This window comes from Protopterus annectens, chromosome 16.part0 (assembly GCF_019279795.1).
Source record: "Protopterus annectens isolate FY-2018-M chromosome 16.part0, PAN1.0, whole genome shotgun sequence".
Lineage (NCBI taxonomy): Eukaryota > Metazoa > Chordata > Ceratodontiformes > Protopteridae > Protopterus > Protopterus annectens.
The window spans coordinates 737,624,824-737,696,912 of NC_056750.1; positions in this window are offsets into that span (position 1 = coordinate 737,624,824).

Below are 72,089 nucleotides of genomic sequence, written 5' to 3' on the forward strand. Positions count from 1 at the left end.
TCTATATCAAAATGAAACATTAATCAGTATGGTAAAATGTACTTCATAAGTATGTGAGAGCTTAGAAAGACTCAAAATACTAAACAAGCTCTTTTAAAACTATATTTCCTTCCAGAGACCATGCATTCCTAACAGTTAGTAGACATATCTGATAGATAGAAACCCTGAAAGGAGTTTGTCTGAAACAAAGAAACTCATGGCTTAGGAGTGGACAGCTAACTATTCATAGCTCAAAAGCTACTTTTGTTGTTAATCTGTTTGTCTATACATAGGTTCATAGGTAAATGCTAGGCTATCAGGCTACAGACTATTGAACTTTGCCAATAACCAGAGATCAGAATCAAAATGTGAACCTTGTATATGTGAGGTTAAGTCCTTGATGATTATAGTAACACCCCCTTCCCAGAAAGAACAGTTTGGGTCCATAGGCATCAAACTCACATACGTATTTCTCTGAAGTCCAGTGGTCTACCACTGAGTCATGGAGGCACCTGTCACTACTCACCATTTCTTCATACTGATTCTCTGTGTGCATGTACTTCACACTTTCATTACATGTGCACTACAGAAAAACAAAACTAAACAAAAAAATGAAGAAAGAAACAAACAGAAGAGATGTCAATAATGAAGTAGTTACGCATTCCTAAAAATCAGACTCTGTAATTTGTGAAAATCTGATGTAAATAGTTCAAATTGCTTTAGTTGTTCATTCAGAGAGCCATTACCTTCATTATTCCATTGCAGAGATGTAGAAGGCCATTCTTCGTCCCTTCCAGCCATTGACTGAGTGTGTTACTTCCATTATAGGAAGTTCCGCCCCTTCTGTTTTCCAAATTTGTATCTGTATGCAAATCCTCATTACCTGATTGGTTGGAATCCAAATGCTGTTGCCATTGTGCTGGGGTGATGCCACTGTTGTTAGTCTCATCCTCCAAACTATGGTAATTTGACCTATTTTACTGGGAATGCTGTAAATTCTCCTGTTGTTGGGTCAGCCTCTCCATAAGCAGGACCAAGTTACCCACAGTAGAGTTTAAAGTCTGTAATGATGATACCAAAGAACTTATAGTGGGTGGATCCATAGTGTTAGCTCCTTCCATTGTAAAATGACTTAAACACTTAGTGTTTAAACTATTTTTTTACACACTAGTAGCAGCTCAAACTGCAAACTAGTGTGTAAAGCCAAAGAAATAATGTGAAGCAAAACTCAGAGCAGTGTGCATGTCTGCTTGAATGTCAGACTGTTTTTGAAACAGTCCGAATTAGGAAAAGTGCAGGACTCAACAAAGATGCCCAGAAGTCACTACAGTTTTAACCACAGGTTGAAGACCAATAGGACTGTTAAGGTAGCAGCCTGTCATGTAATCTGAGCATGTGACATGGCTGCTGATTAGTCCTGTTACTCTCACGTTTTCTTCTCACACTTTAACTGGACATAGGTTGCAAAAGGAGAAAGTGAGAGATGGAGGAAACCATTTAAGAAAGAGAACATCCATCAATGAGATTACCTTTTTATTATGAGTGAAAGTCAGAATTAAACTGTAAGGTAAGAGAAGCCAGTGGAAGCTATTTATACGTTACCCCCACCCAAAAAAAAAGATTAAGTTCTCAGTTTTTCCCCCCTGGCAGGGCCAACCAGATATTTGCTACATTTGTTTCCTGGTAGGAGTCAACCAGATACTGTCTGTACTTATTTATTTTCCTTCCTGGGATTACCAGATAATTTCTGTATTTAATTTTTTCCTTGGAGGGTTGACCAAATAATTTCTGTATTTAAAATTTTTCTAGCAGGGTCGACCAGATATTTTTTAAATGGTACAGTAGAAGACTATACATTTTCTTTCTTACATTCTGGGCCTGGAGTCTGGCAGGGTCAACCAGATAGTAAAAGTCTGAATCTGCAGTGAGCTGGCTGTTTTGGGAGCTGTTTGTGTTGTTATTTTCTAACAATATCCTGGCAGAGTTAACCATATACTAGGCAGGCAATGTGTTTTGGGGGCTGTTGTTTGTTTTCTTTTTTTAATATAATACATTGGCAGTATCAACCAAATACTAGTAGTTTGTGTGTTCTGGGAACTTTCAAAGAGTTTATATATATATATATATATATATATATATATATATATATATATATATATATATATATATATATATATATATATATATATATATATATATATATATATATATATATATATAATATCCTGGTAGGAGTCAAGCAGGTACTAGGTATGCAGTGTGTTCTGGGGATCGTTTGTGGATGACATGTTTTTTTTTAACTTAATATCTTTTTGCAGGATTAGTCAAGATAAATTAGGATGGTTTGTCAATGTTCTGTTGTTGAAACAAACTCTACTCTTGTATGAGTAAAATGTATATGGGTGAACATAAGTGAGATCATTTGCAAGTTCCCTGCTATGTGATGTGAAAGAAATACAGTAATGTAACCGTGATCTTCTATTTTCATTATTTTAAACTCTATAGGTTCAAAGCAGATTCTCTGGGCAGGCATTTGGAATGGGGCAATGCCTATGTTTCAAATGTCTTGACTGGTGTTCTGGCTTGCTTTGCAAGAGTAATGTGCATTTGAGTGAAGTACGTTCAACCACAAGCGCTGAAAAACAAAACAAACAAAAAAAAAAGAATACTTAAAATGATGACAGTGTCGTCTTTTTGTTTTTAATCTTACAAGATCAAATCAGACACTGTCGGTGATGTAGGCAATGGAAATCGGGGCTATGTCTGAATGAAACAACTGGCCCTGCTGTTTACTGTTATTGTAATTCTAGCTTTGCAAAACTGTAATACTTTTCTGTCTGTACTTTAAGATGAATGTAAAATAATTAGCAAGTTTATGAATAATTCTTAATGTATGTTATTTCACATCTGTTCATGCATATACTTAATGCTTGTTTAAAAATGTTTCTAATATATTGGAGCTGTCTTTCTTGGACATATGCTAAAAAGCTAAAAAAAATGTTTTTTTTTTTTTTTTTTGACTAAAGCCGGTTTCTGAAATCTGGGTAAACACAAGTAAAATAAATAAAATGAAATGTGCACTTGGCTGGCACACACAAGCTGTGACTAATGTTTCTGTCTGCGAAATGAAAGCAGTGGAAGTATGCAACCTGACTGTTAATACTATTTCTACTTTAGTCCTAGCAGGGTAAAAACGCAGGTACTCTGGTGAGGTAATGGGGGTGTTTGTGAATAAAATGAGTTGACTGAACTGTTGTAATTGTAGCTTTGCATGATTAATGTGGTTTGGGTAAATTCAGCTGCCATACAAGCCTGTGACTACTGTTTCTGTGCAACAGAGGAAATTAATGGAATCATTGCTATTTTTGTTTTAGTCCTGGCAGGGTCAAACTAGATACTTTAGGTCGGCAAATGATATGTTGGCTATTTGTGGATGAAATATTTGGCGCTGTAGCCTTGGTGTAATAGTTCTGGCTTTGCAGGACTAATGTGTATTTGGATGAAACAAGAAAGAGTGCAAACTCTGACTATTTGCATGCATCAGTACATTAATGAAAATATTATTACTAATGCAGGCAAGGTCAAACGTATCTATATTAGAACATCGAATGTTCTAAATAGCGAATGCTGACGTGAGCAAAAATGCAGGACCTCGAAGGTTTTTTTATCACAGTACAGAGAAGATCAGAATATTTGCCCTTTCCTCACTGTAGTTCAATCTCGGAGTTGGAATATATATTTAGCGGGGGGTGGGGTGGGGGGAGCAGCCCCCCACAATAATGTTTTTGAGGTTTTGCATTTCCGCTCATGTGTGCATTTGCTATTTAGAACATTCGATGTTCTAATATAGACCCAGGTCAAACCACCTACTTTTGGTAGGTAGCAGGTATTGTGAGGATGTTTGTAAATGAAATGACTGGTCCTACTATTTACTGTTGTAATTCTGTCTTTGCAAGATAGCTGTGCATTTGGTGTAGTGAGATGGAGTGAGTACAAGAGCTGACTTTTGGCTAATGTTTATGTAAAAGCTGCACAATAATGTAACTTTTTTTTTTAACCTTTTAGGTTCAAACCAGGTACTTTGTGTAGGCAATACGGATGGTGGGGCTATGTCATTTTGAGAATGAAATAACTGGCCTTGCCATTCACTGTTGTAATTATGGCTTTGCAAGACTAATGTGTATGGGGGGAGCATACAGACTATGACTACTGTCTTTATGCAGCAAAAGTTAAACTAATACAAATCTATTATTTTTATTATGAAAGGATCAGAGAAGAAACTGTAATGGGCAATGAAATGACTCGCCCTGTTTAATCTTTTAATTCTGGCTTTGCAGGACTAATGTGTATTTGCGAGAAACAAAATGGAATGCAAGCTGTGACAGAGTGCACATCAAAAATACATTAATAAAAGGATTATTATGATTTTTTTTTAATCCTGGTAAGGCCAAGACGGTCATACCAGATACGTTATGTAGGTCATGGGCATGAGGAACTGTTAATGAAATGAGAACTGTACGTGAAGCTGTACTTAAAACGTAAACAACGGTGGCACTTAATCATTTCTGTGATATGTTTACTTCAGAGTTACGACTACCACAATACCAGAATGCGTGAGCAGACTGTTACAGTGTCCTATATAAAATCTATTAATATTAGATACCTGACTTTTGCTGAGAAGTTAATAATCAAGGGGATTGGAAGAATCACACTTGATCTCAAGATGGATTCTCAAGCTAAAATAGGTCAAAAACATCCATAAGCAGCTTCAACAGCTTTATGATATGCACAAGTAGTTCTGTGGGTGTGAGGAAACAAACAGTTTGTACTGCTTCCCATGTTTATTGTTCAACAGAGAGGATGCCTGGACATGAAAGGGTGTGAAGGACCTGAAGAGAATGGTAGAAAAGGGTAGAAAACATGAACAGTCTGCTAAACATTTTGACAAGCAAATGAGTCTAGCAATCTTGGGATCTGTGAATATTAGAGCTCAGCTAAGTATTGGATACCAGTTATCAGTGGAAAGACATAATAAGAAAGTGGAAGAAAACCGTCATGTTCCATCACTTATAAATGACTGCATCAAATGGAGTGCTGAAGAAGTAGCTGTAAGAGACCATAATGAATCAGAACACTCACTGCAAGCCAGAATGTTCTGCAGACTGGTAGACTTCACCTGCAAAAACGATAGGAAGATGGCCAAACACATAAAAACTTCAACTGTTTTGAAAGGAAAATCAAAAACCATTCAGAATGAACTCCTGGACTGCATACTAACAATATTCAGAGAAGAAATATAAAAAAAAGAGTTTCGGCCTGCAAAATTTGTAGCATTAATTGCAGGTGAAAACAATGATGTTGCAGGGCTGTGACAAATTTCCATTGTGTTCTGCTATGTCAATGGCCTGTTTGTGGAACATTTTTAGGGATATTTTATACCACGTGGACAGACTGCAGAGCATATTACTGGTGTGATAAGGGAACAGTTGAAGGAAGTGGTGAGAGACCAGCATGAAAAAGTGATTGCTCAGAGTTATGAGTGGAGTTCAGCATGGATGCCAGGCCATCATAAGACAGGAATTTAAATATGCGTATCATGTACAGTACTATGTTCACCAACCTTATCTGGTAATACAAATAGCCACACTACATGATACTGAAGCAAGGGCATTTTTTTAACTCTTGGTGAAATTCCAACCTTTTTTCCATGTTCAGTTCAAAGACAAGCTGCTCTGGACAATATAGTAGCATAACACATGCCACAGATGTCTGGAACGTGATGGAATTTTAATGTCTGTACTGTAAATGCAATGTATGAAAAAACACTCTGACAGCAATTCCAAGTTAGTGCTACAAGTGTCCTACATCTGTTGCAACAACTGTACTGGAAGCAAATAGGCTAATGCTAAACACTTGAAGATGACGAATTTAAGTTTTGTCTGACAGTTTTCCATTGTATAATACCGCATGTTGGCATTCTGTATAGGAAACGTCAGTGCTTTACCACAGATGTAACCACAGTTGAAAGGGATGCACATATATTTAAATGCAACTGATGGTGTTAGATCAGATACTGACAGCATTGCAGAACAGTACCAACAGACCAAGAACATCCTAGCAAGACATACATGAGGGCCATAAAGATACCAGCCATTGCATGACACATTGTTGATTGCTGCAAAGGAAGTGTGCGATGTCAACTTTCCAGGAAATCTCACGATTTGAATAAACTGGGCAGCTTCAGGCTTCTCAGTTACTACTGCCTGAAAACTTTACAACATGCATAAAAACGTTTCCAGAAAATGTTTTCACAGCAACAATAGACAACTATCCATTCTTGTTGGGACAACTTAGAACGGAACTTGGAGTGGTTTATCACCATGAGGACTTTGCAGCAAGTGGTAGTGCAGTGAAGATGTTAAAATTCTTGGTGGACAACTCAATAATCAATGTGTTTTCAGAGATTTTCACTGTGTTGTTGATTATAGCCACCACACCAATGTCAACTGCTGAGGCAGGAAGGTGTTTCTCAACAATGAAAAGAATTAAAATGTTTCTTTTTAGTACAATGGGGCAGGAAAGAATGAATGCATTGGCTATAATTTGCATAGGACAGGAGCTAACGCAGAGTATAACAAACTTCAAAGAGGTATTGGTTTGTTTACACAAAATAAAGAGAGATGAATGGACCTTATCTACAAGTAAGAAACCTGAGAATACCCAGATGAACACAACAGAGGCACTTATTTGGTACTGTACTACAAATACGTATTTGGTTCCAGGGTCAAGTGAATTCTGTTTATTTGGGAAACTTGAAATGGTCCCTTCTGTGTGTCTAGAAAAAGGAATGAAAAATCAAATCCAGTATGACCTGATGTGTTCCAGACCAGACCACAGGTTCTCTTTGGGTGCAGAAACAGAGTTTGAAGTAGTGTTTTCAGCATACTGCATAGGTAAGTCTTCAAAGCAACCTGTATATCAATGTAGCAATGTGCTTTGCCTTCCAGCTATGGTAACTATAATAACAAATAGTATGGAGTTTGAGATCATCTTACTGTCGCTCAATACCACTGGCACATTAGGGACTGGAGTAACCTACAATTGTGAATAATAAATTAAAATAGTACAGTGAGGCCTCCAAATCTCCTTACTTTTCAGTTATCATTGTACAAAATGCAGATTACTTCATACAGTACAGTGTAGTTTGCTACATCATGTGTAGTCATAATAATTTCATGCAGTCAAAACCAACCACTTTTTTACTCTTTGGTGGTGTTATAGCAGAACCTAAACACCTCATTAACTCTGAAATGTGCTTTCATCTATTACTGGTTGGTAGACAATTCAGCATGTGCAATAGTGACTAAGCATTCTTTTATGCAAACTAGTAAGCACGGTCAGGGTTGATCCCACTGTAAAGTAGCTCCTTCCCTTTCTAGTTGGCGACACACATTCAGCTATCTCCTTCAGCCCCCCCCCCCCCCTTTGATTTGAAGTCACCACCTGCCACTGGTGGCAGGTATAGAAACTTCTGGAACAACCTCATATTGGCAAAGATTTGATGCGGAAATGGTTAAGGAGTGGTGAAACGAAGATGAAGGTAGAATAATGGCAGCCCGATCTTGTTTTGTAACGTCAATTAAAAATGTGGGAGAAACACAAAGAGGTTTGCATACTCTTTGTTTTACAAAGTCCATTGAAATGTGGGAGAAACAGACAAATGTGGATTCTTAAAACAGAACTAGAAATGGTTATACTGTGTTGCTGGGTGAGAATTCACTCATGTTTGTGGGTCTGTATACTGAAAGGTACAATAATGTTGCAACATTCTTCCACTGGGGATTGTGCAAATACTACAATATAGAAATAGCTGAAAAGCATCACAAACATGAACCACAAGGCATTATCAACATTAATGAAGTTTATATCACATGAAATCACTCAATACCAACAGTTTAAAAAACAGGCTGGGGGAAGGAAAAATAAAACAAAAGTTGTTTTGATCAATGAAACTGCCACACCCAGTGATTATAATGTCTTCCATACCAAGAGACGAAATTGTAAAGATCAGGATTTGCAGGAATAAACAAGATCCATGTAGAAGAAAGATAACCAGTTTCAGCAGTAGAAGTAGGAGCAACTAACAGATAAATATAGTAAATAAAATTACAATTGTACATAAATATGTTACCAAAACATGTAACCGTGTATGTGCTGAAATAGGAGACATTTATGGGCACATCACAAATTGAAGTAATACTGACTTCCTGAACTCTACTTATGCCCTGACTGAGGAATGGGGTCATTTTCTTTCTAGTTCTGTAAAAAACCTAAGCATATGGAGAAAGTAAAACTAGTATAAACCGTAACATTTACTTAGATTCTTATGATGCCTAGATTCAGCAACAATGGTCCATATAAGTTCTATCAATATTTACTCTTGAAAAATTACATCATTCCAAACTGTTTAGACTTGATTACTGTACCAACGCATCCTATAAATAAGTGAAAATCTAAAGCTAACATTATTGATTGTTATGTACTGCGACTGGCAGTGTCTATGTCAAACATGCATAATCATTTTTTGCTCCCTAATTTCCATATAGTCATTGTCATACTTTGACATGTACATCACTTATTGCATAGTACAACTTGTATCAAAGGTGATTATACTTTTGCTCCAAGTAAAATAAGGCAAATGATAGAAAAACCCTCTAATACACTTAGGAACTGCCGTACTGCCAGTAATCTGCATTGCACATACAGTACATACAAGAGTAGAGTTAGCAGTCAAAATCTTTTAAGAATTACCTGCTTTGTCTAGCACATGCGGTTGCAGTTGTATAGATTATGGCTGTGAGAATGAACTTAAAGAGCTCTGCTTTACCCTAAACCAACTAATAACATCAGACTAATGACATCAGACGTATCCCTCACATGCTATCACGGTCACATCAGTATCTAGTCTATCTATCTTATCTCTCTCTCTCTCTCTCTCTATTATGTACTGACAAGTGGTCAAGCATTCATTTTGATGACCAGAAAAACTGCCATTAAAGCTGATTGTAAATTAAATTTTTGCATGTGCTGGTTGCCTTTCTGTGGGAGGCAGCAGTATAGTGGGGACGGGGGCTATTTTCCCATTCCTTACTCTAGTGCAATCTTGGTGCTGGTATACATAATTAGCAGGTGGTGTGGGGGGTGCAAACTTTCACATGGGATGGTGAACTGGGACTAATCCCCTAAGAATCAATACATGTTTTAGTTATTTTTTTTTGTTTGTTTTTCGATCGCATGGTGATTGACCTGTTACGTTCGGTCGCTTGCTGTTCAATATTTTAAGTTTTTCATAAAAAGATACATCCCTATATACACCCATACACACACATACAAACATAAAGATATATATATATATATATATATATATATATATATATATATATATATAGATAGATATATATATAGATACACACACACACACACGTCTATGTATGTATGTATGTATGTGTATCTATATATATATATATATATATATATATATATATATATATATATATATATATATATATGTTATGCTGAATTCTGTAAAAAAAAAATCAGTGATTGACATTATATTTTGTAAATCATGGGAATAATACTGCATGTTCTTACTCTTACATAGCTTTTACAGTCTGACTACACTTCATCTTTAAGAAAAAAGTTTAACGTAGAGAAATGTGCTGATACTTTTTCTTCAGTTGATGATTTAGTGGTAATATATAAAGTCAGCATTTACTAAGGACATGCATTTATCTCTGAAAGACAAATAGTCCAAGGGTGTTCTTCTGACAATCTAGTAATCAATGTGAGAGTGCTTTGAGGAATCACACCTTACTTGATTGATTAATCATAAATTGGAAAGTGTTGTGATTTATCTGAATTTTCCTAATATGTTTTCTGTACACTTCTGGATGGTCCTTTGACAGATTCATACCTTTAGTGAAAAGAACATTCTAGTCAGTATATCAGTCTATCCACATAAGTGGTACTTAATGGAATACAGGTGATTTAATGTTTTTATTTCTGAAGTGTTTGCAGCCAACCAGTAATGTTTACTGGCAAAAGACTCTTCACTGGTAAAGAACTTTATTCAAAGTATAGAAATGTAAACGTCTTTGAAAAGCCATGAATATCTGTACACATTATTATTTATTTATTTTTAGAAATTAAACTTTTTTTAGGAAATGTTTACATTCTTTGTTTAGGCCACAGTCTAAGGAAAATAGCACTGCATTTTGATATACATATTTTTTTATTATTCATTACTTATTAACAGTATCTTAAACATTGCTGAACAAATCAGTGACATCTGTGTAATATTTTGACAGTAAGGTGCTATGACTGATGAGGCATTTGTTTTTACAAAAACATGCATAAATTTATAAATATAGATGTATGAGGAAAGAACATTTGTGGTCTGCTAAGATGAAGGTTAAATGTAGTTCTTTATTTGCTTAACTGGATAAGTTAAGTGGTCTTTCTCAAACTCTTTTTAGCCACAGTCGGAGCTATTGCACATGTTCACTGTTAGCTTATGCAAAAGTAATGTGGAGCTGCTCATATGTTTATAGCTAAATGATAGGCTAGGTTCCACTTGGGGGCCATTTTAAGCCTAGCAAATTTCCCTCAAAGGTGATAATCAAACCATGTCCCTTGTGTTTGTGAGGTTAACAATTTAGCCATTATGCTTGCCCCTAACACCTGGACCTCTAATGGAAAGGGATGATAGCACAGCTGTACTACCAAGAAATCACAACTAACTAAATAAATAAAAGCAAGATCAAGGGACTATATGAAATCCATACCTTTGTTTAGGCAATTTAGTGCAGTTATTCAGACATTGTTTGGAAGGAAGCACAAACACCCAGACACAACGTATGTCGACCTTTCAACCTGCAGAAACTGAAATAAATACAGAGGCCTTCCAAGAGCAGGTACATTCAGCCACAAATCTAGTCATTTAATCAGCATGAAAACTGGATAACAAATTGCACACAACTCTTTATGTTTATAGCAAAAATGCTGGATACTACTCAAACATGTTTAATAAACAGTAATAGAAAAATATAAGCATATTATCAGAGTCTGTGTAAAGTCTACAGACTTTAATTTAATGTACTGCAAAAATTCTACCATGTTCATTTTGCTACAGAAAAGGAAGATGTTAAAAAATGTCTTATTTCTTTAAATTATTAGTGCCACTATTAACTTGGTCATGTAGTGTGGTTTTCTTTCTACTAGACAGGTTCATATGTAATTGGAAGAGATTCATAAAACTGTGTGAAGGTGTAACTCAAGCTTCAAAATAGGTAAATTCCTCAGAAATGGGGATAGTTCATAGGTCATAATACATGTAGCCATAGAGGAAATGTGCAAAACATAACACAGATGGTGAAAACAGATATGGACTAAACTGACTTTAAAGCCATGAAGCAGAAAGCTTAGAACTAAACCACAATGCTGCTCTTGGTATTATTTCATAAAGGAACTGGCTGGTTCACTAGTTAGCTGTATTAAGTTTAACAAATGTTGCTTGTGTCAGAATGTAATACAGTTAATCAAGGACTTTGCCCAAGTCTCAGTCTTATGATGAAATGCCTCTATCCATTAGGAAAATGCTTACTACACCTTATTTTTTTTTAAATTTCTGCATAACTCAGGACATTCTTAAACAAATATGTTTTGCTGCAATCTTTGATGTTCCCTATGGGGTGAGGGATATGGACTATGATCTAAGAGGTTATAATGCATTATACCCTTAAGTTTTTCCAGTTCTTGATTAGGTTGAAGGTGTCTATAGAATCCAGTCAGAAATGATTTGCTTTGTAAATTGTGTCATCCATATTTGCCAGAGTTTATTGATATAAGAACTTGTTTCAAACAATTACAGCCATAATTAATATTGAAATTTCTGAGATATTATGCATCTCCCCTTAAAATTAATTTAGATGAGTCAGATAAACCATATGTATATGACACTGGTTTGGGCATTATATATAGGCACCAACAAAATATATAAAAAAGCAAACAAAATAAAAATACACAAAAACGGCAGGGCAGGAAGATATAAAATGCCAACAAAAACTATCCAAGCTGTTGCAAATTAAATCACAGTATTTTAATAAAACAAAAAAAGAACAAGCACTTTCATCTCCACATTCCGAGACTTTAACAAGTTCAATTATAAAACAGACTAACACCATTTTAAAATAAAACATATCCATACTGTAACCCAATCAAAAAGGTTAACAATGAATACATGAATAAATTAGCAAATGTCAGCTCACATAACATTCAAGGCCAACTCCTTAAATTAAAGCAGTAAGTTTAAAGAACTGTCGCTAAAACATTGCTACTAATAAAACAAATTAAATATATGCAACAACTAATTAGTTAAAAGTAAAGAAATTATTTTTGAGAAAAAATTCCATCCCCATCATGATAAAATTTAACAATGTTTCACTGAAACTTGTCAAAGTCCTTGCTGCCCTAAATAAAATGATAAATATGAATATACAGTGCACAGTAAATGCATCTATACTAACTGAATACAACATGAAAACCTTACACTTCTATACAAAAAATATGCATCTGTGTGAAAACATGTGTAAGAATCTAAAACAGAAACCACCTAAAAGAGGACACACTTGGGACCGGGAGCAGTAGATAAAAAATGTGTGTTAATAAATACAACGTGATATAAATACCAATATAAAATCTAAATATATAAAACATTAATCAATGTATAATAAAACAATTAAAATTCATCAGAATTCCAAAAATATAAAAACAATGAATAATACAAAATATGCAACACTACGCAAATAAATGATCTGCAATGACATTAATATGATTAAACTTAATAAATAGATATAAAAATATGCACAAAAATATATAATTAACCACACAAATATATATTTCATAAAAAACTATTAGCCTACAAAAAAAACTATGTTATATTACTATCAAAATTTTATGTGTGTTACATAAATAAACAACACATTTTCATCTCTCCAAAGATCTTAATTTTAAAAAACAAGTGATAGAAAATGACTCATTTATGCCTGGCCATTGCATGGCATTAGTTCTAAGCTGCCATAAAGCTTCATTTCTTTCAAGAAGCAATGGCCAAGGGCCACCTCTTGGATTGTGCTCAAAAGGTTCAAACACAATAAATTTAAAACCATGACCAAGTCACTCTGCACAATGCTTAGCCAAAGCACTGGACTCTTTTCTTTCAATCTTATGTCCCTCAGATGCTCATAAATGTGACTCCTTTACTTCCTCTTAGTTTTCCCTATATAAAAACAAGGACATTAAGAACAAAAAGCACAGTAAACCACCATTTCTGTGTGGCAATTACAATTTTTCCTTAAAAATACTTTAACATTATTAATTGTATAGGCAGAGGCTTCAAAAAATATAATTACAATAGTTACATGAGCCACACGTCTTCATGGTACCCTTACACAGTTTGTAACTGACATTTTCAAACATGTTATTGAGAGAACGATCTTTTCTATATACAATCAAAGGTTTTACACAGACACATTACTTAACTTTACCACAAGAGGACAAAATCACCCATTTTTTTAATAAAATATCCACAATATCATTGATTTCCAAGCTATAAGTTGTAATGAAGGCTGAATGAAAGTTGGTCCCCTATTTCCAATTTGTGCACCCAAAATAGGCATTTCATAATCCCCTGTTGGCAGCAATGTGTCCAAATTATTGCTATTTATAATACTGGGAGATGTCACATCATTATTACAGGCCAAAATTGCACAAAAAAGCCCCTCTTCCCTTTTGTTGATAACTTCTAGCATAAGATTGTTCACTGACTCAAAGGGATAATCTCTTTTCAAGAACATACTTTTCAAAAGTTCACATTCAGAGAGAAAAGACTCAAAATGTGAAACCATGCGGGCTGCTCTTACAAACTGACCCATCACCACCCCTCTCTTCTACATATAAGGGTGGTAACTATCAAAATGCAAGAAGCTGTTCAAGTATGTCTCCTTACGGAGGATTTCAGAAACATATTTCCATAATACATAATCCTTTTGTAACCTGACATCAAGATAATTAATCTCACCAAGACCAACTGTATATGTAAAGTCTAAAAAATTGGTTGAATTATTAATATAAGCCAAAAATTCAATAATCATCTGCTCAGAGCCATCCCAAAAAATAAATATGTCATCCAAAAATCTTATATACATTTTACAGTAATTATAAAAAGGAGAATTAAAAAGAAACTTCTTCTTCCACTGTAACATAACAAAGTTGGCATAAAAATCTCCCTCAAGGGGAATCCATTGCTACGCCAACATCTTGGATGAAATATTCTTTCTCAAAATAACTACAATTATTTTTCAGGACCAAACTGAGTAATTTCTCATACACATTAATGCAAGAATGAGACACACCTTTTTCTAAGAAAAAAATCACAAAACCACTCAACCCCAATATCATGGGGGATAGACGTATATAAATCTTTGACGTCTATAGGAATGAATAAACCTGTGTCCAAAAAGTCCATGCTATTAATCCTGTTTAAGAAATCCCACAAATCATTGCATGGTTTTGCTTCTTCAGACACCAAGGCTTTTAATCTGATATCCAAAAACCTAGCAAGGGGATAAGCAATGGAACCTCTACCATTCAGAATAGGGCGCATAGTAGGGTCAGCAATGTTCTTATGGATTTTGGGCAAACCAAAAATATAAGGAATCTTTGGATGGGCCATCGACAAAAAGTTGTACTCATCAATAGAGATAGAACCATCTAGAAACAAGTCTTTCAGTTCATTCCTAATCTTGTTATAACAACCATTAAGTTCATTCAAAGATATCCTTTTATATGTAACCCCTTCCAAAATCAACTTCATTTTTGTATTGTAATCACATATATCCATAATCACTATCCCTCCACCCTTGTCAGGTTTTAAAACCTTAACATCTTTATTGTTTTTAAAACTCAATAAACCTTCAGTCTCACCTTCACTTAAATTCATTTGACATACTTTTCACCGAATATTTCGTACAACAGTTTCACATAGTTGTTCAAACACCAAATTGGAGGGATGGACAGGTGGATTTTAAGTGCTAAATATATGCAGTGGGTTGCTAACAGATTCAACTTCAACAGTCTTAAATAAAACATTAAGATTTAGTTTTCTAATAAATATTTTATATCAACCAATGTCTGAGCTAAATCAAAATTCTTAAAAGGAACAAAAGGCAAACCTTTCACTAACAAATCACAAATATGAACATCAATATTCATAGCAGAGTTGTTAAAAACATTAAAATCACCACTAGAATTCTTAAACACACTACAATTTTAAAAAACATGTTCCATAGGCACTAATTCCACCCCAACGTCCCCCCTCCCCTCCAATAGTTTGACTGACCCCCCCCTTCATCTATTCACAGAAAATGTCCCTTGGTCCTGATTGTTCAGGTTGTTGTGGTTGTTCCTGTTTCTCAGCCTCTCTGATCTCCTTAAAGGAGGGAAATTGTCCTGGTCTAAAAAAGACTCTCGACTATTTGAGGGTAAAGAATTTCTGTTTAAATCAACATCACTGTTCCAAGCTTGTGACCTGGGTAGTGGGGTGTAAGCCATATTAGCATCATATTTTGCCCTATCCCTTTCAATCTTTTTCATTTTCCTAGTTTTAAAGGACACCACTTCTTGTTCAATACTTCTAAAAATGCAATGTCCCTGTTAATACTAGACCCAAAATTAAAACTCCTCAATTCCTGTACTATTGGCAATCACAAATAGTTATTTAGCAGAGCTTCAGTGCTCTGCACTATCTCTAGACACCAGAGATACTCTTACTAATTACTTACATCTCGGGGGGGGGTTAAAGTAAAAAGTGAAAGGGGTTCAAACCCTGCACCCTCACTACACATGCAGACACTACTAAATTCCAGGGATAATATTAAAAATATTACCTTAAGTCTCAAAAAAATATTGTTTCATAAAAGGCTAGATGAACCTTACACCCTGGCATAGAAAAGAGACTCAATCCTTTTCACTAAATGAGGAAGACTTCTGTTAGGATGTCTATTAAAGTTCATGAAATCATACTGACCCAGATTTGCTTCCTTCTGCAATTTAAATTGGGTTACATGTATTGGTGGCATATTTAAGTGGGTCTATATTAGATCAACGAACACGTAAATGTTCGAATCTGTAAAGGCCGACCGTTATAGATCGAACATTTATGTGTTCAAAAATCTTTAAAAATAAAATAAAAAAAACCAAACTAAGTAATAAATACATAAACCAAAGGGTGTAGGAAGGGGCAAGCCCCCCTGCATCCCCCACACCCCCTTCTTAAATATACCATCTCCAAGATCGCTCTACAGTGTAGTGAAGAGGAAATTTCCCATTTCTGCACTGTAGTGCACTGATGTGTGATCTCAGAGTTGTTATATTTAAGTAGCGGGTGTTGTGGGGGGCACAGCCCCCCACATGGAGGGTCCAGGGGGGCTTGCCCCCTGCTAAAACCCTTTTCTTAATTTTTGTTTTCTTTATTTTGTTTTTATTACATTTTTGAACATTTAAAAGGTTGACCTTTAGAGATTCAAACATTTAAATGTTCGTTGATGTAATATAGACCCTATTTAAGTACGATTGCAAATTAATTGTCCAGGTATTCTACAATGCATTGATTTCTTGGAGCAAAATCTCATATTTTATGAATTTTTCTCTCCTGATTCACAAAATACTATGAATATAGCAATTTAACTTATTAATGCATTACCCCTTTTGTCTTTTCTTCCTGGACTGTTATACCTGTTTATCTTGCATCTATTTTTGAAGTGTTGGTCTAGGGTGAGCCCATGTGATTCAATCATTATTATTGATAAGGCTTTGTGTTTCATAGTTTCAATGTGTCTCATCCACTTCTGTATTATAGTAGTTGCACAACCCTCAGTACAACAGTCTTGCCATGTTAGTGTGTGTTTTAGTATACAATCTCTAAGCCATGACAACATGACACCAAGAAATGAGATGTGTGACACTTTTCACTTTATTTTTTTACAGGACCTGCATTTGTCTGTTTTGCTCACTTTTTCTATAGACTTTATAATCCAATATTCCCATAGCCTTCATCAGATGAGCCATGCAATTTTAAGTTATCCACAAAAAGTAGATGTTATATCCTTAAACAAGATTCATCCAGGGAGTCAAGCTGTAATGATAGTCTACTTTATTAAGAAAATAGCTTTACGGCTTAAGGGCAAGACTAACCATCAGAGGTGAAAAATACACACCTTGGAATATCCCTCTCAGAGCTATCTCTATAATAAGAATTTGCCTTTTTCATGGCTTAAACCAACTTAGAAAAGTAATTCACTTGGTCCACACCATAAGCTCCATACTTCCATGGGAATAACTGGACCAAAATTCTTATGAACACACTTTATTCCAAACATGAAGAAAGTTAAGAGCTTTTGTCTCCCTTACGAAAACAGAGACTTCTTCAGAATTAAGTTATTATTCCCATAAGCACCTCTTATATAACAGTTGTCATTTACATTCTAGTTAATTAATTATAGAATTTACAAATTAAAAATTCTATAATTAAAGTGATCCATACTGCTCCATAAAAAGACATTTTAAAACATTTATGTTAAAAGTATAAAATGTTGAAGCTTTGAAAAAAATACTATATTACATCCAGAGCTCTCTTTCTTAACACTGGAGCCAAAGGAATGTTCTCATTAGTACCCGGTAGTGTGTTAGAGTTTAATTTTATTATCTAAAAACGTCTTAACTCCAACTGGAGTTCCCACCACCCACCTCGGGCATTTAATGGAACTTGTTCTAAGATCCCAAATTTAAATCTGGTGAAGTCCTGACACTGTAAGGAATGTTTATGTACTGAATTATTCACATTACCCCTTGATATTGCATACATATGTTCGTAGATCCTTGTTCTAAGTTTTCTTTTTGTCTTACCTATATAATAACTGTCACAAGTTTGGCAGATTGAAATGAAAACTATACCCTTGGTGTTACAATTTCCTTTGTGTAAATTAACCTTGCATCCATTTCCTTTAATACTATATTATTAGATTCAAGTATGCAGGGGCATTGCCTGCATGTCCCGCAATTAGTAGTACCTTTATCAAGTAGAGAAATGTTTTTGACAGGGTATTCAAATATTGATTTTAAATTACTCCCAATCTTGTAAACAAAGTTCAGCTCATTCCCTAGAATTTTTAGGACATCAGAATTTCCCTTAAAATTGTCCAGTTTCTAGATATAATTTCTCTCACCTTCTTTTCCCCTACACCAAATGGTATTACCATACTGTCACTGTGTTGAGAATTGTTCTTGTCTTGTTTACAGTACCACCAAGATTAGTTTCACCTAATAGGGGCTCGAATTTAGTTCTCCACCCTTCCAAAATTTGAGCCCTTATGGGTTCTAATACTTTGTTGGGGTACCCTCTGTTTTTAAACATGTTTGTAATAATTTCTATATTTTAGTGAAAACTGTGGGTGTCTGAACACATGCGTGGTGCCCTGGCAAGTTGTCCCTTAAAAATGTTACGATTGGTGAATTTAGGCTGACAGCTTTTGTAATCTAGGTAAACTTTAGAAAATGTGTATTTCCTGAATATCTTTGAAGTAAAACAACCTGCTGCCTGGTTCTTTGAGATTACTATATCCAGGAAGTTAATGGTTGTGTCAGAGGTTGTGGAAGTAAATTTAAAATATGTACATATATTGTGGAGGTACTCTATAAACACTACGGGTTAGTTATCTGACTCCTTCCGTATGATAAACACATCATCCAAAATTGCAGATATGTGAACCATTTTATATGGCATTCAAATTTAAATATATGTTTACCTTCCTACGCATATAGGACCATGCTGGCATATAATGGGGTACAACTTGCCCCCATTGCCATACCTTTCAACTGTTTGTAATATTCACCTTCAAAAGTAAAGAAATTATTTTTGAGAAAAAATTCCATCCCCATCATGACAAAATTTAACAATGTTTCACTGAAACTTGTCAAAGTCCTTGCTGCCTCATAAAATAGTTCAAGGCCCTCTTCATATGGAATCGATGTAAATAAGTCCGCTACATTGACTGTAGAGAAACAACAGTCATTAGAATACCACATCTGGTTGATTTTAGTCAAAAAATCTCAGAAATTCTTTAACAAATAATGTACAGGATCAAGTACCCCTTTGAATAACCTGTCAATAAGGATACCTAGGGGGTGTGTTGGACTCCCACTAGCTGAAATAATCATCCTAAATGCTGGTTCTTCTAAATTTTTATGAATTTTCGGTATTTCAAATGCTGCAAGAATAAATGGATGTTCTACTCTTACAAAGCTGTAAAGTTCTTCTGAGATAATCCCTTGCATAAGTGCATCCTCTATAAGAAAATGTATTTTTCTATAAGCAATAAAATCTTCATTTCTTGGGGAAGTTTGATATTTTAGCTCATCTGCAAATACGTGAGAAAGAGAATTTGCATAGTCTAACTTGTCAAAAGGTGTTATTACTTCTTAAAGTTTGCATTAAATCATGTTAATTTCTTGTTAATTTAAATACATTTTTATCTTAGTATATTGTTTATTAGGGAATGTTGTGTGCAGCTCAGTGTGCACATATCCTCAAAAGCTTGAATCATAGGTGAAGGGGGGGGTTAAAGCAACTCTTCCTTTTAAGCTTCTTGTTATTTGTGTGGAAATCTCCATCAGCAATTTGTTCTTTCAACATTAATTTAAAATTCAACTTCCTTGTGAATAACTTAAGTTCAGTAATAGTATCCACTGTACTTACCTTAAATGAGGGTACAAATTTAAATACATCAGTAAATATTGTAAAAAAATGTCTCATCAGTTTCTAAAGAAGTGTAGTTAAAACCACCATATGAATTAAAAATACCATTGCTGTCTGTAGAAATACGATTATTACTTAAAGAGAGGAGGCTCAAACTTTTTACTTCAACTAATGCCTCCATGCATTCCCCCTCTCCCTGCCCCTCTGGAAGGTGGTGTGCTGATGCTCCAACAAAAAATGTTGCTGTCTGTTTTTATTGTAAAGCTGTTCAGATCTCCTCAGGGGTGGGTACTCTGAATTGTATTCATCTCTGTTATTAGCACCAAAATCCTGCTGGAAATTTTCTCAACCATCCGATTACTCCCACTCCTGTCTCTCATGAACATTATAGTCTAAAACTGTATGAACATCCTGGTTCTGATGGTAATAAGACTTAGGAAAGGGATATAGTCTTTTGTTAAAATAATCTTGATTGTCTCTTTTTAACTTGTGTTGTTTATGTTTTAAATTAATAGAAACATTATTTTCTACATTAGTGAAAATACCGCCTAAGTGTGTGATATTATTTTCAAACAACTGAGCTGCACTCAACATTCCCTAATAAACAATATCCTAAGATCAAAAATGCATTTAATTTAACAAGAAATTAACATGATTTAATGCAAAATTTAAGAAATAATGACACCATTGGGATTATGAGGCCTGACAAGGCTGGTGAATTGTTATTTTTGACATGTTTGACTATGCAAATTCTTTCTCACATATTTGCAGATGAGCTAAAATATCAAACTTCCTCAATAAATAAGGTTTTTATTGCTTATAGAAAAATACATTTTCCTATAGAGGATGTGCTTATGCAAGGGTTACCTCAGAAGAACTTTACAACTTCCTAAGAGTAGAGCATCCATTTATTCCAGTAGCATTTAGAATACCGACAATTCATAAGAATTTAGAAGAACCACCATTTAGGATAATTATTTCAGCTAGTGGGAGTCCAGCAACCACCTAGGTGTCTTTATTGGGGATCCATGCAGATGTTTGAAGTTTTACTTTTTTCAAACCCACTTCACCAAGTCCTCTTGTTTGAAGTAGTGAAACTTCAAACATTGACTTCGGCAGTCACACTACAGCGCAGAATGGCAATATTCCATTTTCCCCACTGTAGGGTGACCTCAGAGTTAGTATATTTAAGTTGGGAGGGGTGAAGGACACAACCCCACATGGGGGTGCAGGGGGGCAAGCCCCCCTGCAAAAACATGTTTTCATGTTTTTTTTTTTTGGGGGGGTGTCACCCGGGGAACCAGACTTCAGCGAAAGTGCACTTTAGTTGAAGTGAACTTTCACTGAAGTGTAGGTCTCCTGTTCTATTTCGAAGAAGTGTTCTTTCGATGTAGAGCAGTAGACCCCTTTATTGACATGTTATTCAAAGGAGTACTTGATCCTGTACAATATTTGTTAAAGGATTCCTGGGATTTTTTTGACTAAAATCAACCAGATGTGGTATTCTAGTTACTGTTGTTTCTCTACAGTCAATGTAGTCGACCTATTTACATCCATTCCACATGAAGAGGGCCTTGAACTATTTTATGAGGCAGCAAGGACTTTGACAAATTTCAATGAAACATTGTTAAATTTTGTCATGATGGGGATGTAATTTATTCTCAAAAATAATGTCTTTACTTTTGAAGGTGAATATTACAAACAGTTGAAAGGTGTGGCAATGGGGGCATGTTGTGCCCCATTATATGCCAACATGGTCCTATACGTGTGGGAAGGTAAACATATTTAAATCTGAGTTCTATATAAAATGGTTCACATATCTTTGATTTTGGATGATGTGTTTATCATTTGAAAGGAGTCAGATAACCAACCCATAGTGTTTGTAGAATATCTCAACAATATATGTATGTATTTTACATTTACTTCCACAACCACTGACACAAACATTAACTACCTGGATGTAGCAATCTCAAAGAACCAGACAGCAGGTTGTTTTACTTCAAAGATATTCAGGAAACACACATTTTCTAATGATTACCTAGATTACAAATGCTGTCACTCTAAATTCACCAAAAATAACATTTTTAAGGGGCAACTTGTCAGGGCAGCATGCATGTGTTCAGACACCAACAGTTTCCACCAAGAGACGGAAATTATTACAAACGTTTAAAAACAGAGGGTACCCCAACAGTCTTAGAACCCAATAGGGCTCACATTTTGGATGGGTGAAGAACTAAATATAAGCCCCTATTAGTGAAACTAATCTTGGGGGCACTATAAACCAAACAAAGAACAATTCTCAACACAGTGACTGTATGGTAATACCATTTGGTGTAGGGGAAAAGGTGAGATAAATTATATCTAAAATCTGGACAATTTTTAAGGAAATTCTGATGTCCTAAAAATTCTAGGGAATGAGGCAAATTTTGTTTACAAGATGGGGAGGAATTTAAAATCAATATTTGAATACCGTGTCAAAATCATTGGTACTACCAAGTTCGGGACATGTAGGCAATCCCCCTACATATTTGAATCTAATAATATACTATTAAAGGAAAATTGATACAAGGTTAATTTGCAAAAAGGAAATTGTAACACCAAGAGTATAGTTTACATTTCAATCTGCCAAACCTGTGCCAGTTATTATATAGGTAAGACAGAAAGAAAACTTAGAACAAGGATCTATGAACATAATATCAAGGGTTAATGTGAATAATTCACTGTATAACATTCCTTACAGTGACAGGACTTCACTAAATTTAAATTTGGGATCTTAGAACAAGTTCCATTAAATGCCCGAGGTGGGTGGTTGGAGCTCTGGTTGAAGTTAAGAGAACTTTTTTTGGATAATAAAATTAAACTTTAACGCACCACCAGGTAGTAATGAAAACATTCCTTTGGCTCCAGTATTAAAAAAGAGAGCTCTGACTGTAATATAGTATTTTTCTCAAAGCTTCAACATTTTATACTTTTAACATAAATGTTTTAAGATGTCAGTTTATGGGGTGGTGTGGATCACTTTAATTATAGAATTTTTAATTTGTAAACTGTATAATTAATTAACTAGAATGTAAATGACACCTATTATACAAGAGGTGCTTATGGGAATAATAATTTAGTTCTGAAGAAGTCTCTGTTTTGGTGAGGGAGACGAAAGCACTTAACTTTCTTTGTGTTTGGAATAAAGTATGTTCATAAGAATGTTGGTCATGTCATTCCTGTGGAGGTATGGAGGTTATGGTGTGGACCCAGAGAATTGCTTTTGTAAGTTGGATTTGGTCAAATATACTGGCAGTTTCCTCTGTGTGGTTTTGTTTCACATTTTTTTTCATGGCTTAGCTGTAAGGTGGTTTATCACCATTTTATAGTCTATGCAATGTAACTGATCAAACTACAGCATATTTTAGTAATCTGGAAATATTATGTTATCCAGGAATATGGCATTTTTTTAAATTCTTTTTTGCAATTTATTCATGCCATACTCAGATTATTCTTATTTTTGCAGCTCTCTACCATGGTCTTGTTTAATAAAAGATGATACTTTGTTCCATATGACTTTTTTTTTATTGCCATGATTGATTCTTTTTCCTGGATGGCTACAAACACTACATGAATTCCAACATGCAGTTTATATATTGTCAGAAGACAAGTTATTGACCTACAGATCTCATGATGGCTTGCAGATTGACTCTTAAAAGGAAGCATCATTTTTCCTGTTGCTAACCAGGTTGGTGTCTGCTTATGATGTGCATATGACTGATTTTTTACTCAGGGCTGAATCTTTGTGTAAAGGCATTAACATCTTTCACTAGAAGTTAGGTACTGTATCTGGGTATGGGGTTTTCCATTTAGGAGTTTTTCTTAATTGCCATCATTTCTCTGGCTGTTGCATCATCCAATTTTATATCCTGAATATTAAAAATATCAGAGCGTATTGTTGTTTCTTTCAATTTTTTTGATCCACTCAACATCTGTTGTGTTCAACAGGATCTTCTTAAATAAGTGACCAACATGTTCCTATTTCCTCTTTTTTGGTGGTGTATCTATTCTCTTTGCTTTCCTTTCCAATTTGCTATAAAACTTTTTTGTGTCATCACTGAATTACTTGTTCTGTAAATTTTCTTATATTTATCTGTATACATTATAGTTTTTTCTGTTTTTGCTTATATATTTTTTATTATTGGAAATAGTATATGATAAATCTCTATCTGTTTTGCTACTGTGTGGTTTTTACCACATCTAACTTTCTAAAGATTTTTGATGATCAATAATAAGTACTAGGCCAGCTGCTTTTGTGACCATTTTACACCTACCAGATTCTCGTTTTGTGCTCGAGTTAATCTATTTCATTTGTTTAGATACTGATCTTACCTACCCATGGTGGATAATTATATATTAGCACTAAGGACAATAATTTGATAATTTGAGAGGACCCATATACAGTATAAAACCTTTAGGAGCTAATTATAGGTTTATAGGTATTTACTAGGCTAACAACCACAAGTGCCTTTTTAAGCCTAGCCATGCATCCCAAATCTCTGATAAGCTCTGATACCCTTGATAAGTGTAAGCAGAGGTTTGGGAGAAGAACCCTTTACAGGTTACATGTGTCCATTAGAGACGTATGTGCCAAACCAGGGATGAATTTCTGGTTTCCCATCCAATTGTCCAAGTTGCACCTGAATTGGGTTTGGGAGGAACTCTGCTTCACATGGATGGGGAGCCTGTTCCACAGACAGGGTAGTGTCCGGGATACATAACTGCCTCTCCAGCAGGTCCTATTTATATCACAGGGAAGCTTTAAGTCTTTAGAATGGGTAATTCTGGTACTGTTTGTTTTGTGGATATGCAGGTGGGCCATCAGAGTGGGGTCTGACGATGCCCAATATGCCAGGCAAAGATCTCACCTCAAAAGCCTGTGGGAGACAGAATACAGGGATACGGCATTGAGGTGGTCTGCAAAGGACATTTTACTTATGCCCTGTATTCTTTTAGTGAGGAACCACTGTGGACATTGCAATTGTTGGATATGTCTGGTTAGGTATATACTAAATGGGCACTGTACTCACTGCTAGGTCTGATGAATGTCTGTATTTTTGTAAAAGTGATGCTTCTAGTCTTAGTATTTTAGAGTTTTCTCTATTCAGTACTTCTGTGGTGTCATTCTACATGTCCCTTCCTTTTCTCTGTATTTTTGTAGTAAAGCCATATACATTATTACTTTAAATGAATAGCATATTGTATTTATTTCTCTTGTATCATATGACTTTCTCTTAAAAGCCTCATTGCTTTGTTCATCTGTTTACCAGTCCTCAAACATTCTGAGTTGTATTTACTATCTAATCTATTTCTTTCATCTATCTTGATATGTCTATTTATCTCAGTTAAATCGAGCAGGTCTTGCTTTATATCCTTTTCTTCTAGACTGAGACTATCCCCACTCTCTTTTTCCTGCATGCCTTCTACAGAAAGATAGAGAAGTTTTCCCGTGGCATATTCTCTTCAGATGCATCCTGGTCCATCTGTTGCTTCTCTGTACAAGGACCTATTACCCTGTCCTGTTGCAACATCAACTGTTTCACAATTGCCACTTTGTCTCTTTCCCTTGTTGTGCAACTTCAACTGGACTTCCAAGCACGTCTGAAGGTTCTAAAACACTTTTCTATGGTATATCCTATTTGGAAGCATCCAGTTCCAAATGCTGCTCTACTATCTGGGAACCCACTGACACAACATCTTGCGTCCCTGGCTGTGTTGAAGTTTCTACTATAAATGCTTCACTTCACAGATGGTCTATCACTTCAATATCCATTTTTTAATGTCTACCTCACTATTTTTTTATGTTCCCCCATTGTGATCTTACTTTTCTTTTGTATTGTGGAACTGAGAACTTCACTCTTCCAAATGATGCTACATAGCCAATCTACTAATGATTTAATTTGACATTTGGACATGTGGATAGAGCCTGGAATACAAAGTTATTACAGCATACCAAGAGATCTAGTACTTCCTGGATTATGCATGAGTTATTGTTTATGAAAATGAGCATATGGATTAAAAATTTAGAAACTAGATGCATTAAGAAAAACTTACACTATCCAAATTTGAGTTCCGTTCCTTCCTATACAGATAGAATTATTAAAACTTTAATTATTGGAGACTCTGTTTATCATCTGATATCTTATTAATCCCACTGTCTTCCAGATATTTGGAAGGCCTGGAAGTAATCAAAACGCTGTCAGCGTCATGGTAGTGGACACTGGAGTGATGTCAAATGTGGAAATAAATGACTGCAATACCAGGGCCAACATGCAGAGCTCGATGTTACCTTCATTTTCTTGGTGTAGCCCTGCCATGGAGCATGACGTGCAACTTTGAGGAATTTCCTGCTCAGTAAATAGTAACCAATGGACCTCAATGTACATGTTTATCTAGGCAATCTATCTTTATAGAGGAATATCCATTTCATAGGTCCATAGGTTCATAGATTAGTACTAAGCTAACTGCCCTTGTGAGTCATTTTAAGCCTAGCCAGTTATCCCTTGTGAGACTCAAACCCCGCACCTTGTGTTTGCAAGGCAAACACCTTAACCATTAGGTGACCCTCCCTCCTTTGGTTAGCTTTTTTGTATAATAGCACATTTGTGGTATCCTGTTCCCCATTCTTTGTGCTAAAACTGCCTCATACCCACTTTTTTAGAACCTGGATAGATGATGATTGATTTGGAGAAGTCAGAGGACATCAGAAATAGTTTGAAGCATAAACTCATTTTAAACTTTTGGAAAGCCTCCTGAACCTCTAATATTTAACATGTTCTGGCTAAAATTTATAAGAGGACATGTTATAGTTGGAAGCTGCAGTACAAACATTCTGTAATACCTCATAAAACCCAAAAAGTTATTTACGTCTCTGTCTGGGAAAATGGCCATTCCTTTATAGTGTCCATATTTTCTTCCTGGATATTAATCATGTTCTTCCTGATAACCTACCTTTGTTACCATAGTTAATTAATCCCTACTTGCACTTTGGGGGCATAACAGAGAGCAAATCTTGCTTTGGAAAATTTCATACAGCTTGAGCATTGAACAGATGTGAATTACAGTCCTCCAAGTTACTAACTGCATTGGGCAAATAGACCAACGTTTAGGGGTGGAGAGGCGTCAGCACACAGTTTATTAACATGTGGAACTTGGAGACCTAAAGGGAGAAACATACACTGAAATAGCCTGTTTACTGCTGAACAGTCAATTTTCACTTTAGCCTCTTAATTTGCAAGGATTTGTCAGTATCTCTTCGCAAGATCCAAGGTGGTTAAGAACTTAGATATTTTATCACTTCATCTACACAGGGCAGAGTACAGCATTTTTGCAAGTTTAAAGGGATTGAAGGCCATTCATCGTACAGATGGAGAGCTGATATATATTGACCTGTGGTTCTCAGTCTACACAAGTGTGACAGATGACTGTTCATTATTCTGATGAAGTTTTTGACGAAACGTGAAGCCTACTGTGTGTACGTCTGGTTCATTCCTAATAAATCGTGTGTTTTGGATTACTGCTTTGAGCTGGTTATTGCTCACTAGAACTTTTGAGTACAGCAAAACTTTTAGCCCTAATTTCGCACTACCGCTGGGTTTTGGTGCATGTTTTTGCATTATTAGTTACGTTTGCACCTTCCATCTTCCTGTTAGGAGTTTGTATGATATCTTAGTGGATGGAAAACAGTCCACAGCCAAGACAGACACAGCTTCTGACATAACCATTGTGAAGCCTGCAGTGGTCAAAGAGGGAGCAGTACTTGCTTGGGCAGTCCACTCCAGTCAGAGCTTTAGGAGGGACACCATTCCAAATACCTTTGGCCAGGGTTCACCTAGACTGGGAGGATGGAAAAGGAATCATAGGTTCATAGGTTCATAGGTTTATACTAGGCTATCTGCCCTAAGGCATTTATAAGCCTAGCCCAAATTATTGTGGCTTACGCCACCCCTTATATGAAAAAATACTGTGCCCATTAGTTTGTTGTGCCTCTGTCCAGCAGTGACCCAGAGATGATTCCCGGGGTAAACCTACGATCTCCCATCCACAGGTCTAGATTTCTCTTGAACAGAGTCAGCGAGGTGCTCTGCCTCACATGGACCGGGATTTTATTCCACAGCATAGGGAGTCTCTGAGTGATAAATCTATCCCTCCAGCACGCCCTATTTATATCCGTGCTAAGGTTTAAGTCGCTTGCTCTAGTGGTTTTGGTGGATTTGGATTTTTGAGGTGGAGCATGTCCATTAATTCCGGGTTGGACATGGCCTTGTATGTCAGGCACATGTCACCTCTGAGCAGACGGTATGCGACTGAATAGAGCTGGAGTTTCTTCAATCTGGCAGCATATGACAGATTTTGGAGTCCCTTTATCCTTTTGGTGAGGAACTTTGGGGTCTCTCCAATTGCTGCAGATGTCGGGTGAGATACATCCCGAATGGGGCATTGTACTCGATCATTGGTCTGATAAGTGAAGAGTACAGGGGAACAATGACCTCACTAGATCTGGATGTGAATCCCTTCATGATCAGGTGGGCAATGTAGAAGGTCTTTCTAACCACTTTAGCAATGTGAGTGTCAAAAGAAAGGCCACTGTCAACCTGGGTCCCCAGGTCCCTGATAACCTCTTCTGTGCTTAGTGGATTGCCACCTATATGGTAGCTTGGGGTTACCTTGTTTTTCCCGAAGGGTATGACTATACATTTTTGGCGTTTAACTTCAGGCCATGGCTCTGGCACCAGCTATCTGTTTCCGTGAGTCCCTTCTGAAGGATATCAGTGTCCGATGCACTTTCCACTATGGCGCCCAGTTTGCAGTCATCTGCAAACTTTGTCAGCCAAAGTCCTCCCATGTTGGCCTGTACTTCTGAGAAGTAGATGCCAAACAATAGGGGGCCAAGGACCGAGCCCTGTGGGACACCACTTGTGACCGGCTTGGAGTCTGACACAGCGCCAGCAACTCTAACCCTGTGGGTTCTGTCCTTAAGCCAGTTTGCAACCCATCTTGTGACATATGGGTTTACATTTAAGCTGGTAAGTTTTTCTACAATACCCGAGTGGGGTATTGTGTCGAAAGCCTTTGCAAGGTCAAGGTAGGCTGTATGGACTGCCTTTCCTCATCAATGGCCTTGGTGACTATTTCAAGAAGTCACCAAGTTCAAAAGGCATGATCTTCCCTTGACAAAGCCAAACTGGGTCGGGTCCAATGTCTGCAAGTCCCCTATATCTTTGTTTATGAGCTCCATTATGATCCTCTCCATAGCTTTGCAGACTAGACTTGTTAAGCTTATGGGGCGGTAATTACCAGGGTCCGTGAGGCGCCACCTTTGTGGAGTGGGACCACAGTTGCCGTCACGCCACTCCTTGGGCACGTATCCTGTGGTAAGGCTGAGATTAAACAGCTGCCTTATGTGCGGGTTTAATTCCTCATTTAGCTCGTGTAGCACACAGCCGGGGACACCATCCGGTCCCATTGATGCTGTGTTTTTAGCTTTAGAGAGAGCAGCTTTCACCTGCGCATTTGAGATGTCCGGGAGGCTACACTCGGCTGGGATAGTTATCTCTCCTTTAGGGGGAGAGAGGGGGGTGAAGTTTGCACTGAACCTGTCTGCCAGTATGTTGGCAATGTCTGTGGGTTCAGTGATTTTTGTATCATTTTGGACTAATTCTGAGCATATCTGTGAGTTTCCACCCAGGTTCCTAACATAGCTGAAAAAGGCCTTATGATTGTCCTTTGAATCCATGGCAATTTTTCTCTCAAAATTGGCCTTAGTTGATTTTATGAGTGCTCGTAATTTTTACTAATAATGATCAGGGTGACTTCCTTTTATGGATTTTGTTCTATCATGTAATAGCTTTCTCCTCTTATTGTAAAGTTTGTTAATGGCTGGGGTCCACCAGACTGGACGCTTGCCCTTTGTGGAAAGAGTCTTGGTTTTATTTGGGATTGCCTGATCCATGCAGTCCTGGAGGTGTTCATAGAAGGCATTTGTAAGGGCTTCCGCAGCTTGGGTTGTGGTTTCCTCTGACTCAGGGGCCTTGAAGGATACCACACCAGTCTTGAGTAGTGTGAAGTTTGCTTTAGTGAAGTTCTTCACTATGGTCTTTTGTTTGGGGTGGGGGCGGTATGTGGATTTCCAGTGAGATTAGTTTATGATCAGATCTCACCAATGAGGGATATACTTCCGTGTGGAGCATTTTGTCCCCATGTTTGTGACAATGAGATCTAGTATATTTTCTCCTCTCGTGGGAACAGTGACTAGCTGTTCCATGGCATTTGAATTTATGAACTCCAGGAACCGTTGGGCTAGAAAGTTAGGGCTTGAGTAATGTTCCCAGTCTATATTCGGGTAGTTGAAGTCACCCAATATGATGGTGTTTGGAGATACATTTATACCCTCCAGTGTCTTCAGGAAGGCTGTGTGGGGTTCCTGAGTTTGAGAGGGTGGCCTGTAGCATGCTACAATTTGTAGAGCAGTTTTGCCTATTGTTAGTTGCACCTGGATGGTTTCCGAGCTTCATGCGTTGCCACCAACCTGGAGGTGTGAGTATCCTTTATGAATATGGATACACCCTCCTTTTGTGGAGTGGTCCGGGTTTTGGGGCCGGAACGCATGATATGAGGTAAAACCTAATAGTGCCGGGTGCTCTCAGGAGCCTTGAACCAGGTTTCAGTTACAGCACAGACATCGATGTTCTCCATACTGAGAAGGGCCTCGAGTGCGTGCATTTTGAGATTTAGACTTCTGGCATTGAGCAGCATTACCCTCAATTTCTTCCCATTTTTGTTTTCTAGGGTGGTAGGTTTAGAATTTGAGCCTTGCCTAAAAAGGCACTATGGGGTGGCAAGAGCCTTAGCCAATATCCGGAATCCCAGGGTGACAGGTGCAAGCCGTCCCTTGAAGCAGCGTGGCTTGTCAAGCATGTCATCCCAGGCAGACAGACACTGGATCCCCTTTGAATGACACCAGACATTAAGCCAATTGTTAAAGCTGATCATCTTGTCTCTATATTGTGGCATCATTCTTGGTGAAGGAAGGATACTGCTCAGGGTTAGGGTCATACCTGCCTGGGCTACATAATCAGAGAGCTCCTCTATGTCTCTTTTCATGCAGTCCAGGGAGGTACGTCTCAGGTCGCTCACACCAGCATGGACAATGACTGTGTCATATTTGTACTTGCTGTGGAGTGACCCGAGTGCTTGTGTTATGTGGCGGATTCTAGCGCCCGATAGGCAGCTTACTGTGACCCTCTCCTTGTTCAGCCTGGTGAGTGGGACGTCAGTGTGTCTGACTATGGAGTCACCTATGACAAGTATGTTTGGTGTTGTATTTGGCCTTAAGGGCTGTGACTGCTTTGCACACTGCTTTTGTGGTTTATGTGTTGCTTTTGGGGTGTCTTGAGGTAGCAGTTGTTTGGGTGTCTGCTTTGGAGGCCTCTGCTGTTTAGGTAAATTTTACTCAGAGCCTCCGAGTATGTCTTTGTGTGTTTATGTGTTTGATTCAGTGGAGTGGTAGCATTATGTGAGGCTGGTTTTGTGGTGTGTGTAGTTGCCTTCTCCTCCTGTCTGGTCTTGCCAGTCCTGAGTTGAGAGAGCTCAGCCTCCAGTTTGGCTAAATAGCTGCATCTCTCGCAAGTATTTGTGTTATGTGGGAGGAGGAGAGGGTTGTCTGTGTACATGAGGCAGTTATAACATTGCCTCAAGATTCCCAGATTCACCAGCTGGACCGGAGAGGAGATTGACAACTGACCTTTGGACATGCTAGAATAATATTGGGAAATCCTTAATTGAAAACAAGGGCCAGTGGGGAGTGAGGGTGTAGTGCTTTTAATTTTTAGTGCTGACTTATATAATTGCTTTAGTGAGCAAGTGCCAGGTAACTTGAGTGCAATGTGATACAAGTAACTAAATGCAAAAACGACAAACAGTAACTTTCTTTCAAGTGAAACAAGGAAATAAGTACAGTAAGCAATGCAGATATCACTAGTGATCCACAGAAGCGCTGAGAAGTTGCGTATTAGGTGAATTAGCAAGTTTGTTTGACAATATCTCAGCAGCATACCTCTCAACCTTACAAAATTCCTTGGTAAATACCAGTTTTGAGGGCAAAATATTTGAGTGCCACAAATTCCAGAGTGTCCCCTTTAATTTCCGAATTTCCATTTTTTTTTTAATTTGTTCCTGACATCATCACATACAGGGCATGCACAATGACATCAACTTTATGAGGCAGATAATGCCAAGGCATTCGTTATATTCAATTTATCTTGCTGCAGCAGAGTCGGACCGGTCTGTGCTTGTCCAGGTAAGGCAAAAAAACTGTAACTGGCTCTTTACTTAGTTAATTCTGTTTACCGGTCTTATTGCTGCATTGATTTATCTTTTGAGCTTTATTCTTATGTGCAAGACTTGCATTAAGAAGTGTGTGTGTGTTCGTGGGCTGAATTTACTTGAGAAGTGTGTGTGCTAAATTACTTTTTTTATATATGGAGAGAAATAATAATGGCATCATATCTTTGCATTGCTTTCTTTTTGGGCCCAAATTACTTGAGAAGTGTATGTGCTCCAGCCTATTGCTGATCTGTGTGTGTAAGAAACTTGCTTATGTGGAGAGAAACAGCATCCAGCATCACTTTGTATGTAATTCTGTTAAGGAAATGTGTGTGTGTGTGTGTGTGTGTGTGTGTGTGTGTGTGTGTGTGTGTGTGTGTGTGTGTGTGTGTGTGTGTAAATTGCCCCAGTTAGGTATAAATGGTGGTTAGGGTTACTCAGACTAAAACCCTGTACCTTAGGTATAAGGAGCAAGAGCCTAAAATCTCTACCTGTACCACCACCACTTGTGATTCAAGGCGTTAAGTCCATAGTTCTCATCTGTCCACAGTTTTACAGAATATCTGGAATGTTTGGCTCATACTTTTGGTCTGTTCTTCTTATAACTTGAAGTTTTCTGGTAAATCAGTGAGAAGTGAATTCACTAAATAATGATAGCTATATGTTTCAGTCTTCCTATCTTTCAGGAAATGCACAGTAACACAAAATATTTTATTCTAGCAACTTTTCTAATATTACACGAGCAATGTTTAAAATGTGTCCCTGGTTTTGGGCATTTGTCCCCCCACCCCCACCAAATAAATTTTGGCTTTTTACAGAATTCTTGTGCTGCATAGTTCTTCAAGGGAAGAGAAGTATAGTGTTGTTTATGCCAAACCTATTTGTGCTGTTAGTAGCACAATAAGTAGACCACTTACTTTTGATGAAGAAGGCTGTGGGTTCTACTCCCACAGTATGTAGATGGATTGCTGATACTGTACTGTGATGTACTTTTAAAGGGAGTGGATGCTGCAGTCTTGAGAATGTCCTCTTTGGTGGAGATACCTAGTAACTATGACCCTGTTAACTGTTTACCATCCATTCCCTATTGCAATATTACTAGCTTATTATTATTCTTATTAATGTAACAGGCAATTTATTCCTCAAGGGTAACAGGCACTTTATTTGTAAATGAAACAATGAAATATAAAGTTGTTTGCTAGCAGCAACCTCTTCAATAGTTACAGATCTATTTAATGTGAACTTATTTAGATGACTTTTACTTTTGCAGACATTGTACATATATTTACTGATACTGGTGGATTGTAGAAGTTTGAGTAGACTTTTCTGATGGAAATGTTCTGAATTGGGCAGTTTTGTCATTATTGGTTTATGCATTTTGTTTCATTGCTTACTGGAAAATGTTCAAAACAATAAATTTAGAACACGCTCTAACAAGTGTGCTGTATTATACAATGAATATAATTTAATACAATCAGGAAGGTGTATCAAAGTATGCATGTATGTTTCATGTGCAAGGGGTCTATGATTTGAAAACAGCCCAAAGCAGAGCATCCAAGTGCACTGGATTATGTGTGACGCTCTGCATTTAATGAAGAGAGAAGCCACAGTTCCGCTGTTCCTCGTTGAACAGCTGTGGCTCCTCTACAAAGCTTTTGATTTGTTTGTATACCGGAATTACTGCCAATCGGCATTGTGGTGTACAAACCAATGCATAGCTCTGCTACACTTCCGCGTTGGCTGTGCTCCGCAGTTTTTGATTGGCTCGTAGACTGCATTTACGGCCAATCGCGAACTCGTTCTATGAGCCAATCAATTAGATAGACTGAGGAGGACAGGAGCCAATGAGAGCTCCAAAATCCAAGCCACTCGTGTTCCTGGAAACCTTTTTACGCCAAAATAATGGCATGAAAAAGGCTTCCAGGAATCAGAGATTTTACTTCGACCGAATCACTACATAAAAAGTTTGGCTGGAAGAAGGAAGGAAGGAGTGGCTGGCTGCAGAAGAAGGAGTCGGAAGTGGAAGTTACCCTGCCTGCCAGGACGGAGAGGTAACTCGGTTGGTGAGAGGAGTCTGTTTGCTGTGTCAGAACAGAAGGGCTGAAGATTATACACTGCTCAACTTTGTGCCGTGGTTGTATTGGATTATTTGTGACAGTGCTGCCTTGGATTGTATTGCTGAAGTAGTACCGTGTGTATAGGCAGAGCAGATGTAAGTGCTTTAGGCTTGTAGCTATAATGGTTGAACTTATATATTTCCCTTTAGAAGTGGTATGCTAGTACAGATCCTGTTATTTTAGCAACTTTCTAAGTGTGTAAGTATTAATATTTAGTCTCAGTATTTTGTGTCCCTAGTATGTCTCTGAAGTGATAGATAGTAATCTTGTATGCCTAAACAGATTCTGTTATTCTAGCATCTTTCTAAGTTTAAAACAGCAATATTTAAAGTGTCTGTTTCTACTGCTTGTCCCCCTAGTATGTCTTTTTTTTTTTCTTTTTTTGGTAGAAACTGTATGCCAAGACAGTTCCTGTTCTAGCAACTTTCTAGGTTTAAAATAGCAATATTTAAAGTGATTGTATGTTTCTGCTGCTTGCCCCCCTAGTACGTCTCTGAAAGTAATTACACTTTTTTTTTGAGAAACTGTATGCCAAGACAGGTCCTGTTTTAGCAACTTTCTAGGTTTATAAGAGCAATATTTAAAGTGTTTGTATGTTTCTGCTGCTTATTCCCCTAGTACGTCTCTGGAAGTAATTGCCTTTTGTTTTGAGAACCTGTATGCCAAGACAGGTCCTGTTCTAGCAACTTTCTAGGTTTATAAGAGCAATATTTAAAGTGTTTGTATGTTTCTGCTGCTGGTCCCCCTAGTACATCTCTGAAAGTAATTCCTTTTTTTTTTTGTGAAATTGTATGCCAAGACAGGTCCTGTCTAGCAACTTTCTAGGTTTATAATATCAATATTTCTAAGGTTTTAAGAGGAATATTCTAGCAATGTTTAAGTTTATAAGAGCAATATTCTAGCAATATTTCTAAGATTATAAGAGCAATATTCTAGCAATATTTCTAAGCTTATAAGAGCAATATTTCTAAGGTTATAAAAGCAATATTTAAAGTCACTGTCCTGCTTGTCCCTCTTATGTTGGGCTTTGTCTAGTTTTCTTGCACTAAGAGGTTGAGAAGTATGTCCAGATGGATGTCAAAAGTGAGTTATAGTAATGGCATGCTTTAACATATCCAGTTTTGTTTTTGGTAGAACTTTGTGTAACTTTATCTTGAATTCTTTGTCTTAAATGGCACATTATTGTAAAAGTGCAGAAGGCCCAGGATTTAAGTACCTTTTTAGGCATCTTTGCCAGGCCCACACCTTGTTGCAGGACAGGGGTAGAACACATCTAAAGGGGTGAATGTAAAATGCAAGTAGTATTGTCATGATGTGTGTTGCAAGTGCCTTTGTTAAGCTGGATGTGTTTATCCTTGGCATGGATTTTGAGATAATCAAGGGTGCTTTGAGTATTGAATGTCATGAAAGTTACTCTTCCCATCTGCAACACTGGTTAGGTGGGCAAGTGAGCACCAGAGGATTGAAAGAGTCGTCGAAGCAAGGAAGCGAAGCATGCAGGCCTTTATAGTAAACAAAAGGAGCAGAGATGAGCAAGAGAAGAGGGTACAAAGTCAGGAAACGTCCAGTGATAAGGGTAGGTTATGGCCCTATTGTCTTGTACTGTTTCTATTGAGGACATTTTCTAATTTTCCTTTCTACCTATAGCTCCATTTGTTTCATTGTTTAACACCACTGTTTTACAAACCTGCTAGGTACAGACTACCCAGATTGCAGTGAGGACAGGGATGTAGACATAGATCGTACCCCAAAGAAGAAAAGATATACAATTTTTCAGCTAAGTTGGGCAAATGCCTTTGACTGGCTTTCTATGAGTAGCTGCGGAGTGAAATCTGCTTTCTGCAAGACTTGTAACATAGATTTCACAATCCATCATGGGGGCCGACATGATCTGCAAAGGCATGCCAACAGTGAGAAACACAGGCAGAATTGCAAGCATGCAGATGGAAGATCTATGGTGGATTTCTTTGGACCTCAGAATTTAACAAGTACAAAGGTGGTTGAGGCAGAGGTTGGTTTTGTGTCTCTCCTTGCTAAACAAAACTTATCATTTGCAACAGGAGAATACATCCTGAAATTTATGAAGAAGTGTGGAGAGGATCAAGATGTTCTCCGTAAAATGACATGTGGAGTGATGAAGGCATCATGCATTGCACGGGATGTTCTGGGGCCTCATTACCAGAGTGATGCTGCAGCAGCTTGCCAGAAATCACCATTCTGTGTGTATATGTACCAAAGCACATACATGGGAGATGACAAACTATTAGTCATCCTTGTTGGTTACCTTGCTGAAAAGGCAAGCAAAAATGTGATAAGGTTCCTTCATATGACAGAATGTGTGTCAGGAACTGGACAAGCAATGTTTGATATTTTAATGTCCACTCTGACAAAATTTAACATTCTAGTTTCCAACATTGTGGGCTTTCCTTCAGACAATGCTGCCTCAGTGATTAGAAAACACAATTCTGTGCTGTCTCATTTAAAGGAGGTGAAGCACACAATTATAAATGTGGGGTGTCTCTGCCACTTGGCAGATCTCTGCAGTAAGGCTGCTGTAAAAGCACTACATTCACCAGTTGAAAGAACTTATATCAGACGTGTACTGCCATTTCAGTTCTAGTGCACAAAGACAACAAAAACTATAGGAATTTGCTTTGTTCACAGATACTGACCCCCTCAAGATCATTAGACATGCACCTACTAGATGGCTCAGTCTTGGTAAGGTTAATAACAGAACCCTGGACATGTGGCCAGCTCTAAATTCATATTTTCTGTCTGCAGAGCCAAGGTCTGCTAAGATTGACTTAATTTCTAAAAATCTGCAGAGTCATGAAGTGCATATGATTTTTATATTCCTTACGTATGCACTGGAACCCTTACTGGAGTTCAACATACAGCTTCAGAGCAGAGAAAGTCAGCTACTGACACTGCATACCACTGTGCATAAACTCCTGCAGCAGTACGCTGGCAGAGTCCTCAGACCTGCAGCTGGTGTCAGACTAATCAAACACAGTGATGTGTCAGTGTTGACTGACAGTAGCTGTGTTCTGCCAAATGGTGAACTGCGGACTGGCTATGAAGTCAAGCAGTACATGAACATCTATGAGAAGGAGATTGCCGGCACAGTCATTGAATTTAACTTTTACAAAAAAGTTGCAGATTTTATGCTGCAATGCTGCAGAAAATGCTGAAAAAGTTTCCCATGCAAGATCACTTAATGAAAGATGCTGCATTACTTATTAATCCAGCCAAAAAATTGGACATTTCTTCAGGACTTGTCAGAGATGTTAGTTTCCGTCTGGGTGTATGTGAAAATGATGTTGAGGCTGAACAACTAATCAATGAGTTCACCCAATATCAGATCGAGGACACAGGGAATCTGACAGGCCCAGTAGATGGGCCCCACTCATGTGTGTCACAGTACTGGGCACACCTTCTGAGGGACCTTTGCACTGAAGGGAAACTGCCACTCTTTAAGCAGCTGATGATGAGCCTACTTTGCTTGCCACACTCTAATGCACAAGCGGAAAGAGCATTTAGTATGGTGCAGAAAGTGAAAACTGAACTGCGTCAGTCTCTGAGTGTAAAAACACTGAACTTTTTGTTGGCAGTCAAAATTAATGAAGAACTGGATTGTCTGTGATATTAAGCTGCCAAGAAAGCCACAGCGGCATACAATAAGTCTACATCTGACATATGATAGGATGCTGTTTAACTTGATCTAAACTTTGTGTGAATTGCAATATGTCTAGAAAATGTAGTAAATGTGATTTATATTTTTGTAAAGTGCTGTTTCACTTACTTATGGTGTGGTTATGGTATTGCAGATTATCAAATAAAGGTTTGTGGATCTGAGAAGTGTGTGTTATTGAATTTAACAGTTCTACCATGCTCCATGGCAAAGGCACGTTTCGCGCAGTGCAAAAATAGGGTGTTTCACATTTTGACCATTTGTCACACATTGTTAGGGTCTGTGTTCCACATTGGCCTCTTAAGAGGTTGAGACCTATGGCCCAAAGTTAATCATTATCCACCACTGGCCTGATGCATTTTCTTTAAATGTGGGTTTCACTGCGGTTTTAATTAATGCAAATTTCAGGGGCAGAGAAGTTTTAATATTAAGTCTATTTTCATTGTGAGACTGTATTGCTTTGTTTAGCAGATGTCTATTAGGGTTTGTGCTATAAAATGTAAAAAAAGTTTTAACTGAAATCCAAATAATTATTGTAAACATAAAGCAGTATCAACATGTGTTTATGGTAAATGGGGTGAAATAGCCAAGTAATGGTCCACTGGAATGGCTGCTGGGATAAGGGCTTTGTATGGGGGGCCCCAATCAACCATGATTTTGTGAGTGGGGAAGGGTGGCAAACTCAAAGATAGACCCAGGTGGCACAAACTCTAGCTTATACACTGATCAGTAGGCCATGGAGAATTACTTTTGGAGGTCCTAGCAAACTATGATATTCTTTTTTTTAAATTAGAATATTGCCGACCATTAAATGCCCTACTTTTACCATAAAACCAACATACTGCAAGTCACCAAAAACAAAATCCTAAGGTTCGTCATGTTCTCCCTTCTGAGTGAGCATCATTGCTAAACATTTAAAAAAAAATGGTTATCATTTACTACAGGGCCTGGGGCCATATTTTGGTTGTCTGTTCTTCAGTTTGCTTTTTAAAATTGATATCCCACAATTCCATTGGAGTGGGCAGGTTACATGATTATGCATGCAAATTTAATGTTAAGCAGTGTACAGATTTGTACATATTTGTCATGGGCCTTTGTCCAGATTTTTGGTGTTTCCAGGTTGAGAGGTATGCCCTGCAGATATCTTGATAGGGAATGATTTTGATAATGCAGTACCTTGTGCACATGCAGTTGCACTCTGTCAGGCTTAGAGACAGGCATGTGGGTCTTGTAGCCTGGGGGACTAACAGAGAGACACCATACGTGAAGCTGAGCCTGGTAATGTGGCTATTTCAGGGAAGGAGCTACACTGTAGCAGTGAGCTTGAAGGTGAGCCACAGCTGCTGATAGGTACTGATGTTCCCGTTGACAGGGTGACTGCAAGGACAGAGGTGAGTGGTAGCACCTAGGCTAACAGTGAAGGATTGCTGTCAGAAGATACCAGACTTCCTGTGGATGGGGAGCTAGGAAGGGTCACAATGGTAGAGTTGATACAGGGTCAGCTCCAGACTTGAGGGAGGTAGCTAAGTAGGCACCTGATTCTCAAGGAAAAGGGAGTCTGTATACTGCAACAAAGGGTTACTGTATAGACAGTGGACCCCTGAGGGAGGGTTAGACACTGAGGTAATACGGCAGTTGGTAGTCCCCAGAGCCTACTGTCTGACACTTCTAGCCATAGCCCATAACATAACTTTTGCAGGTCATACGGGCATATAGCATACCAACAGATGTATTATGCAGAACTTCTATTGACCTGAGATTGCAAGGGATGTAACAGGGTACTGCAGAACCTGTGAGCAGTGCTAAAAAGTAGGCAAGCAAGAGATAAGGTCAAAACTCCTTTGATTCCTTTGCTTGTGGTTGTGCAGCCATTTTGGAGGGTAGCTATAGGTATTGTGAGGCCTCTAAGAATCCCAAATTCAACAGGGAAGAAATATATATTAGTAGTACTAGATTATGCTACTAGTTACCCTGAGACAGTGGCTCTGTCCTCTACTGAGGCAGAGAAGGTGGCAAATGCTTTGTTAGATATTTTCAGAAGAGTAAGTTTCCTGAAAGAAATACTGACTGGCATAAGTGCCATTTTCATGTTGGACCTGATGGCTTGTGTCTGTGGGAGCACTGTGGAGTCAAGCAACTAAAGACTAGCCCCCCTACCATCACCAGACTAATGGTCTTGTGGAGAGGTTAAACTCTACACTAAAGAGCATTTGTAGACTAGTTTAAGAGAGCGGGACAAGTATTTGCTCCATCTGCTGTTTGCATACAGAGAGATACCTCAGGAATACACAGGTCTTTCACCCTTTGCTTGCTGTATGGGTTTAAGGTGAGGAGGCCCTTGGATATGATTCATGATGAGTGTTAGGGTGAGTGTGAATTCCACAAGGAATATTTTGTACCATATGTCATAAAGCTCAGGACAAAGCTTAGGGAGCTAATGGGTCTGGCTGAGGAGAACCTGGTAGGAGCCCAAAAGCAGAAAGAGGTCTGGTATGACAGCACTTCTCAAGCCTAAGAGTATGCTGTGGGACAGCAGGTTATGTTGCTCCTTCCTATCAGACAAAATAAGCTGCAGGCAGCTTGGGAAGGACCCTTCAAAGTGGTAAGGAAGGTCAGTAACATTAACTACATGGTAAAACTGCTAGGCAGGAGGGAGGGAGGGGAAAAAACTGTACCATGTTAACATGAAGGCTTACCATGACAGGGAGGCTGTTGTGCTGAGTATTTGCAGTGGGTGGAAGGAGGAGCCTGAGGGGGATCTGGTGAATCATCTCCTCAGTGTGGCTCAGACTGACACCTCAGTGGAAGGGATAGCAATATCCCAGGGGCTACTCCCTACCCAGGTTCAAGAAATCCAAGCAGTGTTACAGGAGTTTGGGGACATGTTCACTGGGAAACCTGGGTCACCCACTTAGTGCAGCACAATGTGGATATAGGACCCTAAAACGCTATCAAGCAGGCCCCTTACAGGGTGTCTGAGCAAGTCACACAGGCTCTGAGGGAGGAGATAGAGGAAATGTTGCAACCAGGAGTAATCCAGGAGTCCAGCAGTCCCTGTGGCTCCCCAGTGGTTCTGGTACCAAGGAAGAATGGAAGCTCCAGGTTCTTTGTGGACTACAGAAAACTGAACAGTCACACAGAGACTGATGCTTACCCCAAGACTAAGACAGATGAAGCCTTAGAGTAGCTGGATGGGGCACAGTATCTAACCACTATTAATCTGACCAAAGGCTACTGGCAGGTGCCCTTGACTTCCACCGTTAAAGAGATGTCAGCCTGTGTGACTCCTTTCGGATTAGATGAGTAAATAAAGATGCCCTTTTGGATGAAAAATCCACCAGCAATCTTCCAAAGGCTTGTAGACTGTATCCTAATAGGGGCAGGAGATTACACCCTTGCTTACCTGGATGATATTGCAATTGCAATGTTGACCTTTAAGCCCAGTAAGTGTCAGGTGGGTATGGCAGAAGTCTTCTACCTGAGACAGAGAGTGGGGAGTGGTAAGATCAGGCCAGAACCTGCCAAAGTAGAAGCTATTCAGGCATGGCTTGCACCTTTTACAAAAAGCAGATGAGGGCATTATTGGAGACAGCATGGTACTATAGAAAGTTTCTTCCCAATTATAGTACAAAAGCTGCACCCCTCACAGACCTAACAAGGAAAAACAGGCTAGATAAGGTTGTTTGAACCCCAGCCTGCAAGGAGACATTCCAAAAGCTTAAAGGGGCTTTGGGTGGATGCCTTGTGCCAGTAAGTCCAGATTACAGCTAAGAGTGTTGTGCAGATGGATCCTTCAAAGCATGGGGTGGGGGCTGTACTCACCCAGGTTTCCTCAGAAAGAAAGGAGCACCCTGTTGTATATCTCAGCTGTAGACTCCAACCTAGGGAGGAATGCAATGCAGCTGTAGAAAAAGAATGACAAGCCATAGTATGGGCACTGCAAAAACTTCAACCCTATCTGTATGGAAGGAAATTCACTGTGGTTACAGACCAAAATTACTTAGCATGGCTATACTGAGCCAGCCAGCAAAATGCCAAGTTAATAAGGTGAAGCAGAGGGTTGCAGGCATATGACATGACACTGCAGCACCATGGTGGGGTCAGCAATGCCAATGCAGATGGGATCTGAAGACAGGGTATGGGTTAATGTGTTCCCAGGCAGGCTCATTTCTCTCAAGCAACAATTCCTCCAGGGTTACTTGAAAAACTACCTTGGGACTTCAAAGGTAGGAGAGATGTGTTGATGTAAGGAAGTGCCATCTGTACCATGGAGAGTCAGGCAGTGCATTTGTAACAAATGCCAGCATAGCAAGCTGGAATTTTTTTAAAGAATTAAATTTAATTTCAATATCAACCTGATATATACAGATACTTCTGTTAAAAATATATTTGTAAAGTTGCTTGCATTAAAAATGTATCAACAGTGGGCCCTGCTGGACAGAAAAGAAATATATATGTATGTCAGACAGTATTGTTTTAACTGATGAAATGTATATATTTTAACAGAGGAAACTGTAAGGAAGGGGTTAAGCTCAACCCAGCTAACCATAAGAAAAATAGCCTGAAATTAAATGACTTGGTTTAGGTGATAAAGATTGTATCGCACAGGTCTAAATACAGACAAAGATGCAAGGTCTGTGAAAAGCCTGGGCTGGTATCTTGCTCTATTGTCCATACAGGTGAACTAATTGCTACCCTGGGGTACCAGAGAATGGCTTGTTAGTTTCTGCAGGAAAGGAGGAAGTGTCAGAATTGTTTCACAGTGTCCAAATGCTTTAATAAACCTTACCTAAAGTTCTATATATGTATTGTGGCACATCAAGGGCAGATCCTGGCTCAGTTCCTAGTGAGACAGTAGTATGGGAACCACAGAGTCAGGTGACCAGATGCAATGTCATTCCGTAGCCAGCACTGAAATTGTACTTTAATACTAGTGAGAAATGTGATGTAGACACTCTGTTTTTGGACTTGACAAGACACTTATCCACATTCATCTTGCTTTGCTTTAGTATGTTGTAACTAGAGAAAAGTAATTCTTCAGTCAGTTAGAAAACTATAGTGAGATTAGCTAAATGCAGTTTTTTCTTTATCTGGGTCTTTCCAGCTTTGTTGTTTTTTTATAATTCCTGTAAATGAAACTCTCGTGTTTATTGTAAACAGATATCCAGCATTTTCATGTTTTTTTTAATTTATTATTAAATATATCTACTCATTGTAGCTGGTCTTTTAGAAACTTTTTAACCTTTGAGACTACTTGCATTTATTTAGTGACACTGTGGCTCCACAATGGGGAGTATTATTTGGGAGCTGGAGAGAAAGTCCAGCCCCAAGACTGGAGTGTGAATTCCCTGTATGTTTTTAAGGTAAATGTTACTTTGAGCAGAGGTCTGCATCTGAAAATACAGTGTGTGTCAATTTTTCTCACAGTGAACTTTCCCCACTGGTGTCAGTGTTGAGGACTGAGGCTCCTTGATCACTGCCTAGAACTTTAGGAAGGACGTCACATTTACATTAAAGTGATACATATTTATACTGAACGTCTAAAAGAGCTGTGCAGAAATGTTATATTCTGGAAAATAAACTAATACTAAAGTAATACCTTTCCTGCCAGTGTTACCTGAACACAGATAAAAACAAACTGATATTTGGTAATGTTATATTCTGGAGAATAAAGTATTTGTCAAGGAGTACCTTTTTTTCTGTCAGTATTATCTGAACACAGATAAAACCATAAACTAAAATCTGGCAGTGTTGTACTCTATATATTAAAGTATTACTAAATGAATACCTTTTTTTTCTCAGTATTATCTGAAGACAGATAAAAGCATAAAGTGAAAACTAGTACTGTTGATTTAACTTTAAACTGCATATATGTACATCAGTTGTATATACATTTTAACATAAAAGAATTTAGATAACTTAAACATATTTAAACAAACATTGAACAAATGCATATTTGCTGTACTTGAGTTGTGTACCACAGCTTTTGCCAAGTTTAGCCCTTGCTCTGCATTGTACCAGTCACTGCTGAGGTATGAGAATGCCCCTTGATGAGTTGGAATGGTGGATACACTTAGGCTTTCCAAACCTCCCCTTTCTCATTCCTTTTGCAAGGCTGCATAGCTGACATAATATTTCTCTTGACTGTATTTAAAATCAAACTGGAAAATCAACCTGGAGCAATATCTGTAAATCACAAAAAAAGCAGTATCAGGTCCTTAAAATAACATTTGTGGCTTTAATAATTGTAAATTGATAGCATTGCTTGTTCCTGACTTTATTAACATTTTTCTGCATGAAATAAACATATGCTGCTAAAAATTCTTGTAAGTTTAAAAGCAAACTGATAATTTACTATAGTGAATTAAACCAATGTTACTAATAAATACAGTATTACAAATATGTAACTAAACTGAATGTACTACAATGAAATGGAAAGGATGTAACCTTATTATTAAATCAAACAGAATCCTCAGTTGCATTGTTTTTCCCTCTCATAACCTCAAATGAGACTAAAGTAGTAATATGGCACTGTTTATATTTTATTTGCATTTCTGTACCTTTAGAAAATTCATCTTAACTGTCAAACTGTTTATATTTACTTTGTCACCCTCAGGTCATAATTTACTCTTCGGTGTGTAAGTCTCCAGCCACCATCTTAACCTAGCCATTCCATTAGCTGACATCATTTAATTTTTTCAGTACTACTGAATGCTGCAAGGATTTATCATTACTGTCTACAATTATCTTGGATAAAATCATAAGAACTGTTACTGCATAAAACTGTTCACTAATAATATTAAACTGATCGTTACCATACTGTTTTATGGCATACAGTACTGTCTTTAATTCAGTTCGCTGAGCTAGCTACCAATCTGATAACTCAGTCATGTAAGTCTGTGTCTCTGATGTGCTTGGTAAACTGCAATTTCAGCATGAAATATATAGAATCTTTAACTGTCTACATATATACATTTATTACTAGAGTTGAAGTGATCTGATTTTGAAACTTTACTTGTCTGTCCTTTATATAAGTATGTGAAGTTTTTTTTTTTTTTTTCATTTTTCTAACATGAGATATGAACCTGTGACTTTAATGACACATAATACTTATGCTGCACTTTTTTCTTGCATGGGATCTGAAATTTTGACTGGCAATGTCAGTTTTAAAATGCAGCGCTGACCTTAAAATTTACATTATGTAAACTAGCAAAACATTGTTTAATATATGTGAATGCTTTTTTGTCTCTGTCTCAAGAAATTGTTTATGCATTGCAACACTTTACTACCATAATTCAAAGGTCTTGGCAATGTCTGATAAACAAAACAATAACACAATATATGTATTTGACAGATCTGTAACTGTAATCTCTTTATTGTCCAAATTAATTTGACTGTCATTTCTGTTATACCCTAAATAGCATATGCTTCCAGAATGGTAAATGTGTACTGTTAACGTTTTTCTTACTGGTCACTCCAGTATTTTTTTCTGAGAAAAAGATAATGTTTGAAAATGTTAAAAAACTGGATTTCATTTTATCTGTAAACCATAAATCTGCCTGTTCCTATTATAACCAATTCTTCAAATTCTGTACATTTGCACAATTTACTGCATACAAATTCTTACAAGTGTCATCTGTGTGTACTACTGTACACTGCTACTGTGCATTCTGTATCATTTTTACTTTTTGACAAAAATATTCTCACTGAAGTCTAAAACAACATGCAACTCTAATGACATGTCTATACCTACTATGGATTTGTTACATTTAGAACTATTCACTGCTATAACCTTTCACCCTACTTAAAATTCTGACAAAATGGCACTTGTCTTCTAGTAGATGTCTAACATGAGATATGAACCTGTGACTTTAATGACACATAATACTTATGCTGCACTTTTTTCTTGCATGGGATCTGAAATTTTGACTGGCAATGTCAGTTTTAAAATGCAGCGCTGACCTTAAAATTTACATTATGTAAACTAGCAAAACATTGTTTAATATATGTGAATGCTTTTTTGTCTCTGTCTCAAGAAATTGTTTATGCATTGCAACACTTTACTACCATAATTCAAAGGTCTTGGCAATGTCTGATAAACAAAACAATAACACAATATATGTATTTGACAGATCTGTAACTGTAATCTCTTTATTGTCCAAATTAATTTGACTGTCATTTCTGTTATACCCTAAATAGCATATGCTTCCAGAATGGTAAATGTGTACTGTTAACGTTTTTCTTACTGGTCACTCCAGTATTTTTTTCTGAGAAAAAGATAATGTTTGAAAATGTTAAAAAACTGGATTTCATTTTATCTGTAAACCATAAATCTGCCTGTTCCTATTATAACCAATTCTTCAAATTCTGTACATTTGCACAATTTACTGCATACAAATTCTTACAAGTGTCATCTGTGTGTACTACTGTACACTGCTACTGTGCATTCTGTATCATTTTTACTTTTTGACAAAAATATTCTCACTGAAGTCTAAAACAACATGCAACTCTAATGACATGTCTATACCTACTATGGATTTGTTACATTTAGAACTATTCACTGCTATAACCTTTCACCCTACTTAAAATTCTGACAAAATGGCACTTGTCTTCTAGTAGATGTCTATTTGTAACTGAAATTGATGTGTCTGCATTAAACAGTGCATTATTCCATAATTTCTTTATGTAAAGAATGAATTATTGCCATTTCTTTCAACCATAAAGAATGACAGATTACTCTGGTTTGGTGATGGACTGCCACACCCTGCATAGACAAGCTGAAAATTCTTTTTTATAGAACTAGCTGACTCATTCTGAAAATCCATTACAGTCTGCTTCTGAGATTTAGCCCTTTTGCATCTAGAAAGATTTAACATTACTGAACGGACACTGAAACTTAAATGAACATTTTTGGAGCATAGTTTTTTTAGACTGTTTTACCCAATTTTTAACTTTAGACCAGACATTTACTGGTGTATTTACTACAGATGTATTGTTTGACATATTCATACAATTTACCTTTACTGATTTATTTAAATTTTTCCAAGATTTACTGTCTGACTTAGCTAGAAAATGCATGCTCAGAAAAGGAAAGTGAAGTTACTTTAAGAAAGTGTTCTGGTGTCTCAAAGACTTTTAAAACTTTTTCTTGTTTCTTGGTTATGTGATGTCATGCTGGAAACTTGAAAGTCTGTTGTCTGCTTTGGAGACGGTAAAGTACATTGCATTTAACTGGATAATGTTTTTTGCACTGGTATTTTGGACATCCTGAAGATTTTTTAGACTTTTCTGAAGTAATGTTTGGATGTAATGTTCTGAAGCAACACTGATGACGTTTTTAGATTTTCTGAAGTAATGGTGCTCCACTGAAGTTCTGTCAGGATTTTTCTGAAGTTGAATGAACATTGGTGTTTTGTAGGATGCATATAGTCGGACTGCTGATGTAAGGTTACTATGGGGTTTTGGTACTTAATTTAAGTGCTGGCACCCCATTGGTGGTGGCTCACCACTGAAAGAATTGATATAACTGTAAAATACTGGAATGAGCTTGAATGACTGGAATAAACTGGAATTAATGTTTTTTTTTCTGTTAATTACCCAGAACTGTGCTGGACAGGTGCCAGTCACTTATTTATGGGCCAACTCTTCTTGTACATTTCAGAATAAAGTCTGCACACACTGTAGTTTGGTTAAGTATGATTTATTATGTACAGTGGAGGTAGATGTCAAAAATATATAAATACTGTTTCTAATAACAGTACTGATACATTGAAACAGTCATCTCCATTCATATTCATATTACTGTGATAAACTGAAATAGTCCCCTGCATTCATAATTCTTCCTTCTGAACAGCTGGTGCATGCTAGCTTAATGACATCTGAGGAAGCCCCTCAATTTATTAACAGAAATTGGAAAAAGGGGGATGGCCATGATGGCTAACTGACAGCAGCAACTGGAAAAACCTCTGTGACTGGAAACTTTTCTTTGTCAGAAAATCTAATCAAAAATTTAGAATTTGGAGACAGTTGACAGCTGTTCATATTCACTAATAGTAAGCAAAGATTTAAAGCTAGAAGTTCTCCAACATCTGTAATTTTCCTGTCAGAATTTCAGGTTTGGTTAAGAGGGAAGAGACTTTAACATGAGCCACTCAAAAATGGTACTCAGGATTCTTCTGAAAAAAAAAAAAAGATATCCAGTCACTGATATCTAGCATGCAGGATGTATTACTGAAAATGGACAAACTGGAGACTAAAAGAGAAAGTTTCAAAGAAGAATCCAGAAAGAAGATTGAACATTTAGAAATTGTTATGAAACAATAAGGTGGATAAATCAGATGTATAGAAGAAGCTTCAAATGACCATGAAGGGAGAATAACTGAAGGGGAGTCTCATACTGAATTCATTTTTAAACAAAATAACTGGCTTATAGAGGTTTCCTTCAGGTGCTCCGGTTTCCTCCCACATCCCAAAGACATGCTGAAGGTAGATTGGACACTCTATATTGACCCCTAGGTGTGAGTGTGTGCGTGTGTGCCTTCTGTGGAAGGTTGGGCACTGGGCTGGCAACTCAACACCGTAAAACTCCACTGAGTGGACAGGTGATCTGCTGTGGAGTCCTCTAACCGGGAAAAAGCCAAAAGAAGAAAAAGAACTATACAGAAAATAGACAGTGATTAAACAATATCAGAATTGATGGCACTCCTGAAAAATGTGAGGAAAACAATATAATAAGATTTTTAATCTGGCTGTATAAAATGTTACATTTATCTGAAATTTAACAAGCTGGAATTAAAAAGGCATATAGATCCTTGAAAACACCTTCAAAGATGGAAAACTGACCATCACATTTAATAATAGTTAAGTTTACATCCAGCATGGAAAAAGACCTAAATATTAAAAACAACACAGTCCAGCTTGCCTATTACAGCAGGTAAGCGTGTAATCAGATTTGGCAATGACTATTCCAGTAACATAATGAGTAAAAGGAAATCTTGCTTGTACTGATTAAAGATCTTAAAAGGAAGATTATTAAAGCTATTCTGCTGTCTCCTACAAACTGGATGAGACATCTACATTTGTTAATAAAAATAAAATCAATAACTACTCTGAAGAAATGGACTGGAATGCTACATTTCTTAACAGAGTAAGCTGAATTCATTGAAAACTGCTTCAATGTTCATGCAACCATATTTCAAATTTCAGTTTTCAGTATCTTTTTGAACATTTTTATGCAATTTTCTGTGAAAATTATATGAGCTCTTATACATTTACATTTCTGCTACATGCAGGTATATGTAATATGTCTTCCTTATCAGCATTTTGCTGTTCATATGCATTTGTTGTTTTATTTGTCCACTAATATTCTACCTTATTTTATATAACTTGAATTTGTAAAATCTCTGACCAAATAGCTATTTAATCATCAATTTTCAATTAGGGATTGCAGCATGTGTAAATATTTAACTTACTGATAGTACTTTTATTAATATAACATACAATATGTTTGTTTCCTTGTGCAGTTGCATATTAGTCATAAGGTGTTTACTCTTCTTACTAGTTCTAGTATTATATGTAGTCTTGACTATATATAAAATAATTTATGCCTGTCTAATTTAGATGTGTCTTCAACAACTGAGCACTGTTATTTTGGTCTGAGTTTCACTTCTGGACATTAGTATTTAATTACAGCATGTGAAAATAAAAACTCACAGCATACAACAGCTGCTAATCTTTTCTGTAAGTTTCTCATTCTACTTTATTCCTTTAAATTATTCTAGTCAGTAGCAAAATCTAATTTTACTCCTTCCCATTAATATATATAATTTAGGTTAAAACAAGTGCCATTCTCATATTGCAGAACCTTTATTTTCTGAGACAATAGATTTACCTTCTAAGTAAAGGGTTTATTTAGGCCTTTAAGTTTCAAGCCATGTGAAAGTATATATTTATGTTTTAAATTAAAGCATCTTCCATGACAGGGCATGCTATAGTTATGTCAAGATTCTAAATGGCAATACTCAGATATGCTCTGAGCTACAACAGAATGGCATTAAATATACTGATCCCAAGGATATTACCAATATCCTGGCAGATCGATTTAGTGCCAACTTCACCCCCCTCTCACCCCCTAAAGGGCCCATCTCTATACCAAAACATTGCCAAATTCCAGTAATCATGGCCACACAGGTAGAAACCGCACTCTCCAAAGCTAAGAATACAGCATCAATGGGACCAGATGGCATCCCGGGCTGTATACTACATGAACTACAAAGTGAACTGGCACCTCACCTAAGTGTCATGTTTAATCATAGCCTCACCTCAGGCTTCATGCCCACTGAGTGGCACACAGCTACAGTTATCCCACTCCACAAGGGTGGATCCATCTTGGATCCCTGGAACTACTGTCCCATCAGTATGATGAGCCTGATCTGCAAGGACATGGAACTTATAAACAAAGACATTAGCAACCTTCAAACACTGGACTCCAACCAGTTTAGGTTAGTGAAGGGCCAATCTTGTCTCCTGAACCTGAATGACTTTTTCAAATCAGTCTCCAGAGCTGTGGATGAGGTAAGGTAGTCCACACAGCCTATCTGGACCTCCCCAAGGCCTTCGACACCATCCCTCACTCTGGAATCATAGATAAACTTACTAAGCTGGGCATAAATCCCTACATCACTTGATGGGTTGCCAACTGGCTTACTGACAGAACCCAGACTCAAAAGTAGCCGACTCCAAATCCAACTCCAGACAATTGACAAGTGGAGTACCTCAGGGTTCATTCCTGGGACTGTTCTTGTTTGGCATCTACTTCTCTGAAGTACAGGCCAACACTAAGGGACTCCGGCTAACAAAGTTCGCAGATGACTGCAAACTAGGAGCCATTATTGAATCCCCAAATGATGTGGATAGTCTACAAAAGGGCCTTACAGAAACAGATGCTTGGTGCTAGAGCCATGGGATCAAGCTTAATGCCAAGAAATGTATAGTTTTTGGAAAAAAAAACATGTACCCATAAATTACCACATAGGTGGCAGTACACTAAACACAGAAAGTGTGATAAGAGACTTAGGGACACAGGTGGACAGTGGTCTCACCTTTGGTAACTACATCGCCACAACAGTCAGGAAATCCTTCTATGTGGCACACCTCATCACTAAGGGTTTTCATCTAGAAAAAAGGAGGTCATTGTCCCACTGTACTCATCCCTCATTAGACCCATTATAGAGTACAACGCCCCGTTTGGTATGTACCTCACAAAACATCTGCAACAGCTGGAAAGGCCACAAAAATACCTCACTAAAAGAGTCACAGGCCTAAAGCAGATGCCCTATGCTGACCGTCTAAAAAAAACTCCAGCTATACTCTGAGGTATATCATCTACTCAGAGGCGATCTCTGCTTAACCTACAAGGCCATGTCAAACCCTGAGCTGTTGGACATTCTCCACTTAAAGAAATCCCATTCCCTCAGAGCCATATGCTCCAGGTATCTAAACCTTGTCATCACAATGAACAAAACATGCTGAAGGGATAGGTTCCTGACCCACAAACTCCCCATACTCTGGAATAGACTGTCCATACATGTCAAGCATAGCGCCTCCTTGGCCCTCTTCAAAAGGAACCTTGACGATTTCTATGGGAGATAGGAAATTCACCACGGGGATCACGTCAGTCACCCTACTAGACAGGGGTCCAGGGAAGTAAATATTGTGGGAAGAAATATACAGGGAATTGTTATGGCTAGGCTTGTATAGGCCATTGGGCCAATAGCCTAGTACCAACCTATGAACCTATGAACATAGTTGTATTATATTTATAGTGAAAGACTTAATATATATCATTTAAACTATAGTTATAAATGCCTTTCTAAATTTTAAAGAAATATTTACTGTATGAGAATACCATTTAAATTGTAATTAACGGAACTGCTAACTTTAAGCCTATATAAGATGATCATTTTATTTTATTTTTAATTTTGCTCAATATGTGCATTTTTAGCTTATGCTAGATCAAAGTAATATGCTAATTAAAGTGCTAAGATGATGGTGACTTTGTTTTCTTTGTTCCTTTATGATAAATTTCTTTCACAGGTCATTTGTAATGCAATTAGCACTTAAGAAAGCTTGAGATCTAAAGAATGATTTAGTTGTGTGAAGCTGTTTGATTCTTGCTTGTTTTACTTTCCACCTACTTTTTTAGGTGTTTGATAATAATCCAGGTCCTAAAGGAGTTCAAAGTTCAACACTGATGTTTGTGAAAGCAAAAAGTGCATCAGTTGTGGCCACAATGATGATAAGCAGACAACTGAACTTCTTTTCAAGTGTATATGTGAAAATTCTGCTCAAAATAACATTTATTAAAAAAATAGAAGAGAGGAATTGGAAACACAAGAACTATAGTAATGTTTTACATTGTGCTGTTTCTGATGTATATAATTTGCTTTCCTTTTACTAAATGTTAATAGCCTATACTGCATTGTTATTAACCTGAATTGTATATATTAATGGGAAGGAGTAAAATTAGATTTTATTACTGACTAGAATAGTTTAGAGGAATAAAGTAGAATGAAAAACTTACAGAAAAGATTAGCAGCTGTTTTATGATGTGAGTTTTCATTTCCGCATGCTGTAATTAAATACTAATGCCCAGAAGTGAAACTCAGACCAAAATAACAGTGCACAGTTATTGAAGACGTATCTAAATTAAACAGGCATGAATTATTTTATATATAGTCAAGACTACATGTAATACTAGAACTAATAAGAAGAGGAAACACCTCATGACTAATATGCAAATGCACAGGGAAACAAACATATTGTATGTAATATTAATAAAAGAGTACTATCAGTAAGTTAAGAAATATATACATGTGCTGTAATCTCTACTAGAGAACTGATGATTAAATAGCTCTTTGATTGGAGATTTTACAAATTTAAGTTATATAAATAAGGTAGAATAAGGTAGAATACCAGGGGACAAATAAAACAAAAAATATATATGAACAGCAAACTGCTTATAAGGAAGACATATTACATATACCTGCATGTAGCAGAAATGTAAACGTATAACATCTTATATAACTTTCACAGAAAATTACATAAAAAATATTCAAAAATATCCTGAAAACTGAAACTTGAAACATGGTTGCATGAACTTGAAGATTTTTGCATACTGTATGTAACTGTATTCGCTAATACTACCCGAAATAAATGTCAGTTCTGATTTATGAAATGAGATGTGTTTTATTGCTGATTCAGTTCTTTCACATTGACAGAGAAAATAGAGTAGATTTTTCAAGATGTTTGAAACTGGGAAAAGACAATGTGGTTTGAAATGAGAATTGTGTAATTTTTAAATACAGTGGCAATCATTAGCGGACTGGAGTTCCGCTGTGGCGACCCCTAACTGAGAAAAGCCGAAAGACAACAATAGACTGCAAAAGGTTTTTTGACGCTGTTGAGAAAGAAGCAAGATATTCCCTTTAACCTTAGTGATGTATATGTGTTTTTTAATGAATTAATTTAATGAGTCAAAAGATGTTTTTAGATATTTTGATATTTCATATTGAGAGTGTTATGGAAATTTAAGATATAGACACTTTTTTAAAATTCATTCATAGTTTTTGTTAGTTATAGAATAAGTATATAGCATTTGTCATGCTAAATGTATATATGCATTTATTTTCCTACTGTATATTTTAGTAAGTTCAGATTGCCTGATACCTGCAAGTTAGCAGATATGTTCCACTTTGTTTTTATTGTATATTGGAATATTTAGTTATAAGAATGTTTAAATGAGCAAGTGGATTATTGAACTTTAATGTAGTAATGGGAGAAATAATTTTAAATGGCAAAAAATACAACTAGGTTAGTATCATTTTTCAACTTGTATAAATATTATTATTTGTAATTCATTGTAGATTTTATCTAGTATTTAATTACATTTTATGTCTTGGTAGGTAGAAAGATAGTTTAGCAGTTGTCTATTTGATAGGCAAACTAAGAAACACACACACACACACACATATATAGTTGTAGATGTTTTTATTTTCTGTTTTTGTTACAAGTTTTAGTAGTTTAGGTTTTAAAAAGGAAGAATTCAAAAATGTGAAAGTTAAGATAGTGTTGGAGGAATACATTTATGTGTTATACATAACTACAATTATATGGTGGATAGATGTATCATATCGATTGGTAAAAGAAATCTTCTCAAATACACAGCAGGGGTAGTTTAAATCTAGTGCTGTTTAATGCAAATGGATTAAATAATGGCAACCAAAGAAGAGATATTTAAAATTAAATAGAGGAGACATGATTTTCTTGCTAGAGACTCACCTGATAAAGAGATTCCCTCTCTAAATAACTAAGGTTATGAAATATTATCATCTGCATCTTTTAGTAAAAAGAGAGGAACTGCTATACTTTGCAGAAAACTTACTGTAATGCCTGTGTTTATGGAATCTATTAATGATCCCAAATGAATGCATACATTTGTAGTAATTAAGTATAATGGCAAACTCTATACACTAGCTAATTTTATTGGATCCCTCAAAAAGGTCGAAGGGGGGTGTGGCTAGGATGTAGACTGGTTGGCAGCATCTTTTCTCAGCTCGGCACTCAAAAGATATTTCTGACAGGAATTTTTTAAAACTAGATATTGTAGACAAACCTATTTTGTTGAATTACTTCTACTAATATCACTAGAAGTCTACAGTGCAATAAAATTGGCTTTAAACATTATATTTCCTGTCAAAAACAAGAAGGAAGGTATCTGAATCTACTGAAAATGAGCTTTTCTAAGCATACCACACAGGACCAGATGATGAAAAAGGAGATACAGTCTTTATTAAATGCTATACAAGACTTGTCAGTGAAATTTGACAAAATGAATACCAAACTGGACACTTTTGAGGAGAGATCTACAAAAACAAATACAGCAACTACAAGAAATAATGACGCAACAGAAGTCTCAAATAGCTGACATAGAGAGATCCTTAAATGATACTGAGGGCAGACTTTCAGAACAAGATCTTCAGCTACATTTTTTATCACAACAAAATGCTTCATTACAAAATAAAATAGAGGATCTAGAGAACAGGTCCAGACGAAATAACCTTCATATCTATGGGCTACCAGAGAAAACAGAGGGAGATAACATGGTGACTTTTCTTACTACCTGGTTACCAGAAGTTTTAAAATTGCCTGAAGCTCTTTCTTATGGAATTGAAAAAGCCCACAGATCCTTAAGAGCTGCTTCATCAACCATCAAATCAAAAAATCAGCCGAGATCAATAATAGTAAAGTTTTTTTCATCACAGGACAAGGAACTTATTTTAAAAACAGCATGGTCAACTTCTCCAGTTAAATACAAAGACAACATAATCAGATTTGATAATGATTATTCTGCTGGAGTTATAACTGCAAGAAAAGAATGTCTCCCTCTGATAAAGGAATTGAAAAAAAGACAACTTAAAGTCCACTTGCTGTTCCCTGCAAGAATAAAAATATTTTTTACTGAAGGTCCTAAAACTTTTGACACTCTGCAAGCAACAGTTTCTTATCTTTCAGCTAATAAAACCTTGGATAATGTGGAAGAAATGGATTTCTCCCAATTTGGGGTTAAGCGTCACTTAGAAAAAAATGAATGGAGCACTGCTGACAAGAAGAAGAAGAAACGATAAAAGACATATGAAAAACACAAACATTATTGTCTTCTATTTGCTCTGCAAGGCAAAAAAGGTCTTTGAAAGCATTCATGCTTTACACGTTTCGGTCTTTGAAACAATATAAATACAAAATAAGCAGGACATTTTATAACCAAAGGAAACAACCCTAAGGAAAGCAAGGTAACATATCTTTCTCTATTACAGTGTAAATACTTACAGTCATGATTTTTCTAACTCTAAATGATGTTCAGATAGTTCATTTATAAATTACCTGCCTTTTACTGCTAGTATAGAATATGATGTATTTACACTGACATATTAATGTGGTGTGTTTAAATGAGCATGATTCCTGTTTATATTATTTACACTAAGCTGCATAAAATATCTAAACTGATGTATTTAATACACATAATAATATATAAAAACTGATAGTAATAACTGTCAAAAAGTGCCTTGAAAAGTAATTATCTATTCTTTGATGCTAAAAGTGCCTTTTTGACTAACAAACAACTGTTTGGCTTGTATATCTGCCCTTAATGTTAAGAAAACTAATAGAAGTTTAATGAGCTGGTGTTCAGTTTAAAAAAAGCACTAAAAACTTCACTTACTTTGTTTTTGTCTTCCCGCCATGGTCACGAGCTGGGAACTCTTATTTTACCACCCCTGAATGAAGGTTCTTCAGTTAGAATCCATTACAGTGTGTTAAACCTTCTCACAGCACAAAATGAAAGTAAACAGCCATGAGTGATGTCAGCACTAAAACAAGACAGTATGGGTGTGGTGTCAGCTCTTAATCTACTTAAAGTAACCAGCATACTATTTATGAGATGGCAAGTGCTTTTACAGTTTTAACAAATATTAAAAGTATACTGAAGTACCTAATGAATTTAGAAGGTATCAACACATACATGACGTTTTATTATATTGTAATATTTGTTATTCACTTTGAATTGTACACATAAACAGCACACAAAGCTTAAAAAGAAGTATATCATTTGGAAGAAACTGTATGAATAGTTAAAACATACAGACTTTACTATAATCTTTTCTGATAAGATCACCCACGTAAATTACTATAATTTAACTTAATTTTATAAAAATGTAATATATTTAAGTCCTTGACTGGAACTATGTAACATATTTGTAAATACACTGCAGCTAGTGTACTCAACCTTAAGGACAGTAAGTCAATTAAGGTTCATGAATGTAGCTATGTGTTATTAGGCATTTTAAGAGTAAAAAGGAGTTGCTGTTTAATTATCAAGATACTCTGTAAATATTAAATTGTTCAAGTAGCACAATCATTAAGCGGTAATGAGCAAGAAAAAAATCTCAGACTTGCTTATGATTTTGTTTTATATATATATATATATATATATATATATATAGGAAAGAACTGCCGAATTATAAGTATGCTTTTATTAAAGGCAAGTTATATTAATAATGAACATCCTCACTGAAAATGAATGGTTGTGTAGAGACACAGTAACTCCCATTATATAACCAAGGCTAAAGAGATTGTCTTGTATGTCTAAATTGATCAGCATTGAACCTTAGATTGCAAATAGACATGCAACATACTTTTACTTATAATACTGAATATATATTATATAACACCACAAACGCTAAAGCCATTGTCAGCTACATCTCATATCAATCAGCATTAAAATATGATTTGAATAGCATAGGCATTTACTAACATATTGCTGTTGGTACCTGATATGCATATAGGTAACAGGTCTAATTTCTGTCTATGAAAGTAAATACCAGGCTGTGTGCATTTGTTAATTATGAAACAAGAGCGTGCTATCTATTCTTTTTAATATCCTATAGGTATGTACTTGTTAGAGACACACACATGCTGCAAAGCTGCTAGTTATTGCATATTCATTAGTATATTTCTGACTGCAGTGTTATAAATATATGGTGTGGACCACTTGAGTTGAGAATATGTCTCTATATTGGGCATGTTCTCTGTTTGAACATTGTATATTATCTATAATATGATATGGAGTACTCTCACTAAATTTAAAGAAGCCACAATGGAAACAAATATTTATTAAAAATGGAGAATAGAAGGATGAAGAGAAAAATGAAGGAAAATGGTTGATGGTCATTTCCTGTGTATGTAGAAGAGTTGACAGTAATAAGTACCAAACAATTGTGTTATAGCATATTTAAAACCTACTTTGCTTCTTATATTTTCCAACCTTACAGTTATAATGCTGCAGATAAATCCTGTAAGATCATAAGGAGTATGAATTGCTATTTGACATATGACATATGTGGTACACTAGCGATGAAATATGCCAGTGGCACTAATAAATATACAGGAATTGCTAAGAAATATAGTCTTAAACTACATAATACCAATGCCAAAAACAAATTAGTAGCATTCATACCACTAAAATATGACTTTTTGAATTAAAAGAAAACTATAAGATTACTGATAAATGACAATACAAATGTAACGTTATATTCATTGTTACGGATACTTTCTGATTTAATCAACTTGTGACATGGTTAATTGATGCATATAATGCTTAACATTTTTTTTTTATGTATGTATGCATATATGTGTGTATGTATGTATTTGTGTATATGTATATGTGTGTGTATGTGTATATATATATATATATATATATATATATATATATATGTAGACCATTACAATAAATTTGATACCTATGAATGCCACACACTATAAGGGAGATAGACAGCAAGCATATTATTTTTAAGATGCATAACCATTATTGCTACACAAAAGATATATTAAAATAAAAGATTTTCCTTTACAATTTAAACAAAACCAAATAGTTGAGTATTAAATCTATGTATAGTTGTGTTGCCTTAGTGTTTTATAAAATATTAAAAATAGATAAAGACTGTATTTAAGTAATCTGTAAAGACAGATACATGTATACTTAAAAGATATATAAGATACTTTTCATTATAAAACTACCATATGGCGGGGCCGGGGGAGGATGCTGAAATGCAGACTTAGAGAAATCACTTGAATGATTAGATCATTCAAGGATGAGATGTTTTTTCTCATGGAGAGGTTTGGTGGTTGTTTATCTTATATTGTTCTCAGTTATGATCTTGTAATTTACTTTTATTGGGTGTCTAGAAAGAACAAGTCATTCTCTTCATGTACACACATCTACACATTGTTACGAGTATATGAATATGGATAAAAGCAAAGCTAATATAAATCCAATTGCAAAATGTATATCTCTTAATGTAAATGGTTTAAATAATAGCTGCAAAAGGGGAAGTCTTTATAGATATTTAAGGCTATGTGAAGCGCAACTAGTATTTTTACAGGAAATACACCTTACACAGGAAGACATAAATAAAATAAACCATAAAAATTATACAATACTAGTAAGTTCCACCTATAATCAGAAGTGAAGGAGAGTAGCAATTTTGTGGAAAAACACTACTTTAATGCCTAAAATCATAAACACGTTCCATGACAACTCAGGAATGTTTTGTCTAGTGACAATATCTATCAATGAAATGATATATACATTAGTGAATATTTATTGGATACCAAGACTAGGTGTTAGAGTGGCCAAACAACACTTAGAAGACATTGTACAATATACCAAAGGCAATTTAATCATAGCTGGAGATTTCAATTGCATTATAAAAGAAACTGACACAAATACTAAAACTACATGTAAGAGATCACCTTTAACAAAGTTGTTATCTGAGTTTGTTGAAACTTTTAATATAGTTGACATAAATGAGTATGCTATCCCAGATTCACTATTCTTTACACATTTTTCCCATAGACATAATACATACTCTAGAATAGATAGAGTGTACATAACAAAGGATTTAACCTCTAAATTAAATAAAGTCAAGACAATTTCATGTCCATTTTCAGACCATAACACCATAACGTTTGAGATAGACTTATGTTTCAAGAGAAGGATATCAGTAACAAGAATACCATGTTACATAACAAATCTCAAAGATTTTAAGGAATTTTATATTAAAGAGACACAAACATTCCTAGATATCAGTCTTACAAAATATGTATCTGAAATATATATATGGGATGCATTGAAAGCATACCTATATGGAAGAGCGGTGGGATGGTATAAAAATAAACAAAAACAGTGGAATAAGGAATTAATGGAATTACAGTCAAAAGTAGATAATTTAAAGCTTGATATTCAAAATGGAAACACCAACTTAATAAAAGAACTAGAAGATACTAATAAAAAATACTCAGAGACGCTACACCACAAAACAATGATCAACTTAGAAAAAATTAAACTATGTTACTATTCAATGAACCCTAAAATCCAATGAAGAATAGCAAATAGGACTAAAAAGATTATTAAAACAAATCAAATCAAGGAAATACATAATATAGAAACCAAAAGAAAGTATCTGATTTAGAAGGAATACTAGAAGCTTTTAGGCTATTTTTTCATAAACTTAATAATCAAAATGAGAAAACAGAAACACATTCAGCATTGAAAGCTTTTCTCAAAACAATGTTAAAGTTAGGTTATTAGAGGAGCAGGTACAACTAATAGATAAACAAATAACAATGACAGAACTTAAAGCTGAAGTAAATAAGCTAAAATTAAACAAAGCTCCAGGTATAGATAATATCACCCCAGAAATGTTTAAATTACTATCAAATGAGGCTTTGCTGTTGTTATTGAATGTCTTTACATCAGGTAAAAATGGTAAAGACATTCCTCCTTCTTGGAAGTACACATTAATATCACCAATTCTGAAACAAAATAAAGATCCCAGTGAATGTTCATCATACAGACCCATTTCACTTCTTAATATAGATTATAAAATTTTTATGGCAATACATGCTGCTTGAATAAAACAATTACTACCACTTTTGATAGAGGAGGATCAAACAGGTTTTATAAAAGATAGGAACACTTATGACAACATTAAAAGAATTCTTTCCTTAATTGATTATATAAATGTCACAAAAAACAAGATTAATGTTATTAGCTTAGACATAAATAGCGGATTTGATTCAGTGAACTGGGATTATCTGTGGTTAGTTTTAGAAGAATATGGCTTCTCAAACAACTTCACTTTGTTAATAAAATCATTATATGAAAAATCATTGGCTTATATAAAACTGGGATCTTGTCTGTCTAAATCTATTAAAATAACTAAGGGCACAAAACAAGGCTGCCCTCTTTCTCCATTATTGTTTGCGCTAGTCATTGAACCCTTAGCAAATAATATACGTATGGATAAAAATATTGAAGGAATACAACTAGACAACAGCCTAGAGCTTAAAATTAAACTTTTTGTTGATGATATTTTAATTACCTTAAAAAATAATAATAGCAGTTTAAAAGCATTATGGGACTCAATTCAAAACTTTCAAAACTTTTCAAGTCTTAAATTTAATGAGAACAAAACAAATGTATTGCTTATAAATACTAATGAAAAAGATCTAAATAAAAAATACCATAAATATATCTCTACCGATAATATAATTAAATACTTGGGAATTATAATAACTAACAACCTAGATACTACAATTAAAACAAATTATAAAGAGACCTTAAATAATATTAAAAATCTAATACAAAGATGGAGTAAATTCTTCTTTTCAATGGAAGAAAGGCTTTATATAATTAAAATGATCATATTTCCAAAAATTCCTTATGTCATACAAGCTTGTTCTTTGCCATCAGCTAAATCGCACCTAAAACAATTAAATGATTTAATGGTAAGATTCCTATGGTATCCAAAAAAACCAAGGATAGCTATGAAGTATCATCTAGATGATTGGGATATAGGTGGCATAGGTTTACCAGACATAGAAATATATTTGCATTCATCCATTATTAAAACAATATCATTATGGCTAAATACAAAATATACATCAAAATGGAAGCTAGTTCATGAGAGAATCTGGTTAAAATCAGGATTTGTAGTAGCAAATAAGTAAACAGATTTCATACCAAACAATTTTCTATGGCTGATGAAGGAATATATGATGATACATAAGAATAAAAATATAAGTTCCAAATACATTACTTATACATTAAAATTTTTCCAAAATCTTATTAATAGCAATCCTGATATTAAAGCATGGCCATTTCTTTTATATCCAGTAGCGTACATACAAGGTAATATAATAACATTTAATATGGAAGTAGTCAACATGCTTAAAGAAAAGGGATTAATATATTGGCATCAATTGATAAACTCTGGAAAACCTCTGACAATAGACCAGATTAAACAGAAATTAAATATGGAAGATAGTTCATGGTTACATGTACAAGAATTAAGACAGTATATATTAAGCAAACAAGAAACAATGCAACCATCAATAAGACAAAATGTTCCTAACTTTATAGAACATATAATATTCCTAACAAATCAACCCATTACTGGAAAGGGATGCTTATCATCTATTTATAAAACAAACAAAAAAATAAAAATGCATAATAATGACAAAATCCAAAAAGCACACAAAACTGGACACTGCTGATTCCTCAAAACCTCCTTGTTTATTAAAACAACAAACAAACATATGATGAGCGCTTTCGGGCCACTGCCCTTCATCAGACAAAGCATCTCACGCAAACTGAACATTTAAAAATACATATGTTTATTGTTTGTTGTTTTAATAAACAAGGAGGTTTTGAGGAATCAGCAGTGTCCAGTTTTGTGTGCGTTTTGGATTTCTTCTTTCTTTTTCGCTTGACTGGACTTTGGTGAGGCACAGAACATTATTTGGACTTTATAATAATGACAGAATATGGAATTATTATAGATCAGTTAATGGACATGTGCCAAATGACAGAGATAAAAAACTAATTCTTCTCTATCCAAAGCAGACATCACTTTCATTATATTGGCGACTTTTTACATGGCAATTCATACACAGATCTTATGTAACCCCTCATAAAATGGAACTTATGTTTAAGAAAAATATTGGCTGCTGGAGATGTGATTTATCAATAAAAGCAGACTGGCAACATATGTTCTACGAATGCCATTTGATTAAACCATATTGGGATAAAATAAATTATTTTCTGCAAATGGTATTCAATGATAAATTTCAGATTTCCAAATCTATTATTTTGTTTAATGCACCTGTACCCAAGTGTGTGCCAAGAACAAAATATGTAATCTTATGGACTCTCCTAGCTATTGCAAGGAAGAACATTACATCAAACTGGAAATCCAAAGCTTCTCCAACTTTTAAGCAATGCATGAATATGGTGTCAGCAGTATCGCAATTGGAAATGAACACTATTAAAGGAAGAACTGAAAGAACTACATCATTATACATAGCATGGCAAAAAGTAACTGAAATACTGGAGAATAATGACTGCAGCAGATTATAATCAGGAAACAATTGTATAGAAAGTCAATTATATGTCAACAATAGACACCCTTGTAAATACTTTATTTTGGTTTTAATGTTTGATATCTGTTTAGAGGTTTTAGCCTACCTTTTTAAATAATTTGCAAATACTTCATTGTCATAAATAACCTGCATTCATGTTTTCTTGTTTTTGGAAATGAATACAAATATTTAAGGGGAAAAAAAAAAAAGGTCGAAGGGTGGCTAAACACCACTTAAACCTGTTATAAAATCACTGGAAAGGCAGTTTAATTTTAGCTGATGATTTTAACTCCATACCCTAGATCCTATACTAATGGAATATACAAGAGAATAGAAGAAAGCTAAAGTTCTAACATCAGCTAAAGCACTAAACAGATGGATTAGTATTAATAAGCTTCTGTTTCTACTATTAAATCAACTAGATTAGTCATTGTACTTATGTACATGGGACACAAACTACAACCGATACATTTTAAGTAAGTTCATTATTTTAACACAATTCCTTGCTTTTTATATGATAATGCACTAAATATTAATATATACATGGATTTAAGGAAATGTCAGATTATTTACATAATTCCTTGATATGATGAAATTAAAAGAATTCGAGTTATCCTAAGGAACAAATTGAGAATTTTCTATCTTTGAGTGCTGAGGAGTAAAGTCATATCATGGGATTCCTTAAAAATGCATATTAAAGATAAAATGGAAGGTGGTCTAATAATAAAATGAAAGAGTGGGATAGAGTTATTAGAAATACAATATTTATTTACATAAAGTGAGGTTTGAACAACAGACAAAAATATTAGTTAATACGGAAGTAATCAAAAATTTGAGAAAATATCCAACAATTTTAACACAAACTGGAGATAGTTTCAGAAAAATTAAAATCACACAGTTATGTGATGACTCAAAAAAAATCTTCCCAGATTATCTAATGAAGTAAGATGTTATAGAAAAATGCACAACTCAATAATATTTCAAATTGTCAAACTAAAAAGCCTACTTCAGACAGAGTAACTGCTTAATATTTTTCTGCATACAGATAATAATAATCCTAATGATTACAAATGGATAAGTATTTCAAGGAAAATGTTACCAGTAAACTTAATGAGCAAATTTCTCTGTTGAATAAGCATATTACCCTAATAAAAGTGAAAGAAATTAAAAAAAAGGAAAACAGCAAAGCTCCAAGTTTAGATGGATTAAGTATAAATTTATATAGTATGCTTCCATTAAATATTTTAGAATTACTGAGCAAAGTTTTCAGGATAATTCAGTGGAACAAATCAATTCCTCTTGGAATTGTTCTGTAATCTCACCTACGCATAAACAAAGAATGGATAAAAAGTTAGTTTCCTCATTTAGAGCTATTTCATTATTAATTGTATATTATAAAATATTTGCTTCCATCTTTACTACAGTAAAAGGGTGCAACTAATCTTTGATTTAGCAAATGGAATGAACAAAAAGTTGCCCTTAATTACTGTAGTTATCTAAAGAGCTTTTGTTCTGTATATATAAACTACTTATTTAAAACTTTAAAATCATATGCATTTCCAGGACAATTTATTGGAATATTAAAAAAATCATATATAACGATTCAAAGCAAAAATTAAAATTAGATATTATATCTCTAAAGGATTAGTTTTAAAAAAGGTAAAATGCAAGGTTGTCCCTTGTCTCTTCTGTTATTTGCATTAGTTATTGAACCCTTAGCTAAGATATAAAAATCAAGTACAAAATTAATGGTTTCCAATTAGTAAGGATTGTCAATCTATTTTAAAGCTTTTAGCAGATGATATTTTACTAACTATAGAAGATTTAAATTATTCAGTTGAAGGAACAGATGAAGAAATTGAAAAGTTTCAAGTATCATCACTCCTGAAATTAAATAATAATACAACTGAAACTCTAGTGTTAAACCAATTATTAGATAGGAAGTTTAACAATAAATATAATTTGGAAAGACAAGAAATAAAATATTTGGAAATGAACATTTATCAAGATGAAAGATTTATCATCATTTTTGAAAAAAAATTAAGTTTTATTCCCTATTTTTTTTTTTTTACTTTTAGGAAAGGTTACTGTTATTAAAATGATAATATTTATGATGTGTGCATATATATATATATATATATATATATATATATATATATATATATATATATATATATATATATATATATATATATATATATATATATATATATATATATATGGTTCCCCTTCATATGATCGAATTTCTCTAAACTCGAAAGTCATAAACTCGAAACCAGAATCTCGAATTTAGAAAAACTCGAACATATGAAAGGGTAAAAAAAAAATTAACACCTTTCAAATGTTTTCGCAGGGGCCCCCCTGCACCCCCCACAACCCCCTACTTAAATATACCTACTCCAAGATTGCACTATAGTGAAGGAAAGGGAAATCTCCCATTCCATGCTATAGTGCGGTCAAGGAACATTCACATTTAAACTGCTATGGTACAGGGGACCTGGCCTCCTGCAATAAGGTAAGTTAACTTTTTATTTTTTTAAACCTAAGGCTCCCATTCACAATTTCCAGTGAATGGAAGTTCAAGATTCTGGTCTCGAGATTATGAATTTCAAGCTTCCATCCATTTGATCTTGTGAAGGGGATCTATATATATATATATATATATATATATATATATAGATATATATATATATAGATATATATATATATAGATATATATATATATCTATATATATATATATATATATATATATATATATATATATACACACACACACACACACACACACACACACACACACACACACACACACACATATATGGGTCTACTTCACATAATCCAAATACCACATAACCAAAGACCAAATAACCAAATTGAGAATGCCAAAACTTCAAATAAACAGATGATTACAATGCTGAAATGTTTCCCAGGGTAAGTAACCACTGGGCCAACAAGGGGAGATTTTACCTTCCCCCGCACACATATACAGATAGATAGATAAATCGACAAATATGTGTGTGTATGTGTGTGTGTGTGTGTGTATATATATATATATATATATATATATATATATATATATATATATATATATATATAGATATAGATATAGATGCATAGATATGGATACACATACACACAAGCACACATATCTATATGGATCTACATCACTAGGATGTCACACCACAATGCTGATGGCAAGAAAGCTGACCTCAAAAGGTCAACATTGGAAATGCTGAGCTGACAGTAAACTGCATATGCATGAGTAAAATCCTTGTTATGTGCACCCAATAAAAAACAAATAACATTGCTTTTGCAAGGTGAAAGCCCCGCCGCTTACCCATACTCCCTAATTATATATCCTATCTCTGAGATCGCACAATCCCCAGTGCAAGGGAATACTCCCTCACCCAGGGATTGTTGATCTCATACAACTGTCGACCTTTTCCATATCATAGCTCTCAACCTCCATTCTCCAAAATGAGTAACACTAGCCCTCATAGTGTGTGACAAATGGGCAAAATGTGGAACACTTACGAACGGCTTACTAACAACTTCAACTAGGAAGGTCATATGATGGATAAAATATGCTGGTTTTTACTTATAAAAAAGATATTTTAATGAATAAATATGATTAATTTCTATTTACCCATGGCTAGCAGTAAAAAAATTCCTAACTCTGAATGTGCGACAGACCCTTTCAATGTGAAACTTTGAGGAACATGAACTTTTTAAGACCTTATATGAGGTATGCTCCTCGTAATGAGGTACAGTTGAGAGCTATGTTTCATATGCCGACCTTTTGCGGCTGACTTTCTTGTTGTCAGTAGTCTGCTCTCTCTCTATCTCTGCATATCTATATCTATATATATATATATATATATATATATATCTATATCTATATATATATATATATATATATATATATATATATATATATATATATATTTGTGAATGGAGATCGCCATAAAGTGTGGAACGGGAACTTTCCTGTTCTCTTCACTGTAGTGCAATCTCGACGTTGGTATGTTTAAGTAGTTTTCACATTTTAAATGTTTTGTTGTTGTTGCTGGTTTGATATTTCGGAACTTCGATCCTCTGGTCTTTGATGATCAGAGGTTTGATGTTCTGGAAATTTTGAACATATGAAGTAGACCTTAGATTTTACACACATATATCTATATATATATATATATATATATATATATATATATATAAAAACATACACACAAAGGTTTCATTCCCATAATCTATCACTTTACCTGATCACAAGTGGTCTAAGAAATGTGATATGAAGTTGATCTAATTATATTCTCCAGCTTATCTTACCAATTATAACTCTGGTAACAACGAAAGTTTATAATTTTTTAAAATTTGTATTAGTTTTCTTATAGAGTTGTAAGTAATTTTGCACTTTGCTTTATCACAGTAGATTGGATCAAGTGAGCTAGGGGTGTAGTTCCAGTGTCATTTTCTATAGGTTCATACGTATGTGCCAAGCTAGATGCTCTTGTGGTATATTTTTAGCCTAGCTAGTTTCCTTTTTGGTGTTAAAACTAGTATATTCCATTTGGTTAGAGATTGCCTTTGTCCATCATTTGGTTGATAATTATAAATTATCCCCTAATGAAAATAACTGGAATCATTTTATGTATAATTTGATGGGATCCATACATGGGTAAAACAATTAGGAGCTGCCTCTGTCTATTAATAGTTTGGGGAGCAGTTCTGGAGTACATTTTCTGTTTTCCATTCATTGATCCACGTCAGATTTGAACAGTGAGATGCATAGGTTTTGTTTTATGTAGAGGGGGAGGTAGTCTATTCCAGAACAACAGTATCCTCTGTGAAATATACCTGTCACTCCAGACTGTTTGGTTGATGTTGGAGAAGAGATTGTTTATTCTATTTATTTTACTGGTTCTGTAAAATTGGCTATTTAAGTTCAACGTATGTCACATTTCTCTCAATAATGTATCTTCTGTTTTGTACGTTTTCTTAGTTGGAACTTTTCTCCTTGGGCTTCCACTGTAAAATGTTTTTTGTCCAGCTGGACCATCCTAGTAAACAAATGTAAATATATAAATTAAATTAACTAAATATTTCTGAGGCTGTTTGACATGCTGATGTGCACTAAACCCATCAGTATTGGTTCAGTGGATGCCTATTATGCCATACACAGGTCAAGTCTTAGCAGTCTGTAGGATATCAAGTATAATGACAGGGCATTGAATCTGTTCATGTAGGACATGCTGTTTAGGCCTTATATCCTTTTAGTAAGGTAACTCTGTGGCAATTCAAATTGTCACTTGTGTCTAGACAGATAAATGCAAAGGGGATATTATACTTAATGATTGGCTTAACAAGGGATGAGTGAACAGAGACAATGACATCCCAAGATCTAGACACAATCCCTTTGCTTATAAGCAATGCATGAAGATGTCATATATATTTGGTTTTCCTGCCTGAAGATTTGTTTCACACACACACACACACACACACACACACACACACACACACACACACACACACACACACACATATACTCACACACACGTATGAATGGAACAAATGGAGTTATAGTATACAATGCACTAAGCATCTTGTCCTGTAGGTTTTACCAAAGAGTTTCATGACAGCTGGCAAAGCCATCCATTACAAATAAAAGCTGGAATTCAGAAAAGTTTACTTTATCTCAATAAATGAATTTTATTGATGAGCATACGTGCTCAATGTGTGTGTTATTCAGAAGAAAATAGTCCATGAAGTGTGCAGCCCATGCAACACAGTTGGAAGCAATGTATGCTATTGGCCATATACTGGCAAGGTAAAGAGCAACATTTTTAAAATAAGACTATCCTTATATGCTAAAAAGAGAAACCAAGACTGCAGACTGAGTCATAAATGTAAAACAGCAGCTTCTACAGCATATTTTAACTTGTCCCAATGTTCATATTCAAGGAAAATTGTTACATAATGCTAGGGCTGTCACTACATTAAAAAATGTGTATCTGAAGGAGGGTCATATTGCCACTGCTAAGTCTGCTGCAGCCTGAATTTGGCCCTGGAGGTGTTGGGTCATCCTACTTTTCTTAACCATTACTTGACTCCATGACACAGACTTTGCATTACGGAGTAGATAGTATCACCATCCAAGAAATTTGCGAGATGTATTTGCCTCACCTGCAGCCCTGTGTGAATTATGGAGTAACTATTTCCTATTTCAGTGGACACAAAAGTACTTGTGGATTTATGTGTATTAGCTACAGGATTGTTACTGAGACCTACCGGAAAAAGAGTGGATGTATCCCAGATATGTCTTAAGAATTCTCCATCAGTTTCTCAATACCATACTTCAACATGTAGCGGAACATGTGTGGTTCCCACTTACCCCAAAATAGATAGCCAGTACCATGTAGGATTTCTATGATATAGTCCATTTGCATGAGGTTCTGGGGATCATAGACTCTACCACCATTGACATATAGGCTCCACCCGGTGAACTGGGAAGTAGGTGCGTGAACCTTAGTGGGTATTACTCCATCAACTGCAGGATTCTCTAATGCAAGGGTATCATCTGCTATGTTTATACAGACCACCCAAGTAGTTATTGCAGCTCCCACATATGGCATAGTTATGACCTCTACCAACAGTTTTCTAGGAGTAACATCCCAGCCTGACAGGTTCTGAAACCCCAAATCATGACACTCCCATGAAATCCACAAAAGAAAATAGACCATGGGTACATCCATGCCAAATTACAAACAAAAAGAATTGAGTTTGGGCTGCTGAAGGCACAGTTTTGCTGTCCAGATTTATTCAGTGGTTCCCTGCCATATAACCCTGGCACATGCACAAAAATACTGTCAGTGTGTGCAGCGTACACAGTTTCATAGTTAGGAAGCAGTTGAAACAGGAAGGCCACTTGCAGAGGTAGTCAGTGGAAGATCCAGCAGCATGTCATGATTACATCAGATGGAGGTGAACACAGTACATTGTCGCACTTGCAAAGAGGCAGCAGCTTGCACATAGCTTCAGAACAAGACAAGCATAAAGCAGATGCATGCAAAAAGCAACACCAGGTTGTGGTTACCCATGCAGAAGCTCTTCATACTGTGCAATGGACATAAACAACACAGGTGACAATGTACAAAGAGTAGGACACATTTATTTGCTGAGGTGGGGAAGAGGGCAAAGAAGTGGATGTGTTTCACAGAGAAGTGTGTGAGTGCTGAGAAGTATGAAAGTAAAGAATGCTGTTGTGTCTACTGTCAATTATGTGGATGTGTGTGTGTGTGTGTGTGTGTGTGTGTGTGCCAGGGATTTTAACATAAAACCTTTTGAGAAGGGTCAGCGTCAAAGTCAGTGATGTACTGAGGGGTAAGTTGGTGGTATCAGTAAAGGTCTGATGCGATGCAGCCTCAGCAGTAGTTGCAGCACTGTGGCTTGATCTTCCAGACAGGTATAATGCATCCATGGGAGAGGTATCAGCATCTCATGTTCACCCCAATCTATGAGAGTTGGCTTTACCAGGAGATGCACTGGATGTACCATGACTCTGGCTAGATGCCGATGTGATGCTTCACTGCGAGTGACATCTGGTATGAGATGTTCTCTCATGGATGTACCCACCTCCACAACAGATGCAGGCATGGCAGTGCTAGCACTGTTGTGAGAAAAATCTTGGTCATCTACATCTATGACAGCTACCATCTTGTGAATGTAGCAGTGAGCCAGCTTTGTGGACATTCCTTCACCCCTCGCAGGTGAGCGAGAAGACACTGCACATTGAAGTGTGAGACTGAGTTTGTCAAAGCAATCACACATATAGGACATGCATTCCCACAAATCCTCAAGTGCATCCTGCATCATCCTCACCAACTCTGCCTTGACTGTTTTGCCACAAGCTTATGCTTCCATAATGGCTCTACATATATACTGCATTGCAGCCAGTGACATGGGAACCTCAGGGGGAGTGTAATAACTTTTTCCAGTGACCACCATTACTCACCTTCGTGGATCTTTCTGCCCATGGGTCCTAGGGGCAAATTCTGACTTCTGTCCACTAGAGTCCAGCATGCACACTTCACTGTCTAATAGTGCCCCCATTAACCTGTATTTCCTGTGAGTTGTGGATTGCCTGTGTAACTATCCTAGAAATGGGCTAAATGTTGAGTTAAGTAACTGTCATGCCAGTCAGTACTGTTTATATGCTGATACATGTTTATCTCTAGAGGGGCAATCTTCTTTACCATTGGTTCTATTTAGGTGAAGGAGTTCAAAGAGTACATGTTCTTACATAGCATGAAAGGCTAAACAAAGAACTATCCTTAGCTGCTTTTACAAGATGGAATAGAGACTAGGCTTTTAGTCTATCTGAGTACCCAACTATGATAAGACCTGAGATCTTTCTGGTGAACAAATAGCAAGGTCTCACAAATTGGTTTAGTTGTTTAGTGAGTCACATACCGAAGGTGTCATTATATTCAGGAATGGCCTTAATAATGGAAGAGTACAGTGGCATTATAACTTATCTGGACCACAAAGATATGCCACAATCAAAAAGCCAAGGAAGAACTATTTTCTAACCATCATATTAACTTAGAAGTTAGATGAGTGCTTGGCATTGACTGGTACCCAAATCTCTGATGACTGGGCCAATGTGAGTGGAATATTATCTATATTAACTACTGATGGTGTATTTGTCAAAGGAAACTATAATCAATTTCTTACCATTCAGGGTATGTAAATCATTAGCATGCCAAATATTTATTTGGTCCATCCCTTGTTGTTGAATTTGAGTAACAGAATAAAATTTAATATACACCTCCACTTGATGTCACAGGAGTATGATCCAAAGAGGAAAGTGTCCAGAAAAGTGCCCTATGAGGCACCACTGGTGATATATTTTTATGCCAGAAGAAAATACATCCTATCTTAACAATATAGGTTCTACTAGACTGTTAGTTACCTGCCCAATGAACTATGTATAAATTTATCCTATGTTGTGGGAAGTTGTCAGTAAACCTTGCATAA